Source organism: Pagrus pagrus (assembly GCF_965226575.1).
Source record: "Pagrus pagrus genome assembly, chromosome: 21".
In the NCBI taxonomy this organism is placed as follows: Eukaryota; Metazoa; Chordata; class Actinopteri; order Spariformes; family Sparidae; genus Pagrus; species Pagrus pagrus.
The window spans coordinates 19,075,516-19,146,371 of NC_140208.1; the positions used below are offsets into that span (position 1 = coordinate 19,075,516).

At 40.2% G+C, this 70,856-nt stretch overlaps 5 protein-coding genes and 3 long non-coding RNA genes across 11 annotated transcripts in view; 7 read left to right on the forward strand and 1 right to left on the reverse strand.

The window, feature by feature from the left end:
* Positions 1–20,625: 20,625 nt before the first annotated feature.
* LOC311249938 (solute carrier family 2, facilitated glucose transporter member 11-like) lies at positions 20,626–24,859 on the reverse strand. The gene has a single exon (XM_084341383.1). It carries the CDS (start codon positions 24,640–24,642, stop codon positions 23,050–23,052), a length of 1,593 nt encoding a protein of 530 aa, XP_084197509.1. The 5' UTR covers positions 24,643–24,859; the 3' UTR covers positions 20,626–23,049.
* On the forward strand, positions 24,449–31,935 carry LOC311249939 (RNA-binding protein with serine-rich domain 1-like). Of its 3 annotated transcripts, none has more exons than XM_084341385.1 (7): positions 24,449–24,471; positions 26,141–26,287; positions 26,522–26,701; positions 27,555–27,657; positions 29,912–30,065; positions 30,258–30,399; positions 30,633–31,935. In XM_084341385.1, coding segments are annotated over exons 1-7 (828 nt in total). In that variant the 5' UTR covers positions 24,449–24,469; the 3' UTR covers positions 30,733–31,935. The 3 variants fall into 3 exon arrangements, with proteins under 3 accessions (XP_084197511.1, XP_084197510.1, XP_084197512.1); XM_084341384.1 differs by lacking the exon at positions 24,449–24,471 and adding an exon at positions 25,360–25,402; XM_084341386.1 differs by lacking the exon at positions 24,449–24,471 and adding an exon at positions 25,360–25,402 and having other exon boundaries at positions 26,528–26,701.
* Positions 31,936–32,971: 1,036 nt separating this feature from the next.
* LOC311250445 (uncharacterized protein) lies at positions 32,972–34,811 on the forward strand. Its single transcript, XM_084342141.1, has 4 exons — positions 32,972–33,148; positions 33,306–33,459; positions 34,332–34,413; positions 34,595–34,811. The coding sequence occupies exons 1-4, from the start codon at positions 33,079–33,081 to the stop codon at positions 34,655–34,657; spliced, it is 369 nt and encodes a 122-aa protein (XP_084198267.1). The 5' UTR covers positions 32,972–33,078; the 3' UTR covers positions 34,658–34,811.
* Positions 34,812–38,765: 3,954 nt separating this feature from the next.
* On the forward strand, positions 38,766–40,504 carry LOC311250050. The gene is made up of 3 exons (XR_014621239.1): positions 38,766–38,857; positions 40,087–40,165; positions 40,263–40,504. It is a non-coding gene; the product is annotated as an uncharacterized lncRNA (long non-coding RNA).
* An 8,772-nt stretch (positions 40,505–49,276) lies between these two features.
* On the forward strand, positions 49,277–60,121 carry LOC311250643 (uncharacterized protein). 2 transcript variants are annotated; one of them, XM_084342501.1, is made up of 4 exons: positions 49,277–49,413; positions 50,105–50,258; positions 50,953–51,031; positions 59,952–60,121. In XM_084342501.1, exons 1-4 carry the CDS (start codon positions 49,344–49,346, stop codon positions 59,976–59,978), a joined length of 330 nt encoding a protein of 109 aa, XP_084198627.1. In that variant the 5' UTR covers positions 49,277–49,343; the 3' UTR covers positions 59,979–60,121. The 2 variants fall into 2 exon arrangements, with proteins under 2 accessions (XP_084198627.1, XP_084198626.1); XM_084342500.1 differs by lacking the exon at positions 59,952–60,121 and adding an exon at positions 51,304–51,468.
* Positions 57,175–59,697, forward strand: LOC311250644. Its single transcript, XR_014621301.1, has 3 exons — positions 57,175–57,329; positions 58,059–58,212; positions 59,616–59,697. It is a non-coding gene; the product is annotated as an uncharacterized lncRNA (long non-coding RNA).
* Positions 60,122–63,399: 3,278 nt separating the features above from the next.
* Positions 63,400–67,988, forward strand: LOC311250345 (uncharacterized protein). Its single transcript, XM_084341988.1, has 4 exons — positions 63,400–63,570; positions 64,189–64,342; positions 67,484–67,565; positions 67,821–67,988. The coding sequence occupies exons 1-4, from the start codon at positions 63,501–63,503 to the stop codon at positions 67,845–67,847; spliced, it is 333 nt and encodes a 110-aa protein (XP_084198114.1). The 5' UTR covers positions 63,400–63,500; the 3' UTR covers positions 67,848–67,988.
* Positions 67,989–70,780: 2,792 nt separating this feature from the next.
* The window catches only part of LOC311250240, a 3,075-nt gene continuing 2,999 nt past the window's right edge, over positions 70,781–70,856 (forward strand). Inside the window, exon 1 of the long non-coding RNA XR_014621249.1 lies at positions 70,781–70,856. This exon is cut by the window's right edge and continues 67 nt beyond it. This is a non-coding gene — a long non-coding RNA (uncharacterized lncRNA).

Consider the following 70,856-nt stretch of genomic DNA (forward strand, 5'->3'; position numbering starts at 1 on the left):
CAGCAACTCTACAGGCTGTTTCTCCTCTCTTCATCATCTCCACCCCTCTGCTGTCTGAAGCACCATATCTCCCTCCCTCTACCTCTTTCCTTATTTCGCTCTCTCCACCTGCCCTCATGTTTCATCCATGAGTGGTACAACCCACTCTCACTTAGCACAAGAAGTAATCATCGATCAAGGCTCTCACATATGGGGCTACACACACACACAGGTTTGAGTTACTGTACTTTTGAGGACTGTTGTCTCACTTTTCTTGAATGTCCATTGGATGGAAACTCTAAGAAAACTCTGACATTATGAGTTATATGAAGTAAATAGCAAAACCCCCAAATCCTTTAAGCAATACAAACACACCATATTGTTGAAGACTTTATTTGATCACCAGCTAAATTCACTTCATGTTGGCACTACTGGGGGTCTGATTTCTTAATTAGAGAAGTACTTCTGGCAGAACATGGGAGGCATTCTTGAAGCACCCTTATAGCAGCAATACTTGTTGTGTTGAGTACAACTTCAGAATGAAACCGACATGTTTTTGCCTTTGGTATGTTTTCTTCTTCAATTATCCAGCCTCATCATATTCAAGCAATGGTGCAAGCCACTGGCTAATTCCATCTTGACTCCACCAAGGCTTCGCCCCCTCTCTCCACAAGTTTGTGTTTTCCCTGCAGACATGGAGGAACATTAGCATTCATTTGGAATCTTGTTTCTGGCCACCTAATGACTGTAAATGTATTATTCAGTACATTTTTAGCTCTGTTTTGGTCTCCACCAAGTTGCATACAGGTATACGGGACACTGGGACATAGCAGGGTTCCGTCTCTCATAAATACTGTGTATTATATGATAACCGATCAGTGCAATAATCAGTGCAACCAATACTGACTTACAGGTGGTAAGTACGGGGCTGGAGTCTGGATGTGTTTTGCATAGCTTTGCTGCAAGCATGGAAAAACAGCGAGTTAGCTAGCTGCTTATGCTGTCTGCAATTTCATGCTTGGCAGGGAGCATACTGTGTTTACCAGAGCTCTTTTGCTAAACCAGCCTGTTCTCACTCTCAGCCTGGTCAGTGGACTATGGTTATAAGTTTGACGCTGTATGTACCCCTCTTGTGTCACTTCTTGAAGGGGCCCGCTAGTGCATGAGTTAGGTCACTTAAGTTACTGTGAGTCACAAGACTGAATGTTGTTATTTTAGCCCAAAGTTAAATATTTTCCAAACCAAACCCCACCGTTTGACAGTACAAAAGTCATGATATGTCAGGTTGAGTCATTTGCATTTTTGGATCGTTTGTCAGCAAGCTTTATTTTGAAAGTTTACCCAGAAGTTGCAAATACATATTATGGCTAACTTGACCGTTGAGCCCTTCACGTCCAAAACTAATGCTACAGGGGTAAGCAGAGCGTCATAGTTTGAAGCTTAAGGCCACCGACCAAGCTGACAACTTGATGAGTTGGGAGTGAGAACATGTGGATACAGCAGGTTTATGTGAGCTTTTATTTTTCTTACTGAAAACAGCTACCTCCTGTGGCTGGAAAAAGGATGGGGGTGCAGGCCAGAAAAGCAAAACAAAGCTTAAAGACACAAAAATGCAATTAGTTGCAGTGAATTAAGAAGGCGTGAATTATAGTACATCTCCTTTAACTCATACCCTAAATCAAAATGAGTCTTAGCCACACCCTGATCTTGATGTTTAACTCAACCATCTGAACAGGTATGGGCTGTAAACATGTTCCTTTCATCAGTGTTTCTGTCCTTGTGTGGAGATTCAATCCATACAGACATACAACAGCAAACACACAGAGAAACATCCACAAACAGTCGCAGGTGTTTTTTTGCTGCTCATCACAGCCACAGCTTCTTGTTATTAACTTCCTCATCTTGTCTGAGACAAAGAATTGGCCTTGGAAATGGATTTCTCCTGGATAGAGACAAAGCAAATAAAGAGAAAAATACACGGCGAGTGTAATTTTGTCCATCTCTGTGTGTTACGGAGAGCAAGAGACCTGGATAGTAAAGCGTTGCCGCAATCAGCTGTGATTGATGACTCATATATGGGACCAGTTGATGGACAAATGGGCAGGAAGGTTTTTTGTTTTTTTTCTCGTTTAGATTTTTGCCGTGCATTCCCAGATGTCATGAATAATTCATTACGATGCTTCTGTGTATTAGTGCAAAAAAAGCAGAGAGAGACAGGAGGGATGAGGGCCGGGTAAGGCAACTAGCTGCATATATTTGTTTAACTCTCCCATCTCAATATATCACGCAAGTGTGAAATCGGCCACAGCACTGTAGATGGTCGTGTTGTGGCGTGTGCGTGCACAGGATGCGATAGGTAACATTACTCTGCTTTACATGGGAATGTGCTTTCCTCTCTTTTAAAGGCTTGCAGTCACAGATGCAGGTGAGCACATGCGGTTCACACTGGCTCTATCCGACTAGAAAACACTATTTGTCGGCAAACAACTGCATTTTGTTTGATTTACTCTGATAGCAATACAGCAAAAGGCTTTTTAGACAAAGGAGACACAAAGAAAGTCGATGTTGATGGAGAAGTAAAAGCTACAGAAATGCATTTGCTGAAAAATGAATGAAATAGCAACCTTTGTAGTCAAAGGCTGGCCATCCACCAAGACATCCTGGAAATGTCATTTGTGGTGTGGCTCAGATGAAAGCACCCATCATGGTTGTCTGTCCACGAAAAAAAGTGCATTACTGCAAAGTGCATGTTTTTGTTTTTGTTTTTTTATCTTTGGATAGCATGAAAGCTGTCAAAATAGCAACATTTGCTGCAAAACATAAATTTTTCCAGAGAAAAGCAACAAAATTTGAGAGAAATAGTATGTATTCTGTGCTAGGAAACATGTTAAAAATACTGCCCCAGTATAAATAATTAATATGTTCAATTAATATAATATATTCTATGTAATGAGTTACAACATGCACATTTAATCCATTCAAACAAGATTCATTCAGGATTCTCAGACGGCTCAGACGGTCTGCTCCAAACTAATGAAATTGAGCACACTGCTTCATTTGAATACATTCATTTTAAATTGATTAAAATCAGCCCACGCAGGAATTTTAATTTGATGTGTCATAACGACATTTCTTAACAAGGTCGATCATATTAATAATTGCCAGGGCCATTCATTTTTCCAGCATCTGATTTAATTAGGTATGTTGGGTCCGGCCATCACGCTGCACATCAGAAAGGACTGTTGGAAAGCACTGACTTTTGGGGGATTCTGCTCAATGGTCACATTGGCTTACGTCTTGAGTACTTAAATCATCTCATAATTGCAGTCGGTAGCAAGTAAAAATAAACCTTGAGCGAACACCAAAGTGCTTTTGTTATCTGAAAGGTTTGTCTGTTGTGACGTTACATAGCCTCCATTCTCCTAGTGAGAAGGCCTGACTCACAGTCAGGGCAGAACAGAGTGGAACAATTAATTGGATTCATCCCAAAGTTGTTGGACGGTGTTGAGGTCAGGATTCTGTGGAGAGGGGGTGCCACATACTGTACCGTGTAAATTAACCAATAAAATTATATTCAGCCAGAGAATACAGCTAGAAATAAGCACTCCGGGCTGACTAACTATCTTACTTACTGTTCTTTAATTCTGCTGATCAATGAGCATTGTCTCTGTTAAAAGTATTAACAGGATTAAAGGGAAATCTGAAATCTTAAAGATGCACTAATCAGTATTTTTATATGTACAATGGATCAAATGAGTAATGTGAAAGATTTTACTTGTAGTGATGAACCCACAGACAGCTATCAACAGACTCTGCATGTGCCCTCAGCTCTATGTGGATTTATGCCATCTCATTGTTTTGGTTAATTCATGAGGTTTTTTTTTTTTTTCCATCATTGTTTAACTGTTTTCAGCGAAAAAGCTCTGATATACACACTGTGCCTGATACCAAAAAGCAGAAGACAAAGTTAGCAGCTTACGGGTGAACACAGTGAAGCATTTAACATCGTTCTCACTCCCACCTCGTCAAATATAACAGCTTGCTCAGTGGCCCAAAGATTCAAACTATGATGCCCTACCTACCCCTCCAGAAGTTGAAGGGCTCCGTGGTCAAGTTAGCAAAAATATGTCATATGCAACATCCGGTTAGACTTTCAGGAGTGTCATCGCTAGTTTCAGACCGACGCAGTTGTCTTTTCTGTTTTATTTTCAGCAGAAAAGCTCTGATAAACCTACTGTACATGATACCAAATGGCACAAATATAAAGTCAGCAACTAGCATAGTGGAGCATTTTAGCAGCTAGTTATTGGTGGAGGCCAAAACAGAGCTAAAACAGATAGTTACACTAACGAAGATAGCCACAAACATGACTCAAAACTCATACTAAAGTTGCTCTGTATCTGATAGATCTGTAATTAGGTGACTGTAGTGAGTGAATAACACTCACTACAACAACTTTATAATGTGGTAATATTTCACCGTCATGTTTACAGCTTGCTGCACTGCCACCATGTGGCAAAACCAAAAATTACTGCAGGTTTATGCTGTACTGTATGCTTGCTATCTTACATAAAGAGCTCATCTGCCACTGAATATTATTCAAGTAACTGAATAGAATTTCCTGTTATAAGAACTACTGAGGGTTTTATGTCTACTTAACCCATTCTCTTAACAACCCTGGCAGATTCGTATAGATTATTAAAGCTTCAGTCTCTTATAAATGTTATGAATTTTCATTATTTGGCCTTTACAATAGTGCTAGAGCCCTACAACAACTCGACATGCTTTATAGTAAAGCAGCATTTACAGCTTGACACTGGGCCGAGATGGTTTCAGTTATCTTATTAAATCTTAAGAGCCTTGAGATTTTCTTTAGTGCGATGCTTTCTTGAACCTCCCTGACTGAACCACTGAACCATAGATAATATTGTGTAGGCTGTTTTGTTCAGTGTGTCAGATAGAAGGCCAACAAATCTGCCCTGAACTGCTGAAGGACCTGCTCTTTCAATATATATAGCGTCTCTCTATAAAAGCCTGCTAAGTGTGTTATTGATTAAGTAATGCATCAACGCTCTGTCTTTTTCCTCTGCTCTTCTCACTCTCTTTTCTGTCGCTCGCTCTCTCATATTATATCACAAATAAAATCCAAAGAATTCAGCTAATCATACCCCCCACTGGACTGATGCAGCAGAACTGCATAATGAATGAGTTTGTCTACTTTGTCAGAATATCGTTTTCAACAAAAAAACAGCTGCAAAAATGATCTTTGACAGAAATGTAAACGTCGTACCCATGATATTTGTTGATCTGTATGTTGGCAACATCAGTGTTGGGGTTACAAAAGCTACACATCACAGCGATATATTTCTTTCAGTGGTACGGCTGTGGCTCAGGGGTAGAGCCAGCATCTTGTTATCAGAAGGTCGCTGGTTTGATTCCCCTGGTCTGCATGTCGAAGTGTCCTTGGGCAAGATACTGAACCCCAAACTGCTCCTGATGTGCTGGTCGGCACCTCGCATGCCAGCCACCACCATCAGTGTATGAATTACTGGATGTCGCTTTGGACAAAAGCGTCAGGTAAATGTAACGGAGTAATGTAACGTGTTACTAATAATATTTCAGTAATATATTACTACAGTTATGTTATGTAACAAAGTGAAGTGAACCGAAGCGTTAATTGTTTTTTTTTAAGAACCCAACCACACCATGCATGAGCATATTAATAAAGGCTATGTATATGTTTAATATAGCCGAGCTTATAAGTTCTTTAATAAGTCTCTGTGTGGCTGAAATGAGCTGAGGCCTAACGATGAAGCCCAATCCTCCGAGCGCACTGTAACGTATGTAACGTACGAATCACGTATGCCCATGCATTCCTTGTTCTGTGGACCTATCATGTCACTATAATCCACATTATAGAAGGTATAGGTCTATTGTGTTTCATATGACTAAGCCTACAATTAAAAATATTTATTCCTATCTCATAATATATCAGACTTTGATCCTTTGTCTGCCTGCTCATCACTGTTTCAATTGTTCTATATAGGTTGTTTGGGCATTTTGTTGAAATTAACTCAAAAGTAGTGTAATAAGTAATTTATTACTCTATGCAGATAGTAATATTGTAACGTAATACATTACTTAAAATGAAGGTAACTAGTAATATGTAATACATTGCATTTTGAATACAATCTACCACTGGTGGAGTCTCAATAAAAACACACACTGTTGTGTCATCGGCTTGTCAGGTCGCAGCAGCCTTGGTTGGCAATGCTGTCGCGCTGGTCGAGACAGGTTTCACACTGTGTTTCCATTTCCACTCAAGATACACAGCATGTTCCTCTGCACATTTTAAATGTAATTCACTCTTTTCTTTTCTTTTTTGCGACTGTTGGGCCTGCAGTTTGGATTGCAGATATATTGATCTCTTTCACGCTGTTAGTTACTTTTAATCACAAATTGAATCTTTTTACCAATTTATATATGGAGTAGAATGTTAATTTAGGCAGAGCACTGAAGTAGCACTTGTATGGGATGTGCTAATTAAAAAATCACAACACACGAACATGAACCCTTTCATGTTTGAATGATTAAATCACTATTATTTTTTGTTTTTTAAGTGAAAAATCAGCTTTTCTGTCACCATGCATCAATGGTATGAAATGTGATCCAGAAATAACTGTTAAATCTTTAAAACTCAGAAAACCAGAGAGGTAAAAACAATATTTTTCACCTAAGTACAATCTTAGAAACACTTTATCCTGATTTTGATAATATTTTTCTTATACGTCTTTTTTCTGTGATTGAAAATACATCCATCCATGCTGGTGGATGTTATGCACCAAAGTGTGTATTCTGCCTCTTGGGCCTATTTAATGAAAAGAAGAAAGGGGCTTATAATTATATTAAATCTGAAAACGTTTTAATATTGCCGTGTGTGTGTAAATTAAAACGTAATCTTAATAACACACACAAAATGAATCTAGGCAGAATATACCCTTTGGTGCATAACCTCCACTGGGATGGAAAGATGCATTTTCAGCAACAGAAAATATTAAAAATGTTATTAAAATCTGGATAAAAGTATTTCTAACAGCTTACAGATAAAAAAAACATTTTTTTACACGACTGGTTTTCTGAGAATAAAACGATTTAACAGTTCTTTCCTCTGTCAGCTTAAATTCATAATACCATTTCTCAAAATGAGAAAGGCATACAAGGATGATAATGAACTGGAAAGCCCTGTGGACGAGGCTTTGAGTGGGGTTAAAAATGGCTGCCAAATATCTGTCCACTGTAATCTGCCCACTGAAACGGTTACTGGAGTTCTATGTGGGGATGCTAACTCTGCTCTCTTCCACGCCCATCCACTTACTTTTATTCAGCTTGCTATATACAGTATTGGAAACACTTGGCACTGGAAGGGAAATAAAGACATGGATGTAAAACCTACACTGGACAGACTGTTTGGTATCAGCTGCTTCATTATTGCTTGCATAGCAGTGGCTCATACATAGCAGTCTGGCGACCAGCCGACTAGGAACATCAAATCCTATTCATTCCGGTGTACAAAGTGGCCATTAAAAGCTGATCTTTCCAGCTATTACTCCGCCAAACCATTCCTGCAACAAATCCGACTGCATAACCATTTATTCTTATTGATCATTCAATGAAGTGTCTCTGACTCAGCTGGCAAATGCTGCTAATTGGTAATTCAACATCATTTGCCACACCTTCATAATACTATTATTAAGAATTAAAGTGCCTTTCAATGCGGTGATTAGATTTCTGCTCTCCTGCTGCACTCTGTTGTTTGCTTTGCAGCAGCACATTACTTAGACATTATGTGTCTGTGTCCTCAGATGCACTATACCTGACTGCTATCCTTTTTTTACACACATCAAAAAATATTCTCTCTTACGCAACTTTTGATCAAATTTCTGCCTTTTCAGTGCAGCTTTAAAGGAAGAGAGTGGAGATTAAAGATACCGAAAGGCTTGGTGACTCATCCCAGGACTCCAGGAGTGTTGTTTTTTTCCCGCTGTCAGCTTTCTCATTCCCTCTCTAGTTTCTACGTCGATGCCCAACAGACCAGGCTAATTTCTCATCCCCTGTCTTCCCCAGTCATTACTTCTATCCCTGCATCACTCTTTTCCCCTCCATCCCCCCACTCCTCCTGTCTTCTCCGTCGAGCCCTCCCTTGCTCGTTTAGCCATCTTCTCCTCAAATGTGGTGGTCTGTCTACCCTGGATAAATGCTTTCAGAGGCCACAGAATGACTCAGCACATGTTTCTCTTGGAGGTCACAGTTAATGCATACCAATCGTAGTGGGGCCAGATGGCCGGTGTCTGGGCAGGGAGGATGGCACAAGGGCAACAGCATTACACCGAACCAGCAGACAGACTTGCTCAGAGAAAAGAGCAACAAGGGCAAAGTTAGGGGTGGGTGGAGAATTAGAAATAAATACACTTATGATGAATTGAGTCATGTATAAAATGATTTATAGTGCTAAAATGAACAAGAATGGAGTGAAACAGGTTCTATTTCCTGCAATGTTAACATTTGGGGTTTTTCACACAATAGCAACAAACTGGTTTATGTCCCGCTGAGGTCACCTTCTTAAACTTGAGAGCCTCCCACCATCCCCTGACTGTAATTTACTCCAACTTATTTTGTTGCATTTGAGCGTTTTTTAATAATAAAAGCATTTAGGTTTTAAAGATACAATATGTAAGAACTGAGTGCATGCTAACCAGCTAGCCCCGGCCCATCCTGTCTCACACTTTGTACCTCAAGAGGTGATAGTCTAATAGTATAGCTCAGGCACTGACTCATACCCAACCAGCCTCTCCTGAACCCACCATTCCTTTTTCGTGCCCAGAATACAAGGCCTGGTCAAGGTTGCTGTAAATCACAGCTGTACTGATTCTTTGTTGTAAAACTGGCCTCAGTCAGTCTCCGAGTCTGTGTTTGGTCCTGGTGCGTCCATGTTTGCTGAGAGGTTGCTGAGCCCGGTTCCGTTTCCTGCTGGCCTAACTTCGGATCTGGTACCACACCCTGCCAGCAATCCCCACTTGGTCACCTCGTCCTGGGCCTGAAAACGTCCTCCTTTCTGCGGTCCAACACTCCTGTGCAAGCAGTATAAACAAAATCAACATTTTCCCAGAGCTCCAAACTCCCAGTTCGGATTACTAGCTGCATGGCTAACTGTGCTGACTAGTTAACCAAAGCTACAGTTAAAAGCTGTTAGCAGTTACGCTGGTGTTATGCTGCCTGTTATTTGTTGTTTGAATTCAACAGGTTGCCAATCTTCCAGACATCTTTAAATTACTACAATTACTACATACCAAATAACCACAATACTACCTACTTCAACTACAATGCATAGTTTTTGAGGTTGTGCATACATTATTTACCACATATCATGTTTCAAGAACCTGCTGTGCCAAAATGAGGGCTTGAATTTCATGAACTATTTAGGGTGTACCACATTCATGTATTTGAAGTTCATGATGTCATTTGAAGCCTGATATATTGAGAAGTAAAATTGGTCTTTACAGCTACATGCTATACACTGTATATGTATGTATAAATATATATATATATGTGTATAATCATACTAACCAAGGTCTTCTGGTGGAACAACCTTAGAAGGAATAGTAAGTCATTCTGGAAAAGATACTTGTAAATAAACTTATATTTGCATTTGTGCTGACAGTTAAATGAGGAGATTGATGCAGAGGGTTGAGACTAAGTATCAGTCATTTTTGCACATGTCCAAAAATGTGAACAGAAGGAGGAGGTCGGGGTTAGATCAATGGGTCTTTTTGCCAAATGTGGGTTTATCTGCTGGATTACTTTTTGACCAGATGCTGTGACTTCCTCCAATCTCATCGTCACTGTGAGGTTGCCAGGCAACCAGCAGAACTAGTCATCAACAGTCCGGCACATAAACGCCCATATATGCACATTTTCTTGTTCTTACACTTTTATACGAATTACGCAAACAAGATAAAACAAGATCATTTGTGATCTCGTCAGCCGTTTGTTTTTCCCCCTTGGAATATCAATCCAAATTTGGTGCGAATGAAAATAAATGAAAGGCATCTCTGAAAGCAAAAACAAAAACAGTATCCAGGCTCCAGTGCTCTCTGCCTCTATTATGCATGCTTGTCTAGCTTGCTTGTTCACATCACAGACAGCCAGGCTGTCCAGAAACTTTAAGCCCTGAAAACGGCTTTTGTATGTACTATTTTTACCTCAGTGGCAGCTCAAGTAATAAAAGTCTGTCAGCCACTGAAACTTTCAACAAGCCACCAGCCCTCTCCTCTCCATAATTCAATTAATGAAAATTAGGTGAGCAGCGAAGCAGCACAGCCAGAAAACTAATCAAAGATTTCTTTCTCACCCTCCACAACACTCAGTGCTAAAGACAAACCGAATGGCCCGTAAAATAATTATTTCCTGTCGCCCTTAATGAGCAGTGATTAGTATTATATTGCACGCTGCTATGATTTTCATTTCTTCCTGATTAGAAGTTTTGCATAGATTTCATTACATCACACATGACAATTACAGCTGCTCACTGCCGTCATCAATCTGTAGTTGTGGTTTAACAAAAGGTTTTTTAAAAAGTTTTAGTGGAAGTCTTTTGATACTTGACCACAAAAATGAATAAATAATAAATTAAAAAATAACTAAAGTCAACTCACTAGCAGCACATTTGAATATAAGTAATTTGGGACTCAACTGCATCCAACCAATAACTTTTGAGTGATGTTTTGGAGTCAAAAATTGTACAATACACAGTCATATCTCTGTCTCCTCCGCGGTTCTGAGGCTGCCAAGTTACAGCCACAGCTGGCTGAGACTGGTTGAACAGATGAATCAAAGACTCATTGGTTTTGAGGCTCGGTGCTGCAGAGGGTCTTTTGAATTCCACATTTTAAACCATCCAATTTAGCCCTTGTGAATCATTTTCTGTTATGGAAATGATGACTGGAACGCGGGTGTCTTCTGTCATGGCAGTTCAGCTTCCTGTGGCACGGCCACCAAAAAGCAAATTAGAAAAATGACAGAAACTACTTGTGACAAAACCTAGATCGAGGCTTCACATTGAAAAATGCCATTGTACTGTAGGACATTCATTTACAGCTTCGGTCCATCTAATAAATCTCAATACTCTTTCCCCATATTCAGCCTGTCCTTTTCATAAAGTAAGAAAAGCAGCCGTTTTCCTGCTTTCAGCGTTGCATATTTCATATGATCTAATGGATTTTTAAATTTCTCATCTCTGCTGCAAAGAAACACTGTCCTTCAAATTGTAGGAGAAATTCTAAATCATCAAAACATAACACCACCACACCCCTGTGTGTGTCTGTGTGCGTGTGTGTGCATATGAAATTAATCTATGCTGAAAATTGCTGAAAATTGCTGAAAATGTTCGACAATAACAAAAACCAGGTGCATATCCAGATTACAATGCAGTGGCAGACATGTTACTTTAAAATGGGTCCTTGATTCCAGACAAAGGTATCAGCTGTCAGCTGTTGCTAGCGAGCTAATTAAGCAAACTTTAGCTTCATGAGTTGAAACCACTGGTTCAGCAGTCCCCTTGAAACAGAAGTGTTATTTGCTTCTTCATATTTACACGTTTCCTGTTGAACCGTCAGGTAGGGAGGGACTCGTCGAGGATATTAAGTGGTGTTTCTAGCAGGCAGTAGTGTTAGCAGCCCCCACCGTGCAGCTACATGTCAAGCCTGACTCCCTGACTGGTAGCTCCCAGGGAACAAAGCCTATTAAGTGGTAAGCGGGCCTGTCAAATACTCTTACACATGGCAGCATCTCAGCCTGACGGCAGCCAATGTCGTGACTGGGAACAGTACCAAGGTGGTTTTCTTTCTGGGTTTAGTTTCTGGCAACCCAAGGCCAAATGTTAGTCTGCTAATAGAACTGCTAATGTTAGCTGCATGACTAAATTAGCAAACCGTTAACTGTCTAACAGCAACTAAACTCCGTAGACCATCTCAGAACTTGATTTCCAGTGGTCAAAGTTTGTGTTTGGCATCAACACTGGCCGTGATCACTTGAAGCCCGGTACAGTTAGCTACTGTTAGCGGTTAGTTTAGCAACAAGTAAAGCCATCTGTTCATCAGGAAACTTAAATCACCAAGGGCTCAGCCAGAGGACATTATAGGGAAAACCAGAAAACACTGTCTGCATAAAATATAATCAAGTTCCACCCAAATACGTGAAAGTAATACATTTGTGCTTTTGTACATTAATCAGTGAAACACTGTGCTCCAGCAGCGTCCTTCTGACGTGAAATCTTAGCTCTGTGCCACTCACTTACCTTCTGATGGTGGATGGCATGATATCATTGGTTGAAACTGGTTGGTTCAAGCTTATGCAAGCACACTTAAAGGAGCACTACGTAGTTTTGGAGAAGAAATTCAAACTATGAATTTTAATATTATATATAAATATTTAATATAATACAAAGAATGGATTTTTTTGTCAATTTTGTGGGCACAATTTGTTAAATAGGTGCACAATGTGACCATGGATGTGATAACAAGTATTGTGCTCTACGGTTGAATTTCCCTTTTTTACAACAACAAAAAGTTTTTTGGGTAAGGACTAATGTGTTTGCCAGACATAATGCTATCTTGGATGAGTGTAAGAAGATTTGTTTTTTTTTATGTGTACTTTACCTGTAACCACACTAGATAATGTAATACGAAACACTTGCTGGCCTTGATAATAGTGCTAGTGCGACTGTAGTTAGCCAGAAATGCCAACATTTACAATCTGAAGTTATAATAGGATGATTGCTGTTCGTGGGAAGATTTAGCTAGAGAACAGTCAACTGGAAATACATAGTCAACCTAATCCTCTACTTGCACTCTCCTCTGAACTGTTTCTTGTCTCTTTGCTTCGTGTCTAACTGTACTTCTATGGTTATATTTGACTTTTTGCTGCTATACATTTTAACGACAGTGATCCAGGAATACAAGCCACTAAGTACCTGCTCAGACCAACAGCTTCATGGCATATGTGCGAATGCAAACACTTCTCTGAGTTGACAATACCGAATCAGAGACAAACATATTTGGGCCCCCCAGCAAACATCTTTCTCACTCTCTACAGACGACCGACCTTCCATTATGTTGAGATGATGACAGCTCTGGCCAAATTGGATGAAAGTCTGCTGTTAGAGTGCTTGCCAGGTGCCTCATTATATTCAGAATGGCTCTGATTCACTGCTAAATGCATTCTCTCCCAGTGAGAGGTGATGGAGGAGAGGGGAGAGGCGATTTTTCTCCATCACCCTGTCATGATATCCAGAGGAACCTGCAGGGGGGGCGCCCCGGGAGCCGTGTTCCCGCTGTAACTGCCCTCTCGGTGGCTGCGCGACATCAATCACCTCCACTGAAATGCCCTGGACCTCCCCTGGGTGCCAGTCATGTTGTGAGAGTGAATTCGCATTGTTTACCCGACAACCCTCCAAAGTATTCATCTACAGGTGACATTTAGGAAAATGGTACAGTTGTGAGTTATTATGATTTTGGCATCTTCATTTTCTCTTCCTCGATCTATCTGGTCTCATCTGGTTCCCATCAGAGGTCAATAAGGCCATCAGGAAATCGATTTTATGGTTAAATAAGATTACATTCTCCCTGAAGTCCCTGAGTGATGCCTGATGACCTTGCCGCTGTCAGATACACAGATCAGGGGCCATGAGGAAGGAGAGCTATTGATGAAAGTATGTGTCTCTCTCTCACACACTTACACACAGGCAGTTTAGTGTGTGTTGTCACGTGCAAACATTCTCCCTCACAAAATTCAACAGAATAAAGAATATGATGGCAGGTAATGACAGCTAAGCAAGATTTTGTATAAAAGTGCATCCGTCTCAAGTCTCAGGCTACGTTCAGACAGAAGGCAAATCAGAGTTCTTCCTCAAAAATCAGATCTGCAAACACAGTGTCCGCACACACATTGTTATTTGTTAGTGATCAGAGAGCACCAGTCTATCTGCATTGATTGCTGCGGTAACAACGTAGGTAACATCAGTAACTACGTATGCTGGTGATACGGCTTTCCATCACAGGAGCATGATAAGTGAACAGGCGTTATCTCCCTCACGGAAACAATCGCTCCGTCAAGTCGCGGCGCGGACAACTGATTTCAGCGTGACTGTCCGCAGACCGTTCTCAGTGTGGTCTCCCACACCATTCTGATGGATTAATATGTGGCCTGCCAGTCTGAACATGGCCTAAGTCGCAAATTACAAGGGCAATAGAGAGGATCTCTGTGGCATCAGATTCATGTCACATGACGCAACACGGCAGTGCTGACGGTCTAAGTTGACCTCCAGGGTTGGGTTGCAGCCATTGCTATCAACTTGAAAGAAAACCAAGACTTTTTGTACAGGCCAAATATGTATGGATAGTTTAAAAATCAGCTTCTCAAAGTCACCTCTTAGTATCATCATTTTATGTGGTTTGTGGGCGATGATGGCTTCAAAAATTCACGACTTCCTGTCAAGTCCTGCTGCTGCTAGAAGAAACCCAAAAACAGTGCAGCGTACAGTTTCATGCTGGGTGGAAAACCCTTACACAAAGTTAAGTCTGTATTATACTATGTCCATGGAAAGCCTTGCTCCTGATTGGCTGGCAGGTGCCTAAACTAAACTCATTCATCAAGACACTTCAAACATACACTAGCTTCAGACAGTTTAATAAGCACTCATGGCTATTAAATTAAAGTAACTGAGATTTAAAGCAAGGATGCTTTATCAGGAGTTTATTGGATTTTGAAAAGTAGCTCATTAAGCTGAATAACAGAGAGAGAGAGAGAGAGAGAGAGAGAGAGACTGTGGTGTTGATGTTGTCTAATGACAAACTCTGTAGCGGCTCCCTGTAGACAGTAAAAAATGACACTGTGACATAAATAATAACTTTATTGGAATATTGTCACATTTCTAATGAGTAATCATGGCACTTCAGAGAACCTGAAACTGTTATCATTCTACAATATTACAGAGAAATGTGTTATTCTTTTTGATTCTCAGTAGTTCTTTGCGTTTCTGGGTTTCATTTTACAGTAATCTGACAAATGTTCTGGGGCTGTGGATTATGTGTGATGTTGCCCTGCTGTACAGCAACCACAGGACCGCAGGACTACAGCAGCAGAACCAACCGCGATCAATGGGAACCTGCTGCATGAGAAAGCACAGACACTCTGGTGAAGAAGCCAAGTTAGTATCATACATTAATGGGACAGACAGAGAGGAAGAGGAGGAGAGAGGAGCTCAGTGCATCATGGGGAGTCTCATGGCATATCTATCAGAATACAACCAATAGGTTTACGGAAAGTTAAAAATAAAAAATAAAAAAAAGCTACCACCTATCAGGCGCAAAATATCTATCAGAATAAACTACTAGGCCTATCAATAGTTAAACACGGGCAAAGTTATTCTAACTGGCACAAAATATCTAAAAACTTGAAAAAAATAAGCTAGCACATTCTATCTGAAAAAAGTTTTTAAAAAGTTCTGATAATCGGCATCAGTATCAGCCCTGAAAAATCCATATCGGTCGACCCCTACTTTTTAGACCAATTACTTTACTCTGATATTTTATGCTTGACAGAATGAGCTAGCTTATTTTTAACTACTACATAGAAAAAAATCTATAAATATACAAAAATAAGGCAGCTCATTCTGTCAGGCACAAAATATCTATCAGAATAAAGTACTAGGTCTAAAAAGTAGGGGTCGACCGATATGGATTTTTCAGGGCTGATACTGATGCCGATTATTAGAAACCAGGGAGACTGAAAATCGACATTTGGGACCGATGTTCATTTGCGGTAAAAATGAGAATCTTAGTGTCAACATTTTTAATAACCTGTGATGGAATAAACCCACTTTATACTTCCTCTCCATTGCATTCATTTGAGAACTTTAGTTACTACTTACTTTGCAGATGTAAGTGCTCATAGGCTATGAACTGTGACGTGTTACTAATCAGAATTTCTTGTGGGTGGGACATTATGTGAGAAAATTAGTTTAGTTTATTTATCAGCAATCTGACAGAAAAATCATAGATACCGATAATTAGAATAAATGCTGAATATCGGCCCTGATAATAACTCTACCCCAACTATAAACAGTTAAACACTGGCACAAAATATCTATCAGAATCAACTACGAGGTCTTTTGGGTTAAATATGCAATTGTGTTGGACTGTAATGTGACCTCTTGCCACACATTCAGCAACTGATACTGATAAACTTTATTTATAGAGCACTTATCAAACCAAAGTAGCTTTACGTAGATAAAATGAAATAAAATAGTCGAATGAGCAATAAAATATACAAGAAGAGCTACATTAAAAAATGTTACTAAAAGTAAAATTTAAGTTAAAGCCAACAAAATAACCAGGCAAATTAGATAAAATCATGGTTAAAAGTATGTTTTTAGAAAAGATTTTAAAGAAGACACTGACTTAGACAGGCTTGTTTCCTCTGGAAGGTCATTTCAGAGCCGTGGGGCCCTGACAGCTAAAGCTCTGTCCTGTTAGTTTTCATCCTGGAGTCTGGAAGAGGCAGAAGACCACTCATGCACACAGGTTCATAAGGGATTAAATGATCTGAAATATAATATTTAGCCAGGAGAGAAGAGATTTAGAAATAAAGAGGCTGAAACAGGTGTGATGTGATGGTACAACTTAGTTCTGGTTAAAAGTGTGGCAGATGAGTTCGTACAGTCTTGTACTTGTTTTAAAGTTTTTTGATTACGACGCGAGAAGAGGCTGTTGCAATATTCAAGGCGTTTGTATGTGTACACAAACACATGTTAACATTTTACATTTCATGTAATTATTTGATCCATTGTTTAAATGAAAATATTGATGTGTTGCTTCAAAGCGCCGACAACAGACTTGTTGTTGATCTTCTCATTTCACAGACAGCAAATAAACCGCAAATCCATCATATACAGTGCCTGTATGATGTTTTCCCATTTAATTGCTTTTATAAATGGAATCATGGTCTAAATACAAAAAAATATACAAAACAAAACATTTCCAAAAAAATCTCTAATGTCAAAGTGAGAACAGATTTCTACAAAGCAATGTCAATTAATTAAAAATATGTAAATGTAATGTAAAATAAGTATAGTATAAGTATTCACACCCTTCAAGTCAGTATTTAGCAGTATTAAGTAGATGCAGCTCTCAGCTTTGGCCACAATCACAGCACTGAGTCTGTGTGGATAGGTCTGAGCCAGGCTTGCACATCTGGACACTGCAATTTTATTCCATTACTCTTTGAAAAACTGCTCAAGCTGTGTCAGGTTGCACAGGGAATGGGCGTGAACAGCCGTTTTGAAGTGTTTTTGTATCCATCCCCTGACTTATACTTTTCAATAACCTTTCCACGGAGTTGCTTGGAGTGTTCTTTTGTCTTCATGGTGTAATCGTAGCCAGGAGTACTGATTAACCAGTGACTGGACCTTCAGACACAGGTGTCTTTATACTACATTCACTTGAGACACATTCATTGCACTCAGGTGATCACCTCATTAGCTGTGAGACTATGAGCACCAATTGGCTGGACTGCTGTTACTACATACTTACGCAACCGCTTCTTTTATATTATGTATTTCAAATTAATTTACATTACTTTTTGGACATCTGTTTTCACTTTGACATTAAAGCATTTTTTTTTGTTTGTTTTTTTTACATTTTTTGTTTTGCAATTTTTTTTATGTTGACCACGATTCCATTTTTAAAAGCAATAAAATGGAAAAACATCCAAGTGGGTGAATTTATAGCCACTGTATGAAGTGAACAACACTGAATAAATACAAAGCCAAAGTCATTGTCTCTCCTCGTCTTTCCCAAGACAAAAGGTCAAACAGTAATAACAACTTAATTTCTCCATGCTATCTGCTCATATCAGAGACGCTGGCCAGCCTGCATCGGAGACGATGATGATAGCGAGGCTCTCTCTCAGGTCCACTGTGACCTGCTGTCTGCTTCATCACGGCGTCATCAGCCTCTTTTGTTATGAAGAGGCATACAAAGATTAAACCTCAAACACAGCTTTTATTATAGAAACTATTCTTGTCCATGGCGGAGAGACAATACCATCTGATATCGTCTCCTTTTTTGATCCCATGACATCCCGTCGCAGCTCAATTTCCTCATCGTATACTCTCTCAAGTGCTCGGCAACAACCTCAAGGTAAGGCTCTTAACTCCCACAGTATTTCTGCACTGCACTTCTGGTTGCCAAAGGAAACCTGGACACTTCAGTCGATGAGGAAGGTGCAAATAAAAGCAGCAGGCTGTAACATACCCTCTCCCTCACTGTCACTTCCTGGAACCAGACACCTCTCAGAGGCCACTTTCACCTAAAAAAAGACCAAAGACTCTGAAGCACCACTTGGTAGAAATGAGCAAGCGCTCCTCTTTGAACAGGTACGTCGAGAATATGGTAAAAATGCCAAATGTGACGTACTTCTTTCATGTAAAATGTATGAACAGAAAGCTGTCTGTTGAACATAATAGTAGAGTACCATCTCCAACGCTGTAAAAAAAAACATTCACACATTTAAAAAGATGACAGAGCCAAGCCTACTTAAACGAAAAAATCTGAACCACAGAAATAATAGAGGGACTTTGGATACTGAGTTCTGGATCAGTTTTCTTTTTGGTTCGTAGATAGGAAGTGACATTGGAAAAGGCATAGTTTATTTGCAGAATATTGGCTCAGACAGGGCAGGGTAGCAATCAGGAGGACTGGGTAATATCCCAAGGGCCTTGCTGCCAGCACAGCTTGCAGACCTATGCTCTCGCAATCACACACTTTATCCACATTAAGGAGCTCAGCAAGATGTCGGTTATTTTTCAATGGGTCAGATCAAGGTACGTCCTTTCAGTTCAGCTCTGGGCAGGGCTGCTCATTTACTCCCATACTTTAGACTGTATTATTTGCAATGTAACCAATGTGAGTTCTTGAAAGTAATGTGCGCAAGATGTAAACTGAAACATTAAGGCTGCTGTAAGTGATATATTTTGCATTAAAATAAGTGTTGAATAGCACTATATTCAAACAGTAATCACTGTTGCAGAGTGTTTGGTAAATGACTGCCAGCCATGCAGAAGAGAAAATACATTTTCTGGTATTCCTGTCCAATTTATCCAATCAGCACAGAGAACTCCAGGAAGCGGCGGTCCTGTCTGCTCGTGAACGTGCAGAGCTGCTTTGTATGGTGATTACCGCTGAGCGTTCATGTGGTGACGCAGAGAGGACAACATTTACAGCGGCTTTAAGGAGAAGGGTGGTGCTGAGGAAGTATTTGAAGCACCAAATGCTGAATGGCAAAACAATGTACATAATTCGGTTCTTACATTTCAAAAAGCATAAAGGCGGTTTCATATTAAGCTTAGTGGTTATGTAGTTTCACGTGAATTATTAGCTAAATTGTTTAAATGGCAGTAATGTAATGAGCCAGTACGTTTAATTAGGATTTTTGCATGTATATGGAGGTATGGTTTATTGGTGTGGCAGCTAGTATGAGAAAAACTAGCATTTGGATGGAATTCAGGTTGGTTTTTTGTGGTTTTATAATCAGCTGCCAAGTTTTCAAGCTTCTATTCTCGTTTCTGTGTGCAAGAAAGTGAAAAACCCTGTAACTCAAAATATCAAACCATTCCCAGAAAGTGTGGTTCACCCAGCCGCTGGGGTCAGAGCATGCTGTCTCCCCCACAGCTGATGTGTTCGTCATTGTGTTTGCTATCGTACAGTATGTGATACCCTGGATATCCTTCAGAGGACCTTCACTGTAGCCCGAAGCTCTGAAATAAAACAACACAAAATGCCTGAAATCACCAACAAGGCCCCAAAACACACCGGTGTGTGTTCAGACTGTGATGGGTAAAGTGCAGATGAATGTGTTAGAACAATGTCTAACCTGATTGCCTGACCTAGACTTACTGTATCTCTTTAGTGTAATGTACTTAGGCTAGTTCTGCTAATTAGGAATCCCTTTTGACATCTCCATCTCTAAATCTTTTTATCCTACTTTTGACAGTAGTGCTATTTAGATTTACTAGAAAAAGGCCAGTGGATTTTGGAGGACAAACTGAAGGCCAGCGAGAGCAGAAATATTCCCTTTCATACACACACAAACCTACTTTCCGGGTGCACACAATTAAATACAAAGCTACAGTATATAAAAGCCATCAAATAACAATAGTTCAAATAGCCAGGACACACTGCTCAATTACTGTGAAATGTAGTAATAGAGTCCAGTGAAACATCCCACTTGAACGTTACCCCCTCTTCAGAGCTAGATGTTCTCCAACAGCTCTTGTTTCCATAAATAAACAGTATTACGCTGGCAGTTTTCATGGGAGTGGGTGGGAGCGGTTGGATCGAAGTGGCGAGGAGTGCAGGGAGCCAGAGTAATGTGATTAAATGTAATAAAGAAAGCAGTCGGATCAGACTGGCGGAATCAGTTAACAAAATCACAAAGAAGGCGATGCCGTGGATTACCAGCACTTGTAGTTTTTTATTGTTGCATGTCACAAACCGTCTCAGTGCACGAGACGAAGAGGGGAGGCGAGTCAGGTTGATGAGCAAACAGAGTATTTTATTGAATATAAACCGACACAACTAATAACAAAAAACATGGGGTGTGTTGATGAATTTCATCAGTGGTGAGTGAGGTCTGTATGGATGAGTGAGGAATGTGTATGTAAGTGTTGAAGGCAGCAAAAACATCAAATAACCTACATGAAGTCAGAAACGCAGGCCGGTGTGCTAGATAGCAACAAGGTTAAACGAATATGAACAATACCGGTTGAAAAAACAGTTCATTTGGTGGAAAAGTGGTGCGAGAGAGACAGACAATGAGACCAGGCTGGTAGTTACAGCCTCGGTGGAGGCCTACACAGGTGTGGCTACATAACTGCAGGAGGAGACCACTGCAGGCAGAAAGGGAGGGGCCTTCACATGCACATACAGTCATTACCCATTGAATAAATATTATTGAATAAATAATTTCAGTGTGCAAAAAATATATTAACTACTCAATTATACAAAATAAAGCCTGAACATTTTTTTACACAATCGACATCATCATCGAATGTCATTGTCATAACATGCTTTGGAAAGACAGCATCACACAATAAATACATCTCATTCAGTTAGTGCAAAGCATCGTCGAACTGCTTGGACAATACTACGTTTTCTTCGAAAAGCAGCAAGAAAGTCGTTTTCAAGGAATAGTGAGGCGATACGGATTATTCATTTTAAAAAATACTCTTAAGAGAAGCATCTACAATGTAAAATAATGAGTAGACGTCTCTTGATTCATCCTATGAAATAATCTGTGAAAGGCAACATACAGAGGCTGTGACAGATGGTCAACAGAAGGCTTGCGAGGCCTGTGAGCTGACAGCTGTTGAATTACATCTTGGCCTGGGTGTTACATCTGTGACTCACTTTGATAATTTACAGATTTACGTTTGAGCGCGGAGAGGAGAGCGAGGCTGAGAGCAACGACAGCGGCGACATCTACTGGCTGTTCTGCAGAGCTGCAGTCATGAATACACGTGTACACATGTAACACAGTCATGACTATAAACAGAATACATTTCGAGAGACGGTTAAATGGGATTATGATGTTAATAGCACCACTAGGAAAGATCACCTGCGTGGGAGTCTATACTAACACACATACAGTCCAGTCTGTAGACCGAGTTTAGAGAGGCTATGTAACCTCTTGGATCACTGAACAGGAAAACGTACACAAGCATGGCTCACTGGGCTGGATAGACATGTAGATGGAGCGGAGAATATAATGATATAAAACAATAAACAGGCGCCGTTATCAACACAGTGCAGACGTGTTGGATTAGAGTGGAAAATCCTTGAATACATGCAATTCAAATGATTACCCACTGTACAGCAAAACACTATTATTGTCCATACCTTCAGACAATTCAAGTGGGTATGAATATGAGCTTTGCGGCTACATTGGAGGTATATAATCCATCACACTTTGGGTTCAACACGTTTAGCGCAGTGTCTAACATTGCACAGTTAAAGCATGCTTCACTCAGGAAAGACTAGAGCATGTTTACAAGCTCTTTATCTGTTCACTTCAGACTGTTTATTGCTCCCAGAGTGTTCGATACAGCTCAAGAGTACAATAAAGTCTTACTATAAATTCATAAAAATAAAGTAAAACAAAATGTTGATCAAATCTTTGGCATAAAGTCAAGTTTTGTGAAGAAATTGGAAGCGAATTAACCAAAGCAGCTGTATTATTCCTTTTCTTGGAATTTTCCTATTCAGGTTATAGTTAACCATTATGCTGCAAGAGAGCTGCCTTGTAGAGAAAAGATTGATGTCATCGCTTTAGAGCCCATCAACTGTCACAAAGCCTTTTCTTTGTGACTATACTGCACTATACGAATTACCGGAGAAGTCGATACAGTATCTCTCGCTAAAGTCGTAAGAGAGAGAAGTTAGGGATCCAATTTTTTAAGAAAGTTGATTTTTGAGTCTCATTCCTAATTTATCAAATACTGCTGCTGCTGCTTTGGGATTGGAGGTCAGGTCAGCCACCAGCACAAGTATTCTAATGAGTTCCGCTCCTGATTAACACATACAAAGCTTCGAATAATTTAATTTGACATTTGAACTAAACTGAATGATCGATCATTCCTCAGACAAATGTTTTCATAAAAAGGACACTTTGGGCTTCATCTGTGGAGTCATCACCTGAACACTTTCCACCCACTTGTTTGCTTTTGTAAATATCTTATTGTTTTTTATAAATATCTTGTTTTTCTATTTACTTTCTATTTAACAGTTCTATGCATATTTGTATTCTTACTTGTACTGTTGCACCTCGAGCTGTTGTAATATGTGAATTTCCCCTTTGCGGGATAAATAAAGACAATCTTAATCTTAATCCATCACCGAAATTGCATGAAAAAGGCCATGAAGGTGCAGCCCGTTTCATCTCCACCATTACTGGAGGATGTCAGATTTCCATCCCCAGTCTTACGGTCGGGTGAGGGTCAGGATCTTGCATGAGGGAAGTGAAGGAAACGGCTTTGTCCAGCTGCGTAACGGGCTCGTCCACCTGCGTGTCTGACATCTCCCTCTCCACGCCATTCTTTCTATCAAACTCCGCAGTTATCTCGGCCAGCGTCTTGCCCTTAGTCTCTGGTAAAGTGAGCCCCAAAAACAGAGCTGACACCAGACACACAACCAAAAAGGGTAGGAAGCAGAAATCCCCCAGGCCTTTGACAATGAAGGGGAACAGCATTCCAACCAAGAACAGGCTGATCCACATAAACGAGCCAGCGACCATGTACGCTGCCGGCCGAGCCCCCTGGTCGAAGATCTCGGCTGGTAAAATCCCCGTCACCCCCGCTGGGCCCAGGCCAAAGCTTAGGATGTAGCAGAACACACATGCCATGCTGAGGTAGGGCATCCCGGCCACCCCGCGGCTCTGGAGGTTAAGAGCTACAGTGAAGACTACAGTCCAGCAAGACATAAGACTGTACCCACCCACAAGAAGGTACCTGCGACCCACACGTTCAATCAGAAGATTACTCAGGATAGAAGCAGTGAACTCAGACGCCCCCGTGCCAATGGTGATATACTGGATTCTCTCTGGAGGGATCCCCGCTGCGAGGAAGATATAGTAAGCATAGAAGTAGATGGAGTCATTGCCACAGAGCATCATGGCAGAACTGGCAGTTATGACTGTCCTGAGCTGGGCTCGCAGGTCACGACTCTTGAACAGGGACCAGGGCGTCTTGGCATGAGACCCAGAATTTATGGCTTTCTGCTGCTGCTGCTCCTGCAGCATCTCCTCCATCTCTTGGACAGGAGCCTCCCCACCACGGAGCCTTCCAAGCGCCTTCATACATGCTTCCTTGTCGCCACGGTCAATGAGAAGGTATCTGGGGCTTTCAGGGAACCAGGGCAGGGTAAGGATCTGGATCAAACCTGGCAAAGCGTTACTAGCTAATAGGTAGGGCCAAAGAGGCTCTGTACCCAGCAGCTCAGTGAGTCCAACAACTTGGCCCAAGAAGATCCCGAATGCAGTGAAGACGGCCGAGGAAAAGGCCACAGCACCTCGGAGGTGCGTGGGGGCGCTCTCCCCAAAGTACATAGGCTGGACATTCATACTGACCCCCGAGTTCATCCCCACCAGAATCCGAGCAATGATGATCATCTCAAATGATTTCGCCACCCTGCACGTCAGCACGAACACAGCGCCAGCAAACAGGAAGGAGTTGTTCAGGAGCAGCGTGTTCTTCCTACCGAAGCGGACTGCCATAGGCCCTCCTATCAGGGCCCCAAACAAACCACCCAGCGAGAAGGCTGATACAATCAGAGTCCACACAAGGGTCACCTGAGGCATCTCCAGGCCGGTGCCCCAGCGTTCCATGTAGGTGTCATTGATGAAGCCCTGGATGTAGCTGGTAGGAGCGTTGATAATTGAGATGTTGTAGCCATACTGGAAGGTGCCTCCAATGGCAGCAGAGCACACAGTCAAAGCAAGGGTCCTGTCTGAGGATTTGCTGGCTACAGTTGGCTCAGTGTCGCCGGTGGAGTTCATCTCTCGTCTGGCTGTCCCTGGAGGAAAAGCAAACGTGTGTGTGCCCTTCACTCGATGACATGCAGTATTTAATCTCGACAAGCACTATCTCATGCTTGCTTTAGCTTAATAGATAACCTTCTGTTGAATGAATTACAGCACTTGGCAGCGTCTAATGCTATAACCAAGCTAACGGTGCGGTTTCCGTGTGGTTTAAAAGGAAGAGAAACCGGTTTCAACTTGGTACTTGTTTTCCCTCAGTATAACCTGTCAGGCACCTGTCATCTACGTACTGTACGCTGTGCTCCGTCGATCCTGCCGCAGTAATCAGGCAAAGTGCGTCACACAGTTGATCCAAACTATTGTAAAAGTTTGAACAGTAGTATTATAGCAATGGTTCAACTATTTATTTTTTTAAAAAAATGTTAAGCCTCCGAACAGAGATGACAATGTCTGCATAATTATCTAAAATTGACAATATTTGTCGTTTTTTCCTAGATTTTTTGTGATTGTGAGGGAGAAACTATTGAATGTGTATTTACAGATTGTTTCCATAGTACTGCCTTTTGGCTTGACTTACAGAAATACCTTTCAGAAATGCTAATAATAACAACAATAATAATAATAAAAAGGAGAAGAAGAAAACCTACCCTGGCAGTCCAGATTCAGGGGATATAATTTCCAAACCTCTGCCTGCGGGCGCGCAGTCTTTTGATTACGTCAGGCTAAAATGCTACGTCACCTTTCTGCGACTATCGCTGTCGCGAGTGGGTGCAAAGATGTAAGTAAACGCGACCACCTCAATCAGCGTTTCTTACGCGGAGAATATCCCTGTGTGACTTAAATCAGCGACAGAACCTCAAACTCTTGATGAGTGCAGGTTTTTGGTTTCAAACGCGCGCATTTGACTATCTGCACAACGTAACGAGTCAGTATTTGCTCACGAGCTAATGCTAACACGGGCGAGTGTTTGGCTAGCAGCCTACCGTTAACATTTGATGTAGCCCCGGGTGGCTGGTTGGTGTCAATCAGCACTTGTCCCAGTGGAAACACGTGAAGTGTTGAAAGCTGGATAGTCGAACAAGTCATGAGACAAATATGCATTCAGTGCAGTGTTGTTAATTTGCGTTCTGGTGATTGAGTGTGGTGCAAAAAAAAATATAAAGCAAATTAGATATATTTTCATATTTATTGTAGCCCATGCATTTTGAGTTGATGATTCATCAGTGTTTACATGCCTTCAGAGACAGTATTATTGTATATGTTTAATTAAATCTATGCTGTATGTGTAACCCCAAGAAATAGTGCAGCTATAACGGTGCATGCATTTCAATGCATTAAAATTACTTGTACATTACTCTTGTAAGATTACCTACTAGTCAACAGTCAGTTTGGAAGTTTTGATGTCACTGTTTTGATAACATGCCTACAAATGTGCATTTTGCATGTTGTTTGAGCATCAAGGTTGGTCCACTGCCCTCAGTCCTGACTTTTGTTCTTCTTTCCTCTCCTCCAACAGGGCGCCTTCCCCAACCAAGAGGAAGGAGGATGACAAGAGTAAACAGAGAGGTAAGGAGAAGTCAGGATCCACGAAAGAAGGAGCTGACAAAGGCCGGGGCCGAGAGAAGAACCGCACACGACGCAGTGCTTCCAGTGGGAGCAGCAGGTCAGAGACTGTTGTCATATGATATCAGTAAATGCTGCCAGGTTCCTATTTGCTTGTTCCCTGTTGCATTTTTGTTATTGATACATTTTTCATCGGATGAAGGGAAATGTTTGGCAAAAGCTGCCCTGTATTGGATGTCATGTTGTGACTTTGACACAAGGTCACAGCAGCATTTATCCTCCTCATTTACTTTAGACAGTGGAGGACAAACTGCTCATGTCTTCTCTTGTTAAGGTCCAGCTCCAGCTCCAGCAGCAGCTCGGGCTCCAGCTCCGGCTCCTCCAGTGGCTCCAGCTCCTCTGCTTCCAGCCACTCAGGCTCATCCAGCTCCCGCTCCTCTTCCTCTTCTTCCTCATCCTCCTCACCAAGCCCCAGCCGCCAGCGCCACAACAACAGACGGCGTTCACGGTCCAAGTACGGAATCAGTCACAATGAAATTTTCCGGAAAATTAAAGGGATGGTTTGGGTTTTTGAAGTGAGGTTGTGTGAGGTACTCCATAGTCAGTGTATTTCATTCAGTGAATGGTGGAGAAGCAGCATGAGGACTGATGTCTATTTGTTTGTTTAAAGGATTCCCATTAGCTGATGTTATGGCAGATATTCATGTTAAAAGAAAAATGCAAAGCTTAAATTGACAGGACACCGGGGAGAAAAATCCAATCACATACGATTTTAAACCCACGCAAGACTGAAACTGTTATATCAATCTATGCTCTCTTCAAAGCCACCAGACTCCTTTGATAAAAACAGTAATTTTACCTGACAGAACACGGAAGATGCTGGTCTACTGCTGCCTCGATCGGTTAGTTGTGTCATTGTGTGACTTCACTGTTTTAAAGGGTTAGTTCAGCGTCCATAAAATCACACGACGACACAAACAAACTAACCAAACAAGGCAGTCACAGACCAGCAACTCCTGTGTCCTGTGAGCTAAAATTACCTGGTTTTGTTAAAGGAGTATAGTTTGGAGAGAGCGATATAACATCTTTTGTTCCCTGTCAGAAAGGTCTGACGGCAAAGTACAGCATAGAAAATATTCTTAATATAGTGTGCACTGAACTGATGTTGATGTTCTTTTGTGACTGTAGTACATTTTGTTCAGTCCTCCTGCTGCTTTTTCAAACTGCGGGGTGCTGACTGCTTTCTACTGTAGTAATACATTGCCTTTTTTTTTATGTCTAACTGAGCAATTCCTGAATGTCTCACCCTGTAGTTATTAGTAAACTCATTACGGTTTAAATATTAACTGAAAGGTTAATGTCACTAGGTCAAAATCAGCAAAGAAGGACGACAGAGACCGCCGACGTAGGAGCCCCACACCCAAACCCACAAAGGTCTACCTGGGCCGGCTTACCAGAAATGTTATAAAGGTAACGGCAGAAGGCAGCACATGTTAAAGACCCCAAATCAATTTCCAGTTTAAGAAGTCAACACATTTCATTTTCGTCTTTTGTTTTTTTTTAAAATTATGTTGGGGTCACATCAGAGATGGGGACTCGGTCGCACTTAAGTCGCACACACAGAGACTTCAGACATGACTTGGACTCGTGAACAATCATTAGGTTATTTTTTGGCATATTAATATTGAGGAAACTCTGAAACATCTGATGAGCTTAATGTGATTACTTCTGTTTTTTCATGGTAACCATGGTAACCATATTACGCATCGGGTGCGCGCCTCCTGGCCTCACGCACTAGTACCTCGGATGACTATGGCGACCGGCGGTACACCTGCAGCTGCTGCTGTACCATTTGTGATTACATTTGGTTATAAAAACTTCAAACAGGACGGCACCAACAAAAGGAGCGCTGACTGCAAAGTGTCGCATTTGTTGTGTTGACATGACGTTAAAAAAAAAAAAAAAAACAGGTCGGGTAACGTTAATCATCTACGTTCCGCTGCCACCATCTATTGGCTAACGTTAACCGTGCAAAAATGCATAGTGATACTGTTACAGGCAGGTTACAGGTTAATTGTTGACCACGTAATGTTACAGGTTTACCAGGTTACCATCACACTGAGTTTGAGTGAGAGGATAGAGGAATGTGTCATTAGAGACCCAGTGTAATTAAGCAATGCGGTTGCAGAGTGCAAACTTTAAACTTTTTTTGTCCACTGGCAAAATGGCTAGACTAGTGAATGTTGAAATTTTACCAGCCACTCAATAAATTACCATTGTTATTTTGGCTGGTGAGTGCAGCATACAGTACCAGCCACCAGCATCTGAATGGTGTTAATTTTGTGTCCAGCAGATGTAGTTAACTATAACTGAGATTGGATGATTAGTTATTATTGCATGACTAATAATGTTAGATTTACAAGATTACAAGATTACTTTATTTGTCACATATAGAAGTCAGAGTAACATGCAGTGAAATGTCTCCTGGTTACTCCTTAACATGGCCTTATAAATAGAATAAATTAGATAAATATGAAGAAAACCAAACTAATACGATGTAAATAATAATAAGTATAATAATAATAATAATAAGTTGTTTGCATTTAGCTAAAGTGTGATGTTTTGCACTAATTCAATGTCTTTGACTGGGTGAGGTGTAACATTTTCTATATTTGTTCTTATTATGGTCCCACTGAGCCTGCACAATAGGGGGCAAGATATACTGTAACTGTAAGTTCATGTTGGAAGAACACAGTTTCCTTTTAAAGGAAAGCATTCATTGTGTGTTTTCTTCATATTGCATTGCAATAGCCTGTTTAAAGTGATCATATAACAAACAACTAATCAGTACTGATACTGTATGCTAATAGATAAAGGAGTGATAATAATACAGTAAATGCTTTGAATTTCTTAGATATAGCTGTGCAGTATTCTTAGTAGACCGGATAGCAGCAGATGACAGAAGGCTCATTACAACCAGAAGAGACATACGACTTCACACATATCACATATATCCGAAACATCATGACGTGCCAGGTGTATCTAACACTCACAAACACTCACAGCATAGGACTGTTTGCGGTTTGGCTTGTAGATTGATGGTAGTGCTGCTTCTATAGAGCAAGCAACAATGACAATGCAGTATTATAACATAGAGTCAGATTACACTAAAAGTAGTCTTTCATGCTCTCTTAGCAGCCCAAAATCTTGTTCACCATATTATTCCTGGGTAATGAAGACTTGATACAAGAAAATTTGACCCAAAAAGGAAGTAATATTTTGAATAAGATGCTTCGATTGCCTGCAGTAACCTCGATTCTCCATTGTTTGAGTGTTTGAATTAGATCATGGAAGTGAGCTAACAGGAAACAGTCAGTGGCACAGTTTAAGAGAAGAAAAATAAGAGGGATTTATGGTGTGCTGTTTGCAGGCTCCATCGCCCTGATGTACAGGAGCATAATTACTACACTAATGGCAATCAGACAGAAGTGCTTACACACACGAGTAATTGAAAGCCTGCTGAATGATTCGGCTCTACTACTCAAGTTACGGAATAAAGTGATTCCTTGGTCTTATTATAATAAAATAATCTATAGTGTTTCATACAAGGAGCTGGGATGGATTGTATTCACAGTACTAAGCAGTAGACTAACGATCCACTCCATATAAATGTGTCTAGATGTAGTGCTAAATTTCAAAGTATTCTCCGTTGTGCCTTTTGAAGGAACACATTCAGGAGATCTTCTCCACCTACGGCAAGATCAAGATGATTGACATGCCAATGAACCGCGTCCATCCTCACCTGTCCAAAGGCTACGCCTACGTGGAGTTCGAGACCCCAGAGGAGGCGGAGAAGGCCCTGAAACACATGGACGGAGGTAAGAGGATGCAGAGGAACATGAACACGGAAAGGGAACAGATTGCATGACAGCCATATTGTTTATGATTGTATAATGTAGTGTAGATAACACACTTACATTGATCTCTCAAGTAAATGTGTTCACTTCTTAATTATGTCGACATGACAAACCTTAACCAATCTTGAAATTCTGGATTTTTTTCCCCTTCAGGTCAAATCGACGGTCAGGAGATCACGGTCACAGCTGTGCTGACACCCACAGTGCGCCCTCCCCCCCGCAGGCTGTCCCCTCCCCGCAGGATGCCTCCTCCACCACCCATGTGGAGACGCACTCCACCTCGAATGAGGAGAAGGTGAGCAGCATGTGATGAGTAGGAAAAGGTGCAGCAGTGCTTTGATTAGGGAAACAAATAATGCAGATTATCCCTCAGCTGCTACTCTGTATTCTAATACAGCCTCCATTTTTACTCTTGGTTACTATGACATCCAATATAAATCTTTCATTTTGTCTGGTTATGTTCTGCTTTTCAACATCACTCTTTTCCTGCTTTTTCTCTTACGCTGTCTTTCTCTCTTCCTCTCCTAGGTCTCGGTCTCCACGGCGACGCTCTCCAGTACGTCGCCGATCTCGGTCACCCGGGCGGCGCCGTCACCGGTCACGCTCTAGTTCCAACTCCTCCCGCTAGTGATAAAGAAACCCCTCCTCCTCCCCTCCGATGCTCCTATGCTGTGTCCTTCTGATTGTCAGTGTGACCAACCAAATGTGAAAGAAATACACATTTTCCTGGTCGCCTGTCAGCACTTGAGTGATGAGAACACAGACACCAAAGTCATGACTGTATCCCTGAGTCAGTTACTGTCGCCAGTTTTCTATGCTAACATTATAGCATGCTGCTATTAAATTATAGGAAACAAGCATTATCTTGAAAGAGAAAGTAAGCATTTATCACCTCCTATTTCTAAATACTGTAACGACGTAATAGTTTTCTGTTGGAACGAGAAGAAATTGATTCATTATTTGTTGTATAAATAACTGTCAGAATGGAGTTAAATTTAAAAATGAATTGCCCCAGAAGCCATGTGAAAAAGCACATAGAAAATAGCAAACTTTCTGTCTAAAATTCCCAGACAGTCCACAGAGAAAATGCAAATTGATACACATTTAGGAGTCGGTTGCATAAAAACAGGTGAAAGCACACTTGAATGTGTTGGAGTCACCTATCGTCATATACTGACATCATGTAGGCGAGGATTGAATCGTCTAGTGAGATCACACGATTCAATTTAGTGTCTGTGTTCTCACCGCTGAGGCAGTAAGTCAATTCATGACTTTAAACACACACAGTCTTTAAATAATCCACCAGTACAAAATGATACACAGTGTGTTGAAATCCATCTGGCAGGGTCCAGATGTTCACTTTCAGTGTAATCAATTATTCTTACTTAATCACATATTTTCTATGGTGCTACTGGTCATAACTTAGATTTAAATCAGTATGAGTTTTAAAAACAATCCTTTTTGTATCCCTCTTTTCATGTGTGAGTGACGCTCCAGCCACCACCTCATACAGAGCCAGTCAATCCCATTTACAGAGGCAGCTATACGAGTGAGTCACAAGAAGTCAAATACCAGTAAGAAGCACACGCCTGCTTTCATAGGAGTCTGAAAGTGACAGTCATTTTAACATTGTCAGTGCATAGACGTCAGAGGGTTATTGAATAATGGATGCATGTCATTTCTGTTTTCCACTTAATTTTATGTGTCAAACTGGGATCTGATCCAGACATTTGTGGCTTGAGATAAATTTGTCCCCTTAAAATCAAATTTTGCATAGCTGGCTGTGTTAGCTCCAGCAGTGGCTTGAAAATAAAGTTCATTGTTTTAATTGTAAGAATTGTGTCTGTCTGATTTGATAACATTACTGGAACTTTTGTGTTGTGCCGCCAGTCATTGGTTTATGTTAGCAGACTAAGCTAATGTTAGCTACTGTTGCTCTCTGTTAGCAAAGCATGCATAAAGTCACATAGTCACATACCAAAGTCCTTAACAAAGAAATCTACAGTCCAGCAGCATTAACTTGAACGGGGAAGTTCTCATTTTTTATGTCACGTTACAAAAAGCCTTTAAAGCTGTATATCAACTTAGTTTTGTCCTGTAGGGAGGAACACAGAGCAGCTCGGTCACATGGTGTCGTCAGCTGGTGTTACTCTTTCTCGAGAATGAGCAATGAGGGCTGCTCATTGCTCATTCTCGAGAAAGAGCCACCGCAGATGATGACACCGTGTAACTGGTTTGCTTAATGTTCCTCCTTAAAAATTAAAGTCGATACAGACTTTAAAGGGGCTCTATATAACAATTTCTAGCAATTCACAGAAGTTTCAGACATTTGTGGCTTTGTTTCAAATGTTCCCCTAAAATCAAATTTTGTATAGCTGGCTGTTTAGTTCAACCAGTGGCTTGACATTAAAGTTAATTGTTTTAATTATTAAAAAAAACACATTTTTGTCTGTCTGATTCAAAAACATTGTGCCATTATGAAAGGAGCTCCGTGGAACTTCTGTGCTGTGCTGGAGGCCGGTCGTTAGTTTATGGTCGGGTCTTCGTATCTAAACTACCATTAGCGACCGTTGCTCTCTGTTAGCGAGGAAGGGCGGCACTGAGACGAGGCACTCGAGAACGTGCTTAAAGTCACATCCTTTGAATTCATTTTTCCCTCCACATTACAATCCACATAAATATGGCCAGTCAAAAAGTGATTAATACATTTAAATTACTACAAATTGTTACAAAGAGCCCCTTTAAAATCTGTGGATCCGCTTAGCTTTGTTTTTTAGCGAGGAACATTAAGCAACCCAGTCACAAGGTGTCATCATCTGTTGTGGCTCTTTCTCTAGAATGACCAATGAGGGCTGTGTGTTCCCACATATTGGCTGCATATATATACCAAGAATTTCCCTCCTCTGTGACTCTGACTAGTGTTCAGAAACCGACGCTAACAGTTACTGTCACCAGATCTCTGAGATACATCAGGATGCATTTCTCCGTTATCTGTGCACTGGGTTTTGTGTGCGTCAACATGATGCTTTTCCTTCCCGCGCAAGGTGAGTGTTGCTTTGAACACTAGTCATTTGTGTATACCTGAAAGTGTGACATAGCAAATAACACTGTGTTGAGGCACAGATTAAATCCAGAACAGTATAGCTAGAAGATGAGAGCTGCTCACTCCAGTTCTGTTACTCTCTGTGTTTTGCATTGTAGGGCAGCGTCAGCGTGCCAGGCCTCGCCCCCCCCTTTTGCTACCAGTTCCCGAGTGCTGTCTGACAGTGTCCCCGGCCCACGTTCGAGAAGGTGTCACCGAGTGCTATGAACAGCCGGAAAACTCAATTCGCAATTGCAAAATCCATGCATTCATGTGAGTAAGGAGGTCATCTTTGTCTGTGTTCCCTGGCTAAGCTAGTTATGAGCAGACAAACCAGAAATAATGTGATGGAGAAAGCCGCCATCTTGGTCTTTGGCACAAACTGAATAAAATCACACCTGTATGATCCAGAAACGTGTTAGATCACTTGTCTGTAATGTTGGGTAATGCACCCAAGAAAACCTGAAATAAATTGTGAGGCATTTTGGAAAGGTTAGCTTTTTTTTGCCAAAAGTAAGATGAGATGATCAATGCCACTCTCATGTCTGTGCGTTAATTAAGTACACCGTTAGTTATCTACACCATACAGCAGACCTATTCAATTAGATACCTGTGGGCCATTTGGCCCTTTAACAACCCTTTGGCCCATTGATAATTTTTATTTTTACTCTCATGTCATTTAAAAGTTTTGAGAAACGCAGGCTGTTAAGCAGAGGGAATTTACGGGAATCAAACTGACAACCTACTTCTAAGATTGAAATGGTACTATACTTTTGTGTATTATGTTTCTTTCTCAATTGTGAAAACTAATGAAGCAGAGGAAAAAAATTGCAGTGTTATTTAAATTCTGAGATCTACAGGTCAGATATGAAATGTAAATGTCACTTTTTTCAAATTTGGCCCTTGAAAATGGCGTTAAATACATCTGCCATAGAGTATAGACTTCCCAAGGTTTTGTTATCATCCTGTTGTTCTAACTCTATCCAATGCACAGACATTTGGGGGCTATAGCAATCTTATTGTCTAACACTGGCCATGAAAGCGAAAAAGTGGATTTTCCAAAAATGTCTAAGATTCCCTGAGCACGACTATATCTGTATATTCATGGCTTTTCTGGTCTATTTTCTGTCTTTCCATCCCTCTAGTTTAATCGGTGTGAGTGGTGAAACATATTGTGTGGATCCAAGTGCCAGCTGGCTTCCGGAAAGACTCAAGAAGTTAGAGAAGGTAAGTCTAGAGGACATGCTGGAAACCTTGTTTATAATCTAATCACGAGGAGGGGTTTCAGAGTGTCTGATTATGTATGAGGGAATATAGTGTGCCACATTCAATTGTAGCTTCAATGGAGGAGGACATAAATGATCCTATAATATAAAAACTGTCTAAGCTTAACTGTTTTTCTCCACAGAGAGGGATTTCTTGCACAATCCTGGGAAAGGCCTCCAACCGCCACGGCACACAGATCTTCTGAGCAGAGGTCTGCAATGGCACCAGTTTCTGTTCAATTTGTCAGCTAACGCGGATGAGATGATTCATTTCCTCTATTTTTAATTACATTAAACAATATTACCAAAGCTTTTGCAGGAATCTTTAACATCTTCTAAACTAATAAAGAGCATTCTGAAAAATCATGTCTGGGTGCAGTTGGTGAATGTACAGCATATGTTAGCCTTTCATAGCCTTATTACTGCCTTACAAATCAGTAGAAGATAGTGAAAATAAGAAAAAAAACATTAAAATCTTAAAGGGAATAGTTCACCATTCACGTCCTCGCCTAAAGATGTTGTTATATTTGTAATGCAAGTATGAAGCCACAGCCAACAGCAGGTTATCTTAGCATGACATAGAAACTGGAAACAGCTAACCTGGTTCATACAGCAACAGAAATTACAGTTTTAAAGACAAATTTCAGGGAAATGAATTTCTAACAGATGTTAGTAGTGATTAAAAGGGGCTACATTTAAAGGACCAGTGTGTAGGATTAAGTGGCATCTAACAAACATGCCCTCTCTTGGGTCAGTGCTGAGTTTGTCCATTCTGGGCTGCCGTAGAAACATGGCGGTGCAGCAAGGCAGACTCGGTGGAAGAGCACCCTCTCGTAGATATGAACGACTCATTCTAAGGTAACAAAAACACAATGATTCTTAGTTTCTAGTGAATACACACTAATAAAAGACAGAACGATTAATATTATATTCCATTTCTGCCAATAGATCGCCTCTGAATCCTCCACACTGGACATAAACTGACAATTATGTGTCACAGTTAGGCTTTTCTTTGCTGATATGTTTGTAGTTTAACAAGTGAAACATTTTGTCTCTCAGTGATTTCAACACATCACGCCAACACTGAAGACAACGTATTTGCATGCAGACTGTACCAACAAAATAACTGAGTAACTGCTCAAAAAAAAAAAAAAAAACTCAGTGGTGTTCTTGTTGTTCCTTTTTCTTTGGAAAAGGTGCACAAATCTAGACAACCTCATAACCTGCCACACTTGTGGCATTGTGTTGTGTGATTTCACTGCACATTTTAGAGTGGCTTATTGTTGTGACCAGTCTAAGGCATACCTGTGCAAAACAATGCTGTTGAATCAGCACATTGATATGCCACACCTGTCAGGTAGGTGGATTATCTTTGGAGCGAAGTGCTCACTCACATTGATTTTAACACATTTCTGCTCAAACGTTTTGAAAAGAGTCATTAGGCTCTTGTGTGTGCACAGAAAGAGTCTTAGATCTATTACCTCAACTCGTGAGAAATGGGAGCAAAAAGTGTTTTTCTGTTTTTGTTGAGTATATCTTGGGACAAAAACAGCAGTTTTATATCAGCAGTAGCGCTTAACACCATGTCATAATCTTGCACTCTTGAGAAAAAGCAAAAACTGCGCTACAAATAATCTACTAGCAAAAACTGAAAACACTTCTGTGCTGTGCCTGATTGATTGTTTATGATTGTTAATTGTGTTGAATAAACTGAACATATTGCGATGTTCACAACTTCAAAGAAAGAGATGTGCTGTTTCCTTTAAGGCGTCACCTTCATAACTTTTTTGGCGAGCCAGCCCAGATAGACGTTTGTGGGTTTGGGTGTTGGGCTCTGCTCTCTGTCATGCTTGGTCGCTGATTATGATCTCGAGTGACATTTACATTTCAGTTAATATTTTACTCTTTAATGAGTTTACTGCAGTGTGAGAGAATCAGATATTCCTCAGTTATACATTTAAAACTATATATGATTCACCTTTTGCCTCAAGGGTTAGTTCAGGTTTTTTGAAGTGGAGTCATATCTACAGTCAATGTATTACCTACAGTTGATCGCAGTCTGCACCCGCCAAGTTTGTAGAAGCAGCAGGAGCCAAAGCAAAAATATAAACACAACACTTTTCATGACTTGAAGTTAAAGATCTGAGACTGTTTTTGCTCACACAAAAGCTGTGACATATTTTCACTCTTCTGTCTTGCCATCAGACCTTTCCAGATGTAGAACTGTAGTCATTGTGTCGCTTTCTTTAAAGTCACCAGACTCCATTGCAAAAAACAGTCATTTTATCTCAGCAGGACATGGGAGTTGCTGCTCTGCTGCGGCCTCGACCTGTTTGTTTGTGTGACTTTGGCAAATTCAAACCAACCCTTTAAAACAGTGTCTCTCAGTGACTTCAACACATCACGCAATCACTAGAGACAATATATCTACCTACAGATATATGTTTTCTCCTTATAATGAGAAAACATCACAAAATAATTGGGTAGCCACTAAAAGAAAAAGAAAAAAAAGTGTTTGTCTTGTTCCTCTTTCTCTGGAATGAGTGTGTGTTTGACCCTTCAGGCTCACCTCATTTATAACCAAGGAAGTTTCTTCTTGCAAGTCAGAGCATCACTGTTTACTGCAAGTGTTTACCAGTGAGAGTCTAGAATAAGCCTCTTAACTGTTCACAATAACCAGATACTGTACAGAGACACACTGTCAAATTGGGACCCAGGATGCCTTTCATGAGGTCACCGACATCTTATAGACATCGTCAGCTTCATTTTGGGTTCTATTTTTTAACAAGTCTTCATTACTGTGGAAAAACATGTTGAGCAAGATCTTAGGCTGATCCCGACATAATAACAGAAGATGGGTAACACTTAGTAGGTAGGGTACATTAATTAACATTAGTTAATGCAATAATAAAAATAAACTTACAGTTAGTTAACAGGTAACTAATGTGCCTAGTAATGATTTACTAATAGTGTTCATTTTAACTAAGGTATTGATTTAGACATTATTATAAAGTTTATAAAGATGCTATTAATAAATAGTATTAATAAATAAGTTGACACAGTGATAAGCATTAACTAACAGTTTATTGCATATTCATTAATTATTAATTAAATGGGGCTCCTAGGCACCGCTCTCTGTCATCCTTCTTTGCTGATTTTGACCCAAAGTGACATTTACATTTCAGTTGAAATGATACTCTTTAATGAGTTTACAAGTGTCTGCAGTGTGAGAGATTAACAGTTATACATTTTACAAAAAATAAATGATTCACCTGTTGCTTAAACGATTAGTTCGTTTTTTTTAAAGTGAGTGCCAAGGAGCTTATCCGACGTGGCTTTTGCTGGGAGAAGAAGCAGCCCAACTTCGTGCTTCACGTCACGTCACATGTTTACGCCTACCCCGTGCCAGCTTTTTTGAAAAGGAGGAATATTACGCCTCCGTTTCACAAAGGCAAGGCAGCAAATTGCAGCCTTTACCTGGCCGCAAATGTGGCGCATTTTCTATCTAAAAGGGGCTAGTAATACATTAAATAAATGATTCACCTGTTGCTTAAAGGGTTAGTTTGGGTTTTTTAAAGTGGGGTTAAATCAGCTACTTATCCACGGTCAATGTAACGCCTACAGTAGATTGCAGTCAGCACGCCCCCAGGTTGGAGGAGAAGCAGAAGTAAAAGCAGAAGACGTTTGTCAAACTCGATGTTGGTGAACACTTTGGGACCTTTGGTATCATTGCGACATGGGGCCGTGCATTATGATGCAACATGAGGTGATGGTGGCGGATGAAATGCACGACAATTGGCCTCATCTGTGAATTCACATTGACATCAATAAAATGCTCCTGTGTTTGTTCTCCATAGCTTACGCCTGCCTGTAACATAACCTGATGACCACCATGGGCACCCTGTTATGCCCATCATCAACATTGAAATTAGCAAACCACTCGCCAACACAAGACCATATACACTATCTGCAGTACAAACTGGTTGTCTGTATTTTTTTGAGTGTATTTTAGCCACCTAAAAAACCTCATTGTCATTTTACATGGTGCAATATGTATGAATTGAGCACCTGTCAAATTCATACCTACCAGACACAGGAGCCTCGATCTGTTAGTTTGTTTGTGGCTTCGATGAATGTGTCTCTCAGTGACTTCAACACATCACACACTATTGTTCCTCTTTCTCTGGAATGATGGTGCACTCTTTCCCTCATGCTCACCTCATTTATACCAAGGAGGTTTCCGCTTGCAAGACAGAGCATGACTGTTAATGCCAAGGGTTGGACCAGTGAGTGTTCAGAAAAACGCTATTAATTATTCACTCACCCAGGACCCAGGATGCCTTTCTCCATTCGCTGTGGCCCGACACTTTTGTGTTTGACCATGCTGCCTTTCCTCCATGCACAAGGTGTGTTAATGACTACTAATGACTTTCAGAGTAACTTAAATGATTAGGAGAATATATTAAAATGTATTGTATACAAATTGAATAATACACTCATCAGTGATGAAAAGAAAGTTGTATCTCTTATTCCGAAAAGTTAATATTTTAGAACATGGAAGTTTTAATTGTGTATTGTATAATAATGTAGAAAGCTTTTATATTTCTTTGCATTTTGGAGTAGCTTGTTCTATTACGATATTTAGCCTTTGGTTTAGCACTGTACTAGTTCACGGGTGAGAACAGATGTAGGCTAGGCTAAGTTTTTCTGTCGAGCCACTGGGTGTGGATGTTCTGGTCCTACAATTGCTTTAAAATATTGTTAGTTAGGATTCGTTCAGAATTTTGGGGAACATGTTTATTCACTTTGTTGCTGCGAGTTATATGAGAAGATCAAAACCACTCATATCTGTACAACTCACTAGTTAACCGGTTATATCTGTATGCAAAGTGCTTTTTAAGCCTTCTATTTGCTTCTCTTCGTAAATACTAACATTTAACTTTGGCAGGGAAAAGTTTATTCTTCCAAAATATAGCTGTCCTGAAAGAATATTTTCCTATTCCTAGACTTAATAATAGTATTGGCTGTTGTTCTGTGAATTGCAGTGATTTGTCGTAGTACCCAGCTCATGACAAAAACCATAGGACCTGCTGCCACCTGCTGTACGGCAGCCTCAAAGGGCGTCTTTAATGAACCTGTCATCGCCTGCTTTGAACAAAAGGAGCACACATTTCCGGGCTGTAAAATACACGCTTATATGTAAGTATAGGGTAGTAGATTATTCGCAAGAGCTTCATCTTGTGTCCATTATTTCATGGTGTGTTAGGCGGTGTCACCTAGTCGACACAGCTGATCATGAGCAGACAACAAAGAATAATATGAACGACAGAGAAACTTTGGCACAACAGTGATAGTTTGACATGCTGGGAAAGACACTTATTGGCATTTTTTAAGAGTTAGATAAGAAGATCAATACCAATTTCAAGTATGTATATATATAAAGTATAAACATAAACATCTGTATCATCGACTTTGTGGGCCTAAATTCACCATTTTGCTACTGTAGATATTTTTGTGTTTAAGGCACATTGATCATATTTGATACGTTTTCCATTTTTTCTGTTCTTGCTATAGGCCTACATACTGATTTTGTTCAGCTTGTTTTTTACTTTTTCCTGCCTTTTCAACCCTGAAGCTTTCGCACTGAGACAAAGGATATATGTGTGGACCCAGGAGCCTGGTGGATCCCCCGAAGACTCAAGAGATTAGAACAAGTAAGTCCAGGTTTTGACCTTAAATCGAATGCAGCATAAATAAAGACATATTAATTCCTACATTATGGGACTTTCACCTTAAATTCTTCTCCCACAGAGAGGAATACGTTGCCAAATCCTCTGACAACAGTTCAACAGCCACACTGAAGATAATGCATCACAACCATGTACCAGAAATCTTGACACTGTTTTCCTTTTTTTTTTTATAATTTAGAGCAAATTATCAACTTTATCTGCTTATAGGTACGGTAATAGATATGGTAATAATATCTTTGTATGGATTTTTATTGCCTTCTAAGCTAATAAAGAGTTTTGACCATTGTTGTCTCTGTGCTGCGTATTTATAGTATTTAAAGTATACACAAATAAAATATCCTTAATTTCTGGAGCACAAAATAGCTTGATACCTGGTACAGTTTTAAAATTACTAATGAATACATTTAAAATGTTTTGATTGGTAAATTAAAATAGGACTCCATGATAGTGATGAAAATGTCATTAAAAAAGTCTTTACATCATTTTCATAATGGCCATGTCTGCTATGGTAATAATATCTTTGTATGGATTTTTATTGTCTTCTAAACTAATAAAGAGTTTTGACCATTGTTGTCTCTGTGCTGTGTGTTTAATGTATTTACAGTAAGAAAAAAACGAATAAAATATCCTTAATGTCTGGAGCACATAATATCTTGATACCTGGTACAGTTATAAAATTACTTTTAAATAAATTGAAAATGTCTAATTGGTAAATTAACATAGGACTCCATGATAGTAATGAAAATGTCATTAAAAAAGCCTTTACGGCGCTTCGTTCAGAGCCACGCATTACTGGAATAACAAGAAATGGTCTCGAACAGAGGGTCTCCCTCTATGCCGATGACTTATTATTGTATGTGTCCAATCTCTCTGTCTCAGTTCCAGCTGCTCTTGACATCCTTAGTTCATTTGGTCAGATTTCAGGCTATAAACTAAATTTGGACAAGAGTGAGCTGTTTCCTTTAAATCAAGGTGCCCAAGATGCTGCTCAGGGTTTCCCATTCAAAATTGTTCCATTTGGCTTTAAATACCTTGGTATCCAGATTAGAGACCGATTTGAAGATTTGTTTGATTATAATTTTGCCCCTTTGTTAGATCAGATACAGAAGGACTTTGAACGGTGGTCACTGTTGCCTCTTTCCCTCGTGGCCAGGGTTAATTCGGTTAAGATGAACATCCTCCCCAAATTGTCTTATCTCTTCCAGTGCATCCCTGTCTTTCTCCCTCAGTCTTTTTTTCAAAAGTTAGACAAATTAATCACTGAGTTTATATGGAACAGGAAGGTCCCCCGTTTGCGAAAGGAGCTGTTGCAGAGACCTAGGACCCTTGGGGGCTTGGCCCTTCCTAACTTGAGGTTTTATTACTGGGCTTCCATCCTTAGAGTAATTCAGCTTTGGATTTCTCTGGAGGGGGCACTAGTTCCTCCTACATGGCTAAGTATGGAGATGTTTTCTGCTAAACCTGCTTCGTTGACTGCTCTCATCCACGCTCCTCTTTGCTTTTCTCTCTCCCTTTTTTGCAATAATATCTTAGTTAAATCCACTTTTAAAATTTGGAAGCAATTTCGACGTTATTTTGGTCTACAGACCTTCTCTCTCCTAGCACCTTTATCAGCCAACCCTGTTTTTCATCCTTCCTTAATGGATGGGGCTTTTTCTTTGTGGTCTGACTGCGGTATTAAGGCATTTAGGGACTTGTATATTGCTGGTACAATAGCCTCCTTCCAACAACTCTCCGAGAAATTCCATTTGCCTAGGCAACATTTTTTTAGATATCTTCAAGTTCGTAGTTTCATCCGCAATCGTAGCTCCAATTTCCCAGGTCTCCCAGAGGCCTCTCTAATTGACTCCTTTTTAATCCCATTTCCTACCATTAAGGGTGCTATTTCACGTCTATATAATCTTATTTATTCTTTGCAGCTAACCCCGCAGCATAAAATTAAAACCAAATGGGAGGAGGATCTAGGGGAGGAGATCTCGGAGGAGCTGTGGGATGCCATTTTGCATCGGGTTCACTCCTCATCTATTTGTGCTAGACACGGTCTGACCCAGTGCAAAATCCTACATCGTACCCATCTCACTCGAGTTAGGCTTTCTGAAATCTATAATGATGTTGATCCCATGTGCATTAGATGTCATCAAGCTCCAGCTACCCATGTCCATATGTTTTGGTCTTGCCCTTCACTACTTAATTTTTGGACACAGATATTTAACTCCATTTCTGTTTGTACGGGGGTTCAATTTGATCCTACAGCATGCACCGCTTTGTTTGGGGCTTTACCTCCTACTTTGCAGCTTCCTAAATATAAAGCTGACTTTGTGGCCTTTGTCTCCTTATTGGCTAGACGTTTGATTTTATTGAGGTGGAAGTCTCCTGTGCCGCCTTCTCACTCGTCTTGGATCAGGGACATCCTGCAGTCTGTGAAGTTGGAGAAAGTTAGGTGCTCAATACATGGTTCTCTTGCAAAGTTTAATAAAACTTGGGGTCCATTTTTTGCACATGTTGAGGGATTGATTTTTATGGCTATTCCAGAGTAGCCACCCTGATCGTCTACTAATTGTGAATTTTTTTTCTTGTGTGAATTTTTAGCATGCTAGGATGTTTTCTTTAATTTATCTCTGTTTAAGTGAACATATTGGGCTTTTATTTAGCAGTGGGTGACCATTTTGTGTTTTTTGTTTCGTGTACTTGTTGTTGGGTTTTTGTTTTGTTTTGTTTTTGTTTTCACTATTAGTTACTTCTTATCTGATTTAATTTTATTTGATTTTTATTTTTCTTATTATTATACTTGACACTGTTTTGACTCTCGAATTGTCACCTCTTGATTTTGTTATGTTGCTGAAAAATTAATAAACAAATGTTTGAAAAAAAAAAAGCCTTTACATCATTTTCATAATGACCATGTCTGCTTAGTAGTAGTAGTAAACCTTTATTTTACCAGGCAAAAATTGCTAAGAATACATTCTTATTAAGGCAATGGCCTGGTAGGAGGTGAAAGACCTCCTAAGGGGAAGGGAGAGGGGGAGTAACAATAAAAGCACATACAACAACAGTGACACAAAGAAGAAAGAATAAAGACAATAAGCCAACATAATACAATGGCATACCACAGAATGACAGTTAGTTTGACGTACAGTGACAAGTTATGTGTTATGTAAGGACAGAGATACTAAAAGTAAAAACAGTGATACTAGACAACCATAGATGAGACAGTAACAAAACAACAACAGTAACAGACGGTGTTAGTGAGGTAACAGGATCAGAGAGAGCTTTGGCTGCGACAGCTGCAGGTATACTTTATGGATTTAGTTATGACATGTTTGAAGGAGTTGACAGAAGTAAGAGTTTGTAACTGTAAGGATTTTTGGAGTTGATTCCAGCTGTCGGCGGCAGCAACCTGAAAGGAGGAACGGCCCAGGGAAGAGTGCGCCCTTGGGGCATTTAACAGGATGAGAGGGGCAGAACGGGTGTTGTGTATAGGGGGAGGGCGCAGATGCAGAAGCTGGGTTAGGTAGGGAGGAGTAAGACCTAGGAGGGTTTTGAATACCAGCATCAGCCAGTGAATGTTGCGCCTGGTTTCCAGGGGGGGCCAGTTTGTCAGGGTGTAGAGGTCACAGTGATGGGTCCTGTACGGGGCGTTGGTAGCAAATCGAATGGCGGAATGATATAGAACGTTGAGCCGTTCGAGTGCTCCTTTGCAGGCAGATCTATATATGACGTCACCGTAATCAAAAAGTGGAAGTACAGTAAGCTGGACCAGGGAGTGTTTGGCAGTGGCAGTGAACGAGGAGCGGTTACGGTAAAGAAAACTGAGTCTGGCTTTCACTTTTGACTGCAGAGAGATAAGTGCTCAGTGAATGACAGGCTGCTATCTATCCAGACTCCCAGATATTTATAAGCGGATACCAGGTCAAGTTTATGGCCGTCAGCGGCCAGAATGGTACCATCTTGGACAGCGTGCTTACGACCAAACCACATGACCTTGGTTTTGCTGGAGTTTATGGATAGGCCGAGGGCAGAGAAACCAGACTGTACGGCTTGGAAGCTCTGTTGGAGTGTTTCCAGGGCGATTGCATGGGAGGGGCCGGTGGCATAGAGCACTGTGTCGTCGGCATACAAGTGAATAGATGAGTTGGCAACTGATTTAACTATATCATTTATGTAAATTGAGAATAGGACTGGGGCTAAGATTGAGCCCTGTGGAACACCATTTAAGATAGACAGGGGTTGTGAAGAAATACAGTCAGATTTCACAAATTGGGTGCGTCCAGTGAGATAGTTCTCGAACCAGGCTAACGAGCTGTTTGAAGCACCGATGGAGTTGAGGCGAACCAAAAGCTGTTTATGTACAACGTTGTCAAAGGCCTTAGCCAGGTCGATGAAGACGGCCACACAGTATTGCTTGGAATCCAGAGCACTGATGATGTCATTAAGTACTTTGAGCGTCGCAGTCTCACAGCTGTGGCCTGCACGAAACCCAGATTGAAAATCAGACAAAATATTGTTGGTGTTCAGGAAGCGAACCAGCTGTTTGCAGATCAGTCTCTCCAGTACTTTTGCTATGCATGGTAAAATAGAAATAGGACGGTAGCAGTTGGGGTCAGCTTGATCTCCGCCTTTAAATAGGGGGCGTACTGAGGCCGTCTTCCAGGCAGATGGAAGTTCAGCTAACTGTATGGATAAGTTGCAAAGGTAGGTGATGGGTTCTGCAATAATAGGGGCTGCAACTTTAAGGAAAAAGGGGTCCAGACCGTCCGGCCCAGGTGGTTTTTTGGGGTCAAGCTTGCTCAGGGTTTCAAAAACCTCCCTCACAGAGACATCCTGCAGGGAGAAGCTATGGGCGGGGACTAGGTCAGGAGAGCTCAGAGGAGAGAGGTTGGGGGAGGGGTCCTGAGGTGTTACAGAAACAGGTGGAGTGGAAATTTGAACAAAATGCTGGTTAAAAATATCAATCATACGTTTGTTATCAGATACAATGTTTCCTTCCCACATAAGAGAGGAAGGAAGTTGGGATGGTGCAGTTTTACCCTCCATGTCTTTAACTGTCTTCCAAAACTTTCGTGGGTTAGAGCCACACACTTTAAACTGCTCTTGAAAGTAGTCAGTTTTGGCTTTGCGGATGGATTGGGTGCATTTGTTTCTGATTCGTCTGAAGGATAACCAGTCAACAGAGGATTTTGATTTACGAGCCCTGCGCCAGGTGGAGTTTTTTAGACGAAGCTGTTCAGCAAGGTCATGATTAAACCATGGGCTGCATCTGTTCCTTAGCCTCATCTTTGCTAAGGCTGCTTCTTGGTAGCAATGTCCCAGATCATCCAGCCTACATACCGCATGGAATGATGGCATTTGTGTGGCACCATTTGGGTGGCCCACTCCTGTTTTCCAAAATCTGAGCCATACCAAGAGCCATACCATGTCAGCCAAGAGCAAACTGAATAAACCAGCTCATTTCCAGGGAGCGGTATAGGAGGCGGATCCATGTGTGCACATATCCATGTTGATTTGGGATTTATAAAAGGAAATTGCGAATTGTTAGACGTACGCCAGATTTTGGTTTAAATGAGAAATGGGAGCAAAAAGTGTTTTTGTCGAGTAAATCTTAGCCATCAGTTAAAGTGACTATTTCTAATATTTTCACTTATTTTACCTTGCAGTCAGGCCTTCCTGGCAGAGAACTGAAGCCATTATGCTGCTTTCTTCAAAGCCACCAGACTCCATTGACAAATAGAGTAATTTATGTTTTATCTCAGCAGTAGGGTCTGACACCATGTCATAATCTTGCACTATTATTTCAAGATATTTGAGAAAAAAGCAGCAAAAACTGCACTACAAATAATCTCAAAACAGTTCTGTGCTGTGCCTGACTATTTGTCTATTACTTGTAATTGTGTTAAATACACCTAACATGTTGTGATGTTCCTGGAAACATGTAATGCCAAAATAAAAAAACTTGTGACTAAAAATGCTGTTTTTCTAGTGTTTCTCCGTCGGCATCCCGGCTGACCAGCCCCAGTGTTTCTCTTTAAAAAAATATAGATTATTGACCATTATTGACTCTGTGCTGTGTATTTAATGTATTTACAGTAAGAAAAAAAAACAAATAAAATATCCTTAATGTCTGGAGCACATAATATCTTGATATCTGGTAAAGTTTTAGAATTACTTTTAAATAAATTTAAAATGTTTTGATTGGTGAATTAAAATAGGACTCCATGATAGTAATGAAAATGTCTTTAACACATGTACTGAAGACAATATATCTATGTAGAGATATATTTTTTCTCCTTATAGGTAGAAAACATTATCACAAATTAATTGGGTAGCCACTAAAAAAATAAAAAAAATAAACTATGTGTTTGTGTTGTTCCTCTTTCTCTGGAATTTGTAAGCAAGGAAGTTTCTTTTTTGCAAGTCAGAGCATCACTGTTTACTACTGTTTACAGTGTTTACCAGTAAGAGTCTAGAAAAACGGTTAATTAACAGTGAACTAATCTGTCTAGTATGATTTACTAATAGTGTTGATATTAAAGGTATAGTTGGTGATCCTGTTCAGAAACACTTTTTGTTATACTGGGTGAAATGGTCTTCCCATCCTGAGAGTAGTCCATACATAATTTGTTCAAAAAAAGGAGCGAAATAAATCAGACCTCTGTAGCAGCTGCAGGCCTGTAAAAACTCTGACCAATCCCTCCCTCTCGGTCCGAGTTGAAAGAACCAATCAGATGCCTTCATGTCTCGGCATCTGATTGGCACTCATCACGTGTCACCGTTGCTGGATATATTCAGCACACTGCATATGGAGTTAGCAGGAGATCCACACTCCAGGTCAGAAGGTGGCGGTAATGCACACCTAATAGTTGTTTGCCAACAGCCATAAAACAGCAGAAGAAGAAGAAGAAAAAGAAGCAGACAGTGTTGCCAACTTAGCGACTTTGTCGCTATATTTAGCGAGTTTTCAGACCCCTCTAGTGATTCTTTTTCAAAAAAGCGACTAGGGACAAATCTAGGGACTTTTTCTGGTGTATTTGGAGACTTGTGGAGACTCTGACGTGAAAGCACGTATCATTCAACGAGCAGCGGGTGCTGCCGTGGGACCTTCTCAAAGCACTCACAGGCGGCCCAGTCCTCACGCAACAGTCCCTCCCAGCTGCAGTCAGAGCAGGAGACGTTCACCCCTCGCGTCCAGTCTGTGAGTTGCGCATGCGCAAAGCCGCCGCTGGCTGATCCCACCCTGGGTTACAGTCAGGGCTGGATGTAAATATAACATTTTCTTTGTCCAAAATAAATCACTGCACTAAAATAAGTTCATTTGTAGTTCTAAACATATTAAGGGTGTTTTATATCTCTCCCACGACATTATTCCTCTGTCCTACAGTGTCCATTACATTTAAATGTACATGGCCAATTATGCAAATTAGGTGATGGCGTCATTTAGCGACTTCTAGCGACTTTTAGGACAGCCAATAGCAACTTTCCTTACTGAGGAGTTGGCAACACTGGAAGCAGAGTTAACAAGAGAGAACAATGGCAGAGAAAATGCAGCTAAAGTAGCACTTCCAGAAGTGATGCAGAGGTTGCTGTCTTTCTGTTGGACAGGTAATTATTTGTTTTACTTCGGGGGGATTTGTTATTTTCATGAAATATGTAACGTTAGCCAACTTAGCTACTTTTGTAGCTTGTATTAGCCCAGTGCTAACGGCTCTCCTCTGCCCTGCTGACGGACTGTCTGATGCGCGTTCAAGTTTGTGGGGGCGGGGCTTTGGACGGAGCACTGACGGGAGAGGGAGAAGGGGGCGGAGCTTAGACGAGGTGCCACTTTCAAATCTTGCTAGCTCTCCAACATTACCAACTATACCTTTAACCGAAACATTAATTTAGACACTATTAATACGATTATTGTATTGTATTAAAGATGCTATTAACATGAATTGATATAGTAATGATATAGTAATGAGAATTAACTAACAGCTAATTACACATTAATTACCTGTCAATTAAATGTTAGTTAATGTTTATTATTGCAGTAACTTATGAAATGTTTCCCAATAATGGAAATATGTTTGGGGCTCTGTTACATGTGTTGCCTTTTGCCTTTAAATAGTCACCTTGATATCATTTTTGGTCAGCCGGCCAAGATAGACCTTTGTGGGTTTGGATGTTGGGCTCCTAGGTCTCCGCTCTCTGTCATCTTCTTTGCTGATTTTGACCCAAAGTGATATTTACATTTCAGTTGATATTTTGCTCTTTAATGAGTTTACAAGTGTCTGCAGTGTGAGAGATGAACAGTTATACATTTTACAAAATATATGATTCACCTGTTGCTTAAGAGGTTAGTTGGGTTTTTGAAGTGGGGTCATACCAGGTACTTATCCATGGTCAATGTAACGCCTACAGTAGATGGCAGTCAGCACACCCCCAGTTTGGAGAAGCAGCAGAAGTAAAAGCAGAAGGAAGCTAACAGGCAGCAGCAAAACATAAACTCAATAAAACATAAATGCAACTTATCCCTTTATTTGATGAGGTGAAGTAAAACATCTCAGACTTTTTCTGTGAAACAAAAGTGTGAAACAAAAAGGTTTATTTCTCTCAAATTCTGAGCAGAAATTTGTTAAACACTTTGCCTTTTCCAAGATAATCCAGCCACTTGACAGGTGTGGCATATCAAGATGCCGATTAAACTGCAGGATTAGTCCACAGCTGTGCCTTAGACTGGTCACAATAAAAGGTCAGTCTGGTTGGGGGATCATTGCGACATTGGGCCGTGCATCATGGTGCAATATGAGGTGATTGCAGCGGATGAAATGCACGACAATGGGCCTCATCTCTGAATTCACATTGACATAAATAAAATCCTGGATTTGTTGTCCATAGCTTATGCCTGCCCATAAAAGTCGCTGCCTTGATCAATCAGTTTGTTTGTGTTATTCAGTAGCTTCAATGAATGTGTCTCTCAGTGACTTCAACACATCACACACGCTTGTTCCCCTTTTCTCTGGAGTGACAGTGCAGTCTTTCACCTCATTTATACCAAGGAGGTTCCTTCTTGCAAGACAGAGCATCACTGTTTACGCCAAGGGTTGGACCAGTGAGTGTTCAGAATAACGTTATTAACTATTGACTCACTGTCATATTGGGACCCAGGATGCCTTTCACCATTCGTTGTGGCCTGACACGTGGGTGTTTAACCATGCTGCCTTTCCTCCTTGTACAAGGTGTGTTAATGACTAATAATGACTTCCAGAGTCCTTGATGTGTAACTTAAATGATAAGGAGAGTCTATTGAATTGTATTGTATAGAAATTGAATAATACACTCATCAGTGATGAAAAGAAAGTTGTATCTCTTATTCCGAAAAGTTAATACATGTATTTTAGAATTTAATTTTGTATTGTATAATAATGGGGAAAGCTTTTATATTTCTTTGCATTTTGGTGTAGCTTGTCATATTACGATATTTAGCCTATGACCTTTGAGGCAAACTAAGATCTGATGCTGCTGTAGGATATTTGGTCTTCTACAGGCTTTCAGCTGCACTGTACTAGTTAACAGGTGAGAACAGATGTAGGCTAGTGGGGTGTTCTGCTCCCACAATTGCTTTAAAAGATTGTTAGTTAGGGTTCGTTCAGCATTTTGGGAAATTCACTTTTTTGCTGAGAGTTATATGAGAAGATCAAAACCACTCTCATGTCTGTACAACTCACTAATTAACAGGTTATATCTGTATCCAAAGTGCTATTTAAGCCTTCTATTTGTTTTTCTGAACATCAATCCAAAAATTTTACTTTGGCTGGGAATCAAATTAGCAACATTTTACACATTTTTGCTCTTTAAAAAAAGTTGTTGTGAAAGAATATTTTCTTATTCCTTGGCTTAACAATAGTATGGCTGTTCTGTGCATTGCAGTGATTTATCAGCGTACCATGGGCGTGCACGGACACCCAGGACCTGCTCCCGACTGCTGTATGGCAGCCTCAAAGGGAAACTTTAACGAACCTGTCAAAGCCTGCTTTGAACAAAAGGAGAACACAATTCGGGGTTGTGGAGTACATGCTTATATGTAAGTATAGAGTAGTAGATTACACTCACAAAAGCTTCATCTTGTGTCCATTATCTCATGATGTGTTAGGCGGTGTCACCTAGCCGACACAGCTGATCATGAGCAGACAACAAAGAATAATATGAACGACAGAGAAACGTTTGGCACAACTATGACCGTGATGCTGAGCATAAAGATTGGTAGCAGTGGGGAAATAGCTAGACCAGCTCAGTACCTTTTGTACATGTCTAGATCTTGTTTTGAACAACTCTTGGGAACACTAAAGCTGTCTCCCAAGTAGCACAGTTGGATTACGTGATGATAATTAGGTTGCTTTGTAGAGAAAGACCAAACTCCTGAATGGAGGTAACAATGTTACATTGGCTAACAAGCATGGATAACAAGTGGGAGCTGCATTGTTTAAATACTTTGTACTTTGCATGTCAGTATTGTACTTTTTATGTTCAAGACCCCAGGAAGACAAGAATCACATCCATGTGCTTCTAATGAGGATCCTTAAATACACATCAACATAAACATCTGTATCATCTACTTTGTAGGTCTAAATTCACCATTTTGCTACTGTAGATATTTTTGTTTAAGGCACATTAATCATATTTGATACATTTCTTTGCTTTTCTTCTTGCTATAGGCCTAAATACTGTTTTTGTTTTGCTTGATTTTTTTACTCTTTCTTGTCTTTTCAACCCTGAAGCTTTCGCACTGAGACAAAGGATTGGTGTGTGGACCCAGGAGCCTCGTGGATCCCCCGAAGACTCAAGAGATTAGAGCAAGTAAGTCCAATTTCACAACCTGTTCATAATATCACAATACTTGTTTTCATTTTTATATTTTGTTTTTTCCTCCTCAATTTCTATCAGTTCTCTCTAACAAATACTCTTGATGAGTTTATGTCGCAATACAGTCTGTTGTGAGGTTTTTTTTGTCTTACTTCTTAGTAAGTATTTAGGAATTCCAGGTTTTGACTTCAAATCAAATGGAGCAAAAATAAAGAAATTTTTATTTCTACAATATGAGACTTTTGTCTTAAATTCTTCTCCAACAGAGAGGAATGCGTTGCCAAAGCCTGAGTGTTCAACACCCACACTGAAGATAATGCATCACGACTTTCTACGCAGAAATCTTGACACTGTTTTCCTCTTTTTTTCTAATAATTTAGAGCAAATTATCAACTTTATCTGCTTATAGGTACATTTAGATATGGTAGTAATATCTTTGTATGGATTTTTATTGTCTTCTAAACTAATAAAGAGTTTTGACCATTGTTGTGTCTGTGCTGTGTATTTAATGTATTTACAGTATACACAAATAAAATATCCTTAATGTCTGGAGCACATAATATCTTGACACCTGGTACAGTTTTAAAATTACTTATAAATACATTTAAAATGTCTAATTGGTAAATTAACATAGGACTCCATGATAGTAATGAAAATGTCATTAAAAAAGCCTTTACATCATTTTCATAATGGCCATGTCTGCCAGATCAGGGCTCTCATCTATAAAGCTTGCCTACGCAAAAAATTTGGCTTAAAAGAGCCGTGCGCCACTTCCCACGCAAATGTTGTGATCTATAGAAACAAACTTGATGGGAGAATGCACACACCTGTAAGCAAACTCTGACCCATGTCTACGAACATTTTGGTGGTGAGGGTAATTGGCGACACGAATGGTGAGGTACTGAATTGAAGCAGATAGTAGAAATTCAACGCGAGAGGCACTAATGCATAATAATACATCTCACAATTGATTTCACTTCATAGCAGATGTTATTTAATGATCCACGTTATCATGAACCAAACCAGCAAGCAGAAAATAAATTGTAAAAGATATAAGCCAACTCAAATCTGCAATCATATTTCCTCAGGCCTCTCTCACCATCACATTCCCTCCCCCAGAGCGCGGCAGAGAGGGCCGGACTGTTCGATGACCAAATTATCAGCGGGTGGGGGCTGATCATTTTGTCAAGTGGAACAGTCAGTCTGATTGCTGTACGCATAAATACTGTGGTGCCCCTCGTGTATAATGCTCCATGGACTGCGCGGACTGTCACTGTCCTCACACTGCTAGAGGACGACTTGAATGAACGTATACAACATGTGTTTTGTAACCACCACCTCACCAACGAACACCTCGTTCTCTGTGCCAGAAATATGTATTTTCTTCATCTTTCTTTTGTTGTGGCCATGATTCACTGTAAAGAACCATCGATCAGTGGCTTATTTCCAGGGGGCGGTATAGGAGGTGGATCCATGTGCGCACATCTCCAGGTTGATTTGGGATTTATAAAAGGAAATTGCGCATTGTTAGACGTACGCCAGATTTTGGTTTGAGTGAGAAATGGGAGCAAAAAAGGGTTTTTGTTGAGTAAATCTTAGCCATCAGTTCAAGTGACTATTTTTTTTATATTTTCACTAGCCCTTTTTAGATAGAAAAGGCGGCACATTTGCTCCAAGGTAAGGGCGGCAATCTGCCGTCTTGTCTTTCTAAAAGGGAGGCGTAATATTCCTCATATTATATATTCCTCACACATGTGACGTGACGTGAAGCACGAAGTTGGGCAGTGAACAGTGACAACAAATTTGTCTTCAAAATAAAAGTTGTACATTGCACCCATTGGATTTTAGAACTGGGTTCTTAGCGGTGGGCTTTTAATTTGAAAGTAGCGACCGTTCGTAGCTTGCCGCTACCCAACAAGCTGACAGCAGCTACTAGCTGTTTGGTTGTGTCCGCTAGCCGTCAGTTACAGAGACCGAGGAGACGTTAGCATCGTCCAGATCTCAGCGGCTTTCCAGTTGCTCATCTTGACGTCCGTGGATGAAGTGATGGACTGATTGCTGTGATCAGCTGTTTCCTGGTATTAAAACTCTCCAGCTGTGGGTCGCATAACAGTGCAGGTCATCGACACCTCCGCCCATCTCACGCAATTGCCGGCAAATTGACGTCTCAATTTAGATAGCAATGGACACAGAAATAAGTGTACCCTCAGAGGCGTCAAATTGGTGAACCAAAACAGACCGCCAATTTGCTGCCTTCTGTCTAAATCCGCGGACCTAGTTGCAAAAAGGACGGCCAATTGGCGACTTATTGCCCAGTATAAAAACTGGCTACTGCTTTACCTTGTAGTCAGGCCTTTCTGGCAGGGAACTGAAGCCATTATGCTGCTTTATTCAAAGCCACCAGACTCCATTGAAGAAAATAGCAATTATTTTTTTATCTCAGCAGTAGGGTCTGACACCATGTCGTAATCTACTCACAAAACTGAAAAAAGTCCTGTGCTGTGCCTGACTGTTTGTCTATTACTTGTAATTGTGTTAAATACACCTAACATATTGTGATGTTCCTTGACGGCTTCACCTTCATAACATTTCTGGCGAGTTGTCCCATCTAGACCTTTGTGGGTTTGGGCTCTTAGGTCTCTGCTGTCTGTCATGCTTGGTCACTGATTATGATCTCGAGTGACACTTACTTTATATCAGTTAATATTTGACTCTTTAATGAGTTCACTGCAGTGTGAGAGAATCAGGTATTCCTCAGCTATACATGTAAAACACTGTTTGCCTCAAGGGTTAGTTCAGGTTTTTTGAAGTGGGGTCATGTCTACAGTCAATGTATTACCTACAGTTGATAGTAGTTGACATCCACGAGTTTGTAGAAGCAGCAGGAGTACTGGTGTAGGAGCCAAAGCAAAAGCATATAAACACAACACTTTTCATGACTTGAAGTTAAAGATCTGAGACTTTTTTGTTCACACAAAAGGTGTGACATATTTTCACTCTTCTGTCTTGCCATCAGACCTTTCCAAATGTAGAACTGTAGTCATTGTGTCGCTTTCTTTAAAGCCACCAGACTCCATTTCAAAAAACAAAAAGTTTATCTCAGCAGGACATGGGAGTTGCTGCTCTGCTGCGGCCTAGATCTGTTTGTTTGTGTGATTCACTGTTGCCAACTCCTCAGTAAGGAAAGTCGCTATTGGCTGTCCTAAAAGTCGCTAGAAGTCGCTAAATGACGTCATCACCTAATTTGGCCTAAACTGGCCATGTGCATTTATTTGTAATGGACACTGTAGGAGAGAGGAATAACGTCATGGTAGAGATAAAAAAAAACACCCTTGATGTGTTTTGAACTACAAATGAACTTATTTTAGTGCAGTGATTTATTTTGGACAAAGAAAATTTTACATTTACATCCAGCCCTGACTGTAACCCAGGGTGGGATCAGCCAGCGGCAGCTCCGCGCATGCGTGACTCGCAGTCTGGACGCGAGGGGTGAACTTCTCCTGCTCTGACTGCAGCTGGGAGGGACTGTTGTGCGAGCACTGGGCCGCCTGTGAGTGCTTTGGGACGGTCTCGCGGCAGCACCCGCTGCTCGTTGAACGATAACGTGCTTTCATGTCAGAGTCTCCACAAGTCTCCAAATACACCAGAAAAAGTCGCTAGATTTGTCGCTAGTCGCTTTTTTGAAAAAGAGTCGCTAGAGGGGTCTGAAAACTTGCTAAATATAGCGACAAAGTCACTAAGTTGGCAACACTGGTGTGATTGTGTGACTTTAGTGAATCCAAGCCAACCCTGTAAAACAGCGGTGTCACCACATCAACACATTTACCGGAGACGATATATATACCTACAGATATATGTTTTATCCCTATAGGGAGAAAAGATAATCACAAAACAATTGAGTAGTCACCCAAAAAAAGAAGAAAAAAACTGTTTATTTTGTTCCTCTTTCTCTGGAATGAGTGTGTGTTTGACCCTTCAAGCTCACCTCATTTGTAACAAAGGAAGTTTCTTCTTGCAAGTCAGAGCATCACTGTTTACTGCAAGTGTTTACCAGTGAGAGTCTAGAATAAGGCTCTTAACTATTCACAATAACCAGATACTGTACAGAGACACACATGCAAAACTATTCCCTTTGTGGGGGTTGTCTTGCTTTTGCCTCTCCATTGCACCTGTTGTCACTTTAATTTGCACCAAAGCAGGTGAAATTGATTCACAATCACTTGTGCTTCCTAAATGGACACATTGATATCCCTGAAGATTAACTGACTTGTTGTTATACTGTGATAATTTTTTGAGCAGTGTATATGGTTCACCATTTGCTGCAAGAGTTAGTTCAAGTTTTTTGAAGTGGGGTCATATCTACAGTCAAGGATTTTACCAACAGTTGATAGCAGTCAGCACCCACCCGGTTTGTAGAAGCAGTCAGAGTACTGGTGTCGGAGAAGAAGCAATGTACTCAACAAAAATATAAACACAATACGTTTCATGACTTCAAGAATTTTATGTTGTTGGTTTTACACAAAAGGTGTGACATATGTTCACCCTTTTTTTTCACTCGTCAGACCTGTTTGTTTGTGTGATTGTGTGACTTTGGTAAATCCAAACCAAAACAGTGTCTTTCAGTGACGTCAACAAATAGCGCAATTACTGAAGACAATATATCTACCTACAGATAGATTTTTTATACTTATAGGGAGAAAACATCACAAAATAATTGGGTAGCCACTCAAAAAAACAAACACACTAAGTGTTTGTTTTGTTCCTCTTTCTCTGGAATGAGATTGTGTTTGACCCTTCAAGCTCACCTCGTTTGTAACAAGGGAAGTTTCTTCTTGCAAGTCAGAGCATCACTGTTTACTGCAAGTGTTTACCAGTGAGAGTCTGGAATAATGGTTAATTAACAGTTAGCTAATGTGTCTAGTATGTTTTACTAATAGTGTTCATGTTAACTAAGGCATTAATTTAGACATTATTAAAAAAATTATAAAGATGCTATTAATGTTAGTTGATATAGTAATAAGAATGAACTAACAGCTAATTACACATTAATTACCTGTCAATTAAATGTTAGTTAATGTTTATTATTTCAGTAACTTATGAAATGTTTCCCAATAATGGACATATGGGTGGGGCTCTGTTACATGTGTTGCCTTTTGCCTTTAAATAATCACCTTGATATCATTGTTGGTCAGCCGGCCCAGATAGACCTTTGTGGGTTTGGATGTTGGGCTCCTAGGTCTCTGGTCTCTGTCACCCTTCTTTGCTGATTTTGACCCAAAGTGACATTTACTTTTCTGTTGATATTTTACTCTTTAATGAGTTTACAAGTGTCTGCAGTGTGAGAGATTAACAGTTATACATTTTACAAAAATAAATGATTCACCTGTTGCTTAAGAGGTTAGTTGGGTTTTTGAAGTGGGGTCATATCAGGTACTTATCCATGGTCAATGTAACGCCTACAGTAGATGGCAGTCAGCACGCCCCCAGTTTGGAGAAGCAGCTGAAGTAAAAGCAGAAGGAAGCTAACAGGCAGCAGCAAAACATAAACTCAATAAAAATATAAATGCAACGTATCCCTTTATTTGATGAGGTGAAGTAAAACATCTCAGACTTTTTCTGTGAAACAAAAGTGTGAAACAAAAAGGTTTATTTCTCTCAAATTCTGATCAGAAATTTGTTAAAACCCATGTTGGTGAACATGTTGCCTCTTCCAAGATAATCCAGCCACTTGACAGGTGTGGCATATCAAGATGCCGATTAAACTGCAGGATTAGTCCACAGCTGTGCCTTAGACTGGTCACAATAAAAGGTCAGTTTGGTTGGGGGATAATTGCGACATTGGGCCGTGCATCATGGTGCAATATGAGGTGATGGCAGTGGATGAAATTCACAACAATGGGCCTCATCTCAGAATTCACATTGACATCAATAAAATTCTGGATTTGATGTCCATAGCTTATGCCTGCCCATAAAAGTCACTGCCTTGATGCAGTAGTTTGTGTAATTGAGTGAGTTCGACGAATATGTATCTCAGTGACTCACACACTCTTGTTCCTCTTTCTCTGGAATGATGGTGCACTCTTTCCCTCATGCTCACCTCATTTATATCAAGCAGGTTTCTTCTTGTAAGACAGAGCATCACTGTTCACACCAAGAGTTGGACCAGTGAGTGTTCAGAATAACGCTATTAATTATTCACTCACTGTCATTTTTGGACCCAGGATGCATTTCTCCATTCGCTGTGACCCGACACGTTGGTGTTTAGCCATGCTGCCTTTCCTCATTGTACAAGGTGTGTTATTGACTAATAATGACTTTCAGAGTCCTTGATGTGTAACTTAAATGATTAGGAGAATCTATTTAATTGAATCGCATAGAAATTGAATAATACACTCATCAGTAATGAAAAGAAAATTGTATGTCTTAATCCCAAAAGTTAATATTTTAGGCACAGGAAGTTTTAATTTTGCATTGTATAATAATGTAGAAAGCTTGTATATTTCTTTGCATTTTGGAGTAGCTTGTTATTTTACAATATTTAGCCTATGACCTTTGAGGCAAACTAAGATCGGATGCTGCTGTAGGATGTTTGGTCTTCTACAGGCTTTCAGTTGCACTGTACTAGTTGACAGGTGAGACCAGATGTAGGCTAGGCTAAGTTTTTCTGTCGAGGCACTGGGTGTGGGTGTTCTGGTCCCACAATTGCTTTAAAAGATTGTTAGCTAGGGTTCATTCAGCATTTTGGGAAATATGTTAATTCATTTTTTTGCTGCGAGTTATATGAGAAGATCAAAACCACTCTCATGTCTGTACAACTCACTAATTAACAGGTTATATCTGTAGTCAAAGTGCTATTTAAGCCTTCTATTTGTTCTTCTTCATAAATACTAAAATTTTACTTTGGCTGGAAACCAAATTAGCAACATTTTACACATTTTTGCTCTTAAAAAAAAAGTTGTTGTGAAAGAATATTTTCCTATTCCTACACTTAATAAAAGTATGGCTGTTCTGTGCATTGCAGTGATTTATCAGCGTACCATGGGCGTGCACGGACACCCAGGACCTGCTCCCGACTGCTGTATGGCAACCTCAAAAGGCAACTTTAAAGAACCTGTCAAAGCCTGCTTTGAACAAAAGGAGAACACAATTCGGGGTTGTGGAGTACATGCTTATGTGTAAGTATAGGGTAGTAGATTACACTCACAAAAGCTTCATCTTGTGTCCATTATCTCATGGTGTGTTAGGCGGTGTCACCTTGCCGACACAGCTGATCATGAGCAGACAACAAAGAATAATATGAATGAAAGAGAAACTTTGGCACAACAGTGATAGTTTGACATGCTGAGAAAGACACATCTTGGCTTTCTTTCAGAGTTAGGTGAGAAGATCAATACCACTTTAGTGTATGTGTGCTAAATGTGTGACCAAAGTGTGACCGGCTCAGTACCTTTTCTACATGTCTAGACCTTGTTTTAAACAACTCTTGGGAATACTGTTTTAAAGCTGTCTCCCTAGTGGCCCAGTTGGATTACGTGATCATAATTAGGTTGCTTTGTTGAGAAAGACCAAACTCCTGAATGGAGGTAACAACGTCATATTGGCTAACAAGCACGGATAACCAGTGGGAGCTGCATTGTTTAAATACTTTGTACTTTGTAGTTGCATGTTGGTATTGTATTTTTATGTTCGGGACCCCAGGAAGACAAGAGTCACATCCATGTTCTTCTAGTGGTTATCCTTAAATACATGGGATTCCACAAAGCAGCTACCTGGGGACTTTGTTATACTCCACCTTCACCAATGACCTGCCAGTGCGCGCAAAAAACATCAATGTATGCTGATGACTCCACTTCGTACAGTGCCACAATATTGGACCAAGATTTAACTGGTTCTCCAGCTAAAGCCCTGAGAGACATACAGTATACGAGTGGGTTGAGAAAACTTGCAATAGGCACCAACAATATTAAACAAGTAAACACATTAAAACTTCTGGGTGTAACTCCTGATAGCTCACTATCCTGGTCCAAACACACAAATGATGTAGTCATAAACATGGGAAGAGGAATCATCCCTCCCACAATATCATTCATTCTCTGATCCTGTCTCATCTAGAATACCGCCCTGTAATTTGGTCATCAGCTTCAAAATCCCACCTGAAAAAGCTGCAGGTTGCGTAAAATAGAAGAGCTTGTTTGGCACTTGGTGTCACGGCTGGTAAGTGAGCAACAGGGGTTGGACCCAAACACAGAAGAAAAGGCAAGACAGCAGGATAGCTAAGTGATGATTTCATGAGAGCTCATATGGTGGTTGGTTGGCAGGTACATAGGAAAAATAAAAGTCCGGTTTGCAAAAACACAAGCGCAATAAGGAAACACGGAAACCAGGAAGAGAGTATCAGTGAGGCTGGGGTATATCTACTGGGTTAACAGGTGATCAGGAGCAGCTGTGACACCAGGTGAGCGGAGCTGGTTTGTTTAGGTGGGGGTGGCTGGTTGACTTGGCAGGCAGAAGTGAGCAGGTGACTAGAAATGCAGAAATGTGTCATTTTTTACTCTTTCCTGTCTTTTCAACCCTAAAGCTTTCACACTGAGAACAACAATGAACGGTGTGTGGACCCAGGAGCCTGGTGGATCCCCGAAAGACTCAAGAGATTAGAACAAGCAAGTCCAATTTCACAACTTGTTCATGATATCACAATACTTATTTCATTTTTACATTTCAATTTTTCCTCCTTAATTTCTATCAGTTCTCTCTAACAAATACTCTTGATGAGTTTATGCCATAATACAGTCTGTAGTGTTGTCTTAGTAAGTATTTAGGAACTCAAGGTTTTGACTTCAAATCAGATACAGCATAAATAAAGACATTTTTGTTCCTACAATATGAGACTTTTAACTAAAATTCTTCTTCCCAGAGAGGAATACGTTGCCAAATCATCTGACGGGTGTTCAACAGCCACACTGAAGATAATGCATCACGACCTTCTACGCAGAAATGTTGACATGTCAAACATGTTAGATATGTCAATAATATCTTTGCATGAATCGTTACTGTCTTCTAAACTAATAAAGAGTTTTGACCATTGTTGTCTCTGTGCTGATAATGTATTCACAGTGAAGAAAATACTGAATGAAATAGCACTTACACACGTACACATACCACATGGAATGAATTTGGGTGGCCCACTCCTGTTTTCCAAATCTGAGCCATAACATGACCACGACAGCCAAGAGCGAACCCAATACATCAGAACTGGCCCAATTCTGAATTTGAATCTGCTGAATCTGTCTGGTGTGGGCCGGATCACGTCATTTGAATATTGGTTTGAATGAGAAATGGGAGCAAAAAGTGTTTTTGTTGAGTAAATCTTAGCCATCAGTTAAAGTGACTATTTCTAATATTTTCACTTATTTTACCTTGCAGTCAGGCCTTTCTGGAAGGGAACTGAAGCCATTATGCTGCTTTCTTCAAAGCCACCAGACTCCATTGACAAATAGAGTCATTTATTTTTATCTCAGCAGTAGGGTCTGAAACCATGTCATAATGTTGCACTATTATTTTAAGATATTTGAGAAAAAGCAGCAACAACTGCACTCCAAATAATCTACTCACAAAACTGAAAAAAGTCCTGTGCTGTGCCTGACTGTTTGTCTATTACTTGTAATTGTGTTAAATACACCTAACATGTTGTGATGTTCCTCCATACAAGTAATGCCAACATAAAAAAAAGTAATGTGAATAAAAATGCTGGTTCCTTGACGGCTTCACCTTCATAACATTTCTGGTGAGCCGGCCCATCTAGACCTTTGTGGGTTTGGGTGTTGGGCTCTTAGGTCTCTGCTCTCTGTCATCCTTCATCACTGATTTTGACCTCAAGTGACATTTACATTTCAGTTAATATTTCAGTCTTTAATGAGTTTACTGCAGTGTGAGAGAATCAGGTGTGTCTCAGCTATACATTTAAAACACTGTTTGCCTCAAGGGTTAGTTCAGGTTTTTTTAAGTGGGGTCATATCTACAGTCAATGTATTACCTACAGTTGATAGCAGTCGGCACCTGCCAAGTTTGTAGAGCAGCAGGAGTACTGGTGTAGGAGCCAAAGCAAAAATATATAAACACAACCCTTTTCATGACTTGAAGTTAAAGATCTGAGACTTTTTTGTTCACACAAAAGGTGTGACATATTTTCACTCTTCTGTCTTGCCATCAGACCTTTCCAGATGTAGAACTGTAGTCATTGTGTTGCTTTCTCTAAAGTCACCAGACTCCATTGCAAAAAACAGTCATTTTATCTCAGCAGGACATGGAGTTGCTGCTCTGCTGTGGCCTCAACCTGTTTGTTTGTGTGATTGTGTGACTTTGGTGAATCCAAACCAACCCTGTAAAACAGTGTCTCTCAGTGACTTCAATGTGACAATATATCTACCTACAGATATATGTTTTATCCCTATAGGGAGAAAAGATGATCACAAAATAATTGAGTAGTCACCCAAAAAATAAAAGTGTTAGTTTTGTTCCTCTTTCTCTGGAATGAGTGTGTGTTTGTCCCTTCAAGCTCACCTCATTTGTAACCAAGGAAGTTTCTTCTTGCAAGTCAGAGCATCACTGTTTACTGCAAGTGTTTACCAGTGAGAGTCTAGAATAAGGCTCTTAACTATTCACAATAACCAGATACTGTACAGAGACACACATGCAAAACTTTTCCCTTTGTGGGGGTTGTCTCGCTTTTGCCTCTCCATTGCACCTGTTGTCACTTTCATTTGCACCAAAGCAGGTGAAATTGATTCACATCACTTGAGTTAACTGACTTGGTGTTATACTATGATGATTAAGTGTTCCCCTAATTTTTTGAGCAGTGTATATGGTTCACCATTTGCTGCAAGGGTTAGTTCAGGTTTTTTGAAGTGGGGTCATATCTACAGTCAATGTATTACCTACAGTTGATAGCAGTCGGCACCCACCCAGTTTGTAGAAGCAGTCAGAGTACTGGTGTCGGAGCCGAAGCAATGTACTCAACAAAAACATAAACGCAATACTTTTCATGACTTCAAGACTTTATTTTTTTAACACAAAAGGTGTGAGATATGTTCACTCTTTTATCTTGCCTTCAAACCTTTCTGAACGTGGAACTGAGACATTATGTTGGCTGGTTTCAGCCCACCAGACTCCTTTGACAAGAACAATAATTTTATCTCAGCCGGACATGGGAGTTACTGCTCTGCCGCAGCCTTGACTTGTTTGTTTGTGTGATTGTGTGGCTTTGGTGAATCTATATATTTTTATCCTTATAGGGAGACAACATCACAAAATAATTGGGTAGCCACTCAAAAAAACAAAAACACTAAGTGTTTGTTTTGTTCCTCTTTCTCTGGAATGAGATTGTGTTTGACCCTTCAAGCTCACCTCATTTGTAACAAGGGAAGTTTCTTCTTGCAAGTCAGAGCATCACTGTTTACTGCAAGCGTTTACCAGTGAGAGTCTAGAAAAACGTGTTCATGTTAACTAAGGCATTAATTTAGACGTTATTAATAAAACTATAAAGATGCTATTAATGTTAGTTGATACAGTAAGAAGAATTAACTGACAGCTAATTACACATTAATTGTATAGCATAAATGTTAGTTAATGTTTATTATTGCAGTAACTTATGAAATGTTTCCCAATAATGGAAATATGTTTGGGGCTCTGTTACATGTGTTGCCTTTTGCCTTTAAATAATCACCTTGATATCATTTTTGGTCAGCCGGCCAAGATAGACCTTTGTGGGTTTGGATGTTGGGCTCCTAGGTCTCTGGTCTCTGTCACCCTTCTTTGCTGATTTTGACCCAAAGTGACATTTACTTTTCTGTTGATATTTTACTCTTTAATGAGTTTACAAGTGTCTGCAGTGTGAGAGATGAACAGTTATACATTTTACGAAAATATATGATTCACCTGTTGCTTCAGAGGTTAGTTGGGTTTTTGAAGTGGGGTCATATCAGGTACTTATCCATGGTCAATGTAACACCTACAATAGATTGCAGTCAACACGCCCCCAGTTTGGAGAAGCAGCAGGAGTAAAATCAGAAGGAAGCTAACAGGCAGCAGCAAAACATATACGCAATAAAAATATAAATGCAAAGTGTCCCCTTATGTAATGAGGTGAAGTAAAACACAACAGTCTTTTTCTGTGAAACAAAAAGGTTTATTTCTCTCAAATTCTGAGCAGAAATTTCCAAATATCGATGTTGGTGAACGCCTTGTGACCTTTGGGATCATTGCCCAGTGTCTCTCAGTGACTCACACACTCTTGTTCCTCTTTCTCTGGAATGATGGTGCACTCTTTCCCTTGTGCTCACCTCATTTATATCAAGGAGGTTTCGTCTTGCAAGACAGAGCATCACTATTAACGCCAAGGGTTGGACCACTGAGTGTTCAGAAAAACGCTATTAATTATTCACTCACTGTCATATTTGGACCCAGGATGCCTTTCTCCATTCGCTGTGGCCGAACACTTTTGTGTTTGACCATGCTGCCTTTCCTCCATGCACAAGGTGTGTTAACAATTACTAATGACTTTTAGAGTCCTTGATGTGTAACTTAAATGATTAGGAGAATCTATTGAAATGTATTGTATAGAAATTGAATAATACACTCATCAGTGATGAAAAGAAAGTTGTATCTCTTATTCCACACATTTTATATTTTAGGCACAGGATGTTTTAATTTTGTATTGTATAATAATGGAGAAAGTTTTTTTTATTTCTTTGCATTTTGAAGTAGCTGGTGATATTATGATATCAAGCCTATGATTTAGCACTGTACTAGTTAACTGGTGAGAACAGATGTAGGCTAGGCTAAGTTTTTCTGTCGAGGCACTGGGTGTGGGTGTTCTGCTCCCACAGTTGCCTTAAAAGATTGTTAGTTAGGTTTGGTTCAGCAAACTCCACTTATGTCTGTACAACTCACTAATCAACGGGTTATATCTGTATCAGAAGTGCTATTTAAGTAATTTCTATTTCTTTGTAAATACTGAAAATGTAACTTTTTGCAGGGAATCAACCCACAAACATTTAACAGATTTTTGCTCTTAATAAAAACGCTGTCCTGAAAGACTACTTTCCTATACATACACTTAATAATAGTATTCGCTGTTGTTCTGTGCATTGCAGTGATTCCTGTGCTCTCCGAGAATCAGGGGGCATCTCTAGGACCTGCTCCCAACTGCTGTATTGGAACCTCAAAAGGCAGCTTCAATGAACCTGTCACCGCCTGCTTTGAACAAAAGGAGGACTCATTTCTGGGTTGTGGAGTACATGCTTATATGTAAGTATAGGGTAGTAGATTACATTCACAAAAGCTTCATCTTGTGTCCATTCTCTCATGGTGTGTTAGGCGATGTCACCTAGCCGACACAGCTGATCATGAGCAGACAGCAAAGAATAATGTGAACGAAAAAGAGAAACTTTGGCACAACATTGATAGTTTGACATGCTGAGAAAGACACTTCTTGGCTTTCTTTCAGAGTTAGGTGAGAAGATCAATACCACTTTAGTGTATGTGTGCTAAATGTGTGACTAAAGCCATCAGAAATTTAGCTGAGCTGTCTAATTTGCTAGGTAATGTTTGTTTGCTAAGTCAGTAGTTGATGCTTAGCATTAAGATTGGTAGCAGTGGGTAAGTAGCTAGCCCGGCTCAGTACCGTTTCTACATGTCTAACCTTGTTTTGAACAACTCTTGGGAATACTGTTCTCAAACTGTCTCCCTAGTGGCCCAGTTGGATTACACGATTATAATTTGGTTGCTTTGTTGAGAAAGAACAAACTCCTGAAAGGAGGTAACAAGGTCATCTTGGCTAACAAGCATGAATAACAAGTGGGGGCTGTAATGTTGGATTTTAGTGCGGCATTCAACCTGATAGAACCAACCTTGCTTAATGGCACGTTACACTGTTATGGTTTTATATCTAATGTAATTTCATGGTTCAAAGATGATCTCTTAGGGAGAAAGTCTTTTTTAATGCCAGCTTGTCATACTGGACTTTCACTGACTGTGGGATTCCACAAAGCAGCTGCCTGGGGACTTTGCAGTGCCGGCCCTGACCAATTTGGTGCCCTAGGCAAGATTTTGGCTGGCACCCCCTTGCATCGCAGTCAATTTTACAATTAATTTTCATACACTCACACAGAAACTACATATATATATTCAAGATTTTATTTCTTTTAAGTCAAAAATCTCACACCAAATAAACACAAAGAAACAAGTGATAAAGTAAAAATACAATATAAATAAGGTATTGCACAAACATATTACAGAATATTCTATTTACATACAAAATAAAAACAGTCTGTATTCTTTGGGCGGAAATCTTTTGCAGCAGAAGCAGTGCAAGCTATCATTCTTTTTTGAGTACATCAGCCAGCTTTTTCTGATTTTTTCCCCACTGACTAAGACTCTGGTTTTTATTTGAAATGGTCCTCTGTGAACTAACTCCTTTCTTACTGTGTCAGTTAGAAGAGATGGCCAGTCAGCAGGTCTGTTGGTGCAGCCTTTAGTCCTGATGCTGTGTCACTCTGCTGTGCTGAGGTAGAGGACAGGAGCACCTGATGCTGTGTCACTGGGGTGGTTGTGAAATATTTTAAAAGTGCATCTGAAGAGAGAAGTATATGTGACCACTGGATGTTACATTTTAATAAAAAACAGATGCTTGGTGTGTGCTATACATAAGACTAATATAGACTAATAATGAAAATACGATGAGACTCATTCAACTTTATCATCATTGCAATGCAATTCAGTCTAACCAGAGTGCAAAAAGCAGTAAAGTGCAGTGAAATTTATACTTATATATGTAGCCTATGAATGACATGGGAAAGTAGTATTAACAGTAATACACTTCAAAGAAAACAAACTGTGACACAAGAAACCAAAGGCTTATAACTACCCTATTACTTATAAAGGGGATAGAAAACTAATCGCATTTTAACTGACATACAAGCAGGAAAACACAGCCAACAGGTTAAAATAACACCTGAACAGGCCTGACGTTAACTTTCCAAATGTCTCTGATGAATTTAAGGTGGAGTAACATTAACTTACGTCGACTCAGCTATTTACTGATTATTAAACAATGCTACTATCGTCTGAAGTAAGCTAGCAAGTTAACACTCTGCTCCAACAACGGTAACTATGATGCATTAAACTATTAATTTCATTCACTTCATCACATTGACGTTACTGTACCTCTTTCTTTTTCACGTTTTGCTTCCTCTGCTTCCCTTCTTTTCCTTCCCTGGGCGCCGGATGGTTTCAGTCTTTTGGACATAGTGGTTCCGCTACAGTACTGATAAATTGGGTCAAGGTCGGGTCAGATTCAGGCAGCTCGCCTCTCGACCCACCCCCCACCCTCACAGGGGGCAGGTACAGTGCAACGAGCCAGCCAGGAACCCAGAAAAAAGGCCTCTCCATTATTTGATAGGCTTTGCAATAAGGTTATGTTGCTGTGGGCTTATATAATATTGTGAAATAATATTAGTAATAGAGCTGGTAAAAAATAGTTGTTGGTTTTTTTTTCTCCCCCCGTTTGCAGCGCCCCCTATGGATGACGGCGCCCTTAGCATTTGCCTATACTGCCTATGCCCAGGGCCGGCCCTTGGACTTTGTTACACTCCATCTTCACCAATGACCTGCCAGTGTGTGAAAAAAAACATCAATGTACACTGATGACTCCACTTTGTACAGTGCCACAATATCGGGCCAAGATTTAACTGGTTCTCCAGCGAAAGCCCTGAGAGACATACAGTATACGAGTGGGTTGAGAAAACTGCAATAGGCACCAATAATATTAAACAAGTAAACACATTAAAACTTCTGGGTGTAACTCCTGATAGCTCACTATCCTGGTCCAAACACACAAACGATGTAGTCATAAACATGGGAAGAGGAATCATCCCTCCCACAATAATCAAATCACTCATTCATTGTCTGATCCTGTCTCATCTAGAATACCGCCCTGTAATCTGGTCATCAGCTTCAAAATCCGACCTGAAAAAGCTGCAGGTTGCTCAAAATAGAGGAGCTTGTTTGGCACTTGGTGTCACGGCTTGTAAGTGAGCAACAGGGGTTGGACCCGATCGCAGAAGAAAAGGCGAGACAGCAGGATAGCTTAGTGATGATTTCATGAGAGCTCACGTGGTGGTCGGTTGGCGGGTACGTAGGAAAAATAAAAGTCCGGTTAGCAAACACAAGTGCAATAAGGAAACATGGAAACCAGGAAGAGAGTATCAGTGAGGCTGGGGTATATATACTGTGTTAACAGGTGATCAGGAGCAGCTGTGACACCAGGTGAGCGGAGCTGGTTTGTTTAGGTGGGGGTGGCTGGTTGACTTGGCAGGCAGAAGTGAGCAGGTGACTAGAAATGCAGAAATGTGTCATTTTTTACTCTCTCCTGTCTTTTCAACCCTAAAGCTTTCACACTGAGAACAACAATGAACGGTGTGTGGACCCAGGAGCCTGGTGGATCCCCCGAAGGCTGAAGAGATTAGAACAAGTAAGTCCAATTTCACAACTTGTTCATGATATCACAATACTTGTTTTCATTTTTACATTTCAATTTTTCCTCCTTAATTTCTATCAGTTCTCTCTAACAAATACTCTTGATGAGTTCATGCCATGATACAGTCTGTTGTGTTGTCTTAGTAAGTATTTAGGAACTCAAGGTTTTGACTTCAAATCAGATACAGCATAAATAAAGACATTTTAATTACTACAATATGAGACTTTTAACTAAAATTCTTCTCCCCAGAGAGGAATACGTTGCCAAATCATCTGACGGGTGTTCAACAGCCACACTGAAGATAATGCATCACGACCTTCTACGCAGAAATGTTGACATGTCAAACATGTTAGATATGTCAATAATATCTTTGCATGAATCGTTACTGTCTTCTAAACTAATAAAGAGTTTAGACTATTGTTGTCTCTGTGCTGATAATGTATTCACAGTGAAGAAAATACTGAATGAAATAGCACTTACACACGTACACATACCGCATGGAATGAATTTGGGTGGCCCACTCCTGTTTTCAAAATCTGAGCCTTAACATGACCACGACAGCCAAGAGCGAACCCAATACATCAGAACTGGCCCAATTCTGAATTTGAATCTGCTGAATCTGTCTGGTGTGGGCCGGATCAGGTCATTTGAATATTGGTTTGAATGAGAAATGGGAGCAAAAAGTTTTTTTGTTGAGTAAATCTTAGCCATCAGTTAAAGTGACTATTTCTAATATTTTCACTTATTTTACCTTGCAGTCAGGCCTTTCTGGAAGGGAACTGAAGCCATTATGCTGCTTTCTTCAAAGCCACCAGACTCCATTGACAAATAGAGTCATTTATTTTTATCTCAGCAGTAGGGTCTGACACCATGTCATAATCTTGCACTATTATTTTAAGATATTTGAGAAAAAGCAGCAAAAACTGCACTCCAAATAATCTACTCACAAAACTGAAAAAAGTCCTGTGCTGTGCCTGACTGTTTGTCTATTACTTGTAATTGTGTTAAATACACTTAACATGTTGTGATGTTCCTCCATACATGTAATGCCAACATAAAAAAAAGTAATGTGAATAAAAATGCTGGTTCCTTGACGGCTTCACCTTCATAACATCTCTGGCGAGCCGGCCCATCTAGACCTTTGTGGGTTTGGGTGTTGGGCTCTTAGGTCTCTGCTCTCTGTCATCCTTCGTCACTGACTTTGACCTCGAGTAACATTTACATTTCAGTTAATATTTCACTCTTTGATGAGTTTACTGCAGTGTGAGAGAATCAGGAATTTCTCAGCTATACATGTAAAACACCATTTGCCTCAAGAGTTAGTTCAGGTTTTTTGAAGTGGGGTCATATCTACAGTCAATATATTACCCACAGTTGATAGCAGTCGGCACCCACCCAGTTTGTAGAAGCAGCAGGAGTACTGGTGTAGGAGCCAAAGCAAAAATATATACAGTAAACACAACACTTTTCTTTTTTTGTAATTATCTATTTATTGATATCAAAATACATAATTCCCTCCACAAATTACATCCTGTATAATGTCTTCTAGACATACAATTTTGGCTTGTTTTCTTCTTTTCCAGTTATTTTACAGAGTCCTTTTCCTCCTAATGGAGGACATCCAAACACTTATAATCATGTGAACAAATGAACAACTTAAAGTCTGTAACGGGAACCAAGGGGTTTATAGGACACAGCATTATTACTCGATGGAGTCGAGTAAGGTATAATAGAAGGGCATTCCCAAAAAACATGGAATTTATTGGCATTATCTTCTCCACATGATCTCCAAACCTAACACTTTTCATGACTTGAAGTTAAAGATCTGAGACTTTTTTTGTTCACTCAAAAGGTGTGACATATTTTCACTCTTCTGTCTTGCCATCAGATCTTTCCAGATGTAGAACTGTAGTCATTGTGTTGCTTTCTTTAAAGCCACCAGACTCCATTGCAAAAAACAGTCATTTTATCTCAGCAGGACATGGGAGTTGCTGCTCTGCTGCGGCCTCGACCTGTTTGTTTGTGTGATTGTGTGACTTTGGTGAATCCAAACCAACCCTTTAAAACAGTGTCTCTCAGTGACTTCAACACATCACACAATCACTAGAGACAATATATCTACCTACAGATATATGTTTTATCCCTATAGGGAGAAAAGATGATCACAAAATAATTGAGTAGTCACCCAAAAAATTAAAGTGTTTGTTTTGTTCCTCTTTCTCTGGAATGAGTGTGTGTTTGTCCCTTCAGGCTCACCTCATTTGTAACCAAGGAAGTTTCTTCTTGCAAGTCAGAGCATCACTGTTTACTGCAAGTGTTTACCAGTGAGAGTCTAGAATAAGGCTCTTACCTGTTCACAATAACCAGATACTGTACAGAGACACATATGCAAAACCATTCCCTTTGTGGGGGTTGTCTTGCTTTTGCCTCTCCATTGCACCTGTTGTCACTTTCATTTGTATCAAAGCAGGTGAAATTGATTCACATCCCTGAAGTTAACTGACTTGGTGTTATACTATGATGATTAAGTGTTATCTAACTTTTTTGAGCAGTGTATATGGTTCACCATTTTCTGCAAGAGGGGTCATATCTACAGTCAATGTATTACCTACAGTTGATAGCAGTCGGCACTCACCCAGTTTGTAGAAGCAAAGTGACATTTACATTTTAGTTGATATTTTACTCTTTAATGAGTTTACAAGTGTCTGCAGTGTGAGAGATTAACAGTTATACATTTTACGAAAATATATGATTCACCTGTTGCTTAAGAGGTTAGTTGGGTTTTTGAAGTGGGGTCATATCAGGTACTTATCCATGGTCAATGTAACGCCTACAATAGATTGCAGTCAGCACGCCCCCTGTTTAGAGAAGCAGCAGAAGTAAAAGCAGAAGGAAGCTAATGGGCAGCAGCAAAACATATACTCTATAAAAATATAAATGCAACTTATCCCTTTATTTGATGAGGTGAAGTAAAACATCTCAGACTTTTTCTGTGAAACAAAAGTGTGAAACAAAAAGGTTTATTTCTCTCAAATTCTGAGCAGAAATTTGCAAAAAAAACAAAAAGAAAAACAATGTTGGTGAACGCTTTGTGACCATTGGCAACTCTTGTTCCTCTTTCTCTGGAGTGACGGTGCACTCTTTCCCTCATGCTCACCTCATTTATATCAAGCAGGTTTCTTCTTGCAAGACAGAGCATCACTGTACAGACCAAGAGTTGGACCAGTGAGTGTTCAGAATAACGCTATTAATTATTCACTCACTGTCATATTTGAACCCAGGATG

Excerpts from the sequence above, each read along its gene's own strand:
- LOC311249939 (XM_084341385.1), top strand. Across the intron at positions 26,702-27,554 it reads AGACGGCGTTCACGGTCCAA|GTCAAAATCAGCAAAGAAGG; the intron begins GTACGGAATCAG and ends TAATGTCACTAG. Across the intron at positions 27,658-29,911 it reads TTACCAGAAATGTTATAAAG|GAACACATTCAGGAGATCTT; the intron begins GTAACGGCAGAA and ends TGCCTTTTGAAG.
- LOC311250643 (XM_084342500.1), top strand. The coding sequence starts at position 49,344 with ATGCCTTTCACCATTCGTTGTGGCCTGACACGTGGGTGTTTAACCATG. Across the intron at positions 49,414-50,104 it reads GCCTTTCCTCCTTGTACAAG|TGATTTATCAGCGTACCATG; the intron begins GTGTGTTAATGA and ends TGTGCATTGCAG. Across the intron at positions 50,259-50,952 it reads TGTGGAGTACATGCTTATAT|CTTTCGCACTGAGACAAAGG; the intron begins GTAAGTATAGAG and ends TCAACCCTGAAG.
- LOC311250345 (XM_084341988.1), top strand. The coding sequence starts at position 63,501 with ATGCCTTTCTCCATTCGCTGTGGCCGAACACTTTTGTGTTTGACCATG. Across the intron at positions 63,571-64,188 it reads GCCTTTCCTCCATGCACAAG|TGATTCCTGTGCTCTCCGAG; the intron begins GTGTGTTAACAA and ends TGTGCATTGCAG. Across the intron at positions 67,566-67,820 it reads GGCTGAAGAGATTAGAACAA|AGAGGAATACGTTGCCAAAT; the intron begins GTAAGTCCAATT and ends TCTTCTCCCCAG.
- LOC311250445 (XM_084342141.1), top strand. The coding sequence starts at position 33,079 with ATGCATTTCTCCGTTATCTGTGCACTGGGTTTTGTGTGCGTCAACATG. Across the intron at positions 33,460-34,331 it reads TGCAAAATCCATGCATTCAT|TTTAATCGGTGTGAGTGGTG; the intron begins GTGAGTAAGGAG and ends CCATCCCTCTAG. Across the intron at positions 34,414-34,594 it reads GACTCAAGAAGTTAGAGAAG|AGAGGGATTTCTTGCACAAT; the intron begins GTAAGTCTAGAG and ends TTTTCTCCACAG.
- LOC311249938 (XM_084341383.1), bottom strand. The coding sequence starts at position 24,642 with ATGAACTCCACCGGCGACACTGAGCCAACTGTAGCCAGCAAATCCTCA.